This window comes from Maylandia zebra, linkage group LG4 (genome assembly GCF_041146795.1).
Source record: "Maylandia zebra isolate NMK-2024a linkage group LG4, Mzebra_GT3a, whole genome shotgun sequence".
NCBI classification, from domain to species: Eukaryota; Metazoa; Chordata; class Actinopteri; order Cichliformes; family Cichlidae; genus Maylandia; species Maylandia zebra.
In genome coordinates, this window is record NC_135170.1 from 18,012,147 (window position 1) to 18,084,235 (window position 72,089).

The 72,089-nt window shown below is 40.2% G+C and overlaps 1 protein-coding gene, 2 long non-coding RNA genes and 1 gene segment (V, D, J or C); 3 read left to right on the forward strand and 1 right to left on the reverse strand.

Moving 5' to 3' along the window:
• Positions 1-23,495: 23,495 nt before the first annotated feature.
• On the reverse strand, positions 23,496-28,651 carry LOC143418355 (uncharacterized). Its single transcript, XR_013098318.1, has 3 exons — positions 28,554-28,651; positions 23,844-23,933; positions 23,496-23,759 (listed from the first exon to the last, which is right to left on the reverse strand). It is a non-coding gene; the product is annotated as an uncharacterized LOC143418355 (long non-coding RNA).
• LOC143418353 (uncharacterized) lies at positions 24,407-26,111 on the forward strand. The gene is made up of 2 exons (XM_076883091.1): positions 24,407-24,681; positions 25,568-26,111. The coding sequence occupies exons 1-2, from the start codon at positions 24,422-24,424 to the stop codon at positions 25,836-25,838; spliced, it is 531 nt and encodes a 176-aa protein (XP_076739206.1). The 5' UTR covers positions 24,407-24,421; the 3' UTR covers positions 25,839-26,111.
• A 2,967-nt stretch (positions 28,652-31,618) lies between the features above and the next one.
• On the forward strand, positions 31,619-32,079 carry LOC143418456 (Ig heavy chain V region 6.96-like). The segment is given in 2 exon segments: positions 31,619-31,664; positions 31,766-32,079. Coding segments are annotated over 2 exon segments (360 nt in total).
• A 33,814-nt stretch (positions 32,080-65,893) lies between these two features.
• LOC143418354 (uncharacterized) lies at positions 65,894-67,001 on the forward strand. The gene is made up of 5 exons (XR_013098317.1): positions 65,894-66,124; positions 66,202-66,372; positions 66,502-66,624; positions 66,792-66,854; positions 66,939-67,001. It is a non-coding gene; the product is annotated as an uncharacterized LOC143418354 (long non-coding RNA).
• Positions 67,002-72,089: the final 5,088 nt, after the last annotated feature.

Consider the following 72,089-nt stretch of genomic DNA (forward strand, 5'->3'; position numbering starts at 1 on the left):
TTTCTGGGATTTTGATGTATCCTTTTGGATTTATGTGCTTTATGTCCAAGCCTTATATTTAGTCCTCTGATTATGCTTTTGTTGCTCAATGATACTAAATTTGTTTTCTTTGCTTCTAGTCCTTGTTTCCTGAGTCTGAGTTCTGCATGTGGGCCTGACTCCTGCCTGCTACGCAGCAAGCCTTCACAGTCAGTAGTCAGTGATGTTTTAATTACAGACTGTGTGTGTTGAGAAACCCCAAAACACCTTTTTATGAATCTCATCAGCAGGATATTGAGGCACAGAAAGAGAGTGACATTTTGTTAATTACCTTGGTGACTGTCCACAGATACTGCTGCGGAGCTTGAAGTCAACATTTAAAAAAAAAAAAAACATCTAACATAAAGTTAAAGCTAGACAAAACAGCAGTGGAATCAATGAAAGAAAATAACTATTCATCAGTTCTCCCTCTACTGAGAACAAATATATTTCAGTGCTGTGACAAAACTTACTGCCTTTAGGTAACAATTCGTTAAATATACAGAGCATTGAAAGACAAAAACTAGCTGTAATCAAAAGTTGAAAGAAAAAAACATCAAATGATTTATAATGAGGGCCTTTTGACACCTTTTAAACCCCTGAGATTTGAATTTAAACACAGAATTTGAATGTAACAGGAGGAGCTTGATGTAGACAAATTATCAATGATCTTTTACATGATCATATTTAAAGGCGTGAAAACATACCTGAGTCACTGTCAACATGGCTTACAGAAAGCTAACACTCCTGTGGGTTGTTCTCTTTGTTTCAAGTTGCGTTAAAGGTCAGAGCATAACAGAGTCTGAACCAGCTGTCAAAAGACCTGGAGAGTTACACAGACTCACATGTACAACATCTGGATTTAGCTTTAGGGGCTCAGTGTGGAACTGGATCAGGCAGGCTCCTGGAAAAGGGCTGGAGTGGATTGCTTTGGTACACACATCTAGTACTCCTATCTATTACTCCCAATCTGTCCAGGGTAGATTCACTATCTCCAGAGATGACTCCAGCAGTAAAGTCTATCTACAGATGAACAATTTGAAGACTGAGGACACAGCAGTGTATTACTGTGCCAGGAGAGCCACAGTGAGAGACAGTAACAGAGCAGTCACACAAAAAATACTTCCTCTTTTTATTACAACTACATAGCATATCTGACTTTGTATGTATTACATCTGGTTATATCTGGTTTAATTAAGAGGTCTTATCATATTTTAATATTTATCACTAAGTACATTTATATTTATATATGTGTTGCCTGGTATTACCCAAATCAATATAAAATAACCACTTGAAAACTTTGAAAGCAGGTTTCAGTCCATTACAAACAGGAATGTAATGTAAAGCTTATAAGGTGTTGATCCTACACTTAATGAATTTCAACAGCGAAATCCATTTTGTCAAAATTACTTGCAATAAGTCTCAAAATCTTCAGTTAATATGGCTTGTGGTTTGAGCCCATGTGTGTTAATTTAAACGTGTATGCACAAAACACAGTACAGTACACACAATAGTTTTGCACTTCATATTATCAGAGCTGTAAATGGTTTTTCAGATGTTAAGGCATAATGTAATACTACATTTTCTTTAAATTTTGTAAATGTGTTTTTGATGAGAAATAGATGAAAATGTTACATTAGATAATTTCAGATTAATTTGAAATGAAAAGTATTTGAGTACTCCAGTGTTTGAGGTCCCCAACATATGCAAACATTTACATGTCTTCCACCTACTTATCTGGCTGCTTAGAGTCTGGAGAGAACAGTGGACTGACTAAGTTGAACATGATGGTCTGCAGCACAGTGCTACTTATTTTGACTGTCTGCTGTGCAGGTAAAACTCTTCACAAAAACTCTTTTCATGTACTTATGTTTGTTTATGTTGAAAATAATTTATTTCCTTAACTGCCTGTTTATTTCTATTGACAGGTCTTGATGGTCAGACTCTGACAGAATCTGGACCAGTGGCTAAAAGGCCAGGAGAATCTCATAGACTGACCTGTACAGCCTCTGGATTCACATTCAGCAGCTATGAAATGAGCTGGATTAGACAGGTCACAGGAAAAGGGCTGGAGTGGATTGCTCAAATCTGGGAGGGCGGTAACAGAGGATTCTACTCTCAGTCAGTCCAATGCCGGTTTACAATCTCCAGAGACAACAACAGACAGCAGCTTTATCTGCAGATGAACAGTCTGAAGACTGAAGATTCTGCTGTTTACTATTGTGCTCGAGAGCCACAGTGACTGGAGGTGCTTGAAGAGTCATACAAAATCCTTCAGAATGCATGTTTGTGTTTGTGGACCGGCTCTACGTGGACGGACAGCTCTACCGCGACCCCGGCATCACACCGTGGTTATATTGACTGCACTCCAGATAAGAACCCGCTACACTCTTTTCTTATTCATTCACACTCTCTCCTTTAACATGCGTTTAACCTAGTAATATCAATATGATGTCATAGCAGATATAACACCGTCACCCTCCGTCATTGCTTTAATTGGAATGTTTCCGTTTCGTTTCTTTTTTTTTGGTGTTGCTCACAGTTCATGTGGTTTCTTTCTTTCTCTTGTCTTTCACTGCTGTGATCACCCACTTCCCCACTCACCTACAAACAACACCCTCTATTTCTCCATATTTTCACACCACGATCACGCAAACACATCAGCTCAACGGCAGCACATTCACAACAGCCTCACAGCACGTACAGACTTGCAGGACACATAAGCAAGCCACGCTTGTTCATATAATTAGTGAATATTCACACACATAGTCAGACTTATGGAGCCTCTCACCACACTTTTTTTCCTCTTTCTATTTACAAACAAGTGATGTTTCCACATTCTCTCCACCTGTCTAAACGAAACACCCAGCGTACATCATTAGACATACACACACAATTATGGGCATGCTGAGGTTTGTCACATGGAATGTAAATGGAGCTGGCTCCAGAGGAAAGAGGTTAAAGATATTTAACCAGCTTAAAAAACTACAGGCAGATGTTGTTTTATTACAAGAAACTCACAAACCTGTCACAGGTTTAAACGAACTTAAAACACCTGAGTTTCCTAACGTGTTTGCAGCCTGTTATAATTCTAGACAACGGGGAGTAGCAATTTTAATACATAAAAATGTTAATTTTACAGTACTCGATACAGTTATAGATCCAGAGGGTAGATTTCTAATTATTAAACTATCAATATTGAACAAAAAACTATGTATTGTAAGTATATATGGTCCAAATGTTGATGAACCCTCATTCTTCCACGGTTTTTTTAGTGCACTCTCTGAACACCTTGATTGCACACTCATTCTTGGCGGTGACCTCAACCTTGGACTAAATGAAGACATGGATAGGCTCAACACAACAGGAACTCAGCGCAATTGGCAGTCCACAAATATAATCAATCAGTATATGAGCGACTTTGGTCTTTGCGATGCATGGCGCTCTCTTCACCCCACCAGTAAGGAATATACTTTTTTCTCGCATGTTCATCACTCTTACTCTCGTCTGGATTATTTTTTGGTCAGCAGCTCACTGCTGTGTGACATTTCAGACACTGAGATTCATCCTATAGCTGTCAGCGATCATGCTCCTGTATCTTTAACATTAATGCACAAGAATAACACTACGCCAAGAAAAAACTGGAGATTTAATATATCGCTACTTAAAGATGAAGACTTTATTAAATATTTTAAAAAGGAATGGACTTCATATTTAGACTTTAATGACACTCCCGGAATATCTGCTTCTGTTCTATGGGAAGCAGGGAAAGCTGTGATGAGAGGTAAAATAATTTCTTTCTCATCACACAAAAAGAAAGAAGAAAACAAAAATATTCAGGAATTAGAAAAAACTATCAAATCACTAGAAGAAGCCTACGCGTGCAACCAAGATCAGGAAACACTGAACAAAATATGCAAAACAAAACTAGAATTAAATGAAATTATTAATAAAAAAACACAATTCCTTATACAAAGACTTCGCTTGCAGAATTTTGAACACAGTAACAAATCAGGTCGATTTCTAGCTAACCAGCTAAAAATAAATAAAGAAAAAACAACTATATGTGCTGCTAAAGATTTATCGGGGAACACAATATATGATCCTGGAAGAATAAACAACATTTTTAGGGATTTCTATGAAACTTTATACTCACCACAAATAAACCCATCTAAAAATGAAATTGATCTGTTTCTTGACAACGTAACTCTTCCAAAATTACTAGACAGTCAAGTAGGGTTGCAAAGGGGCGGAAAATTTCCGGTAAATTTCCAAAAAGTTTCCGGTAAATTTCCATGGTAAGTTAAGCTTGGGAATTTTGGAAATATTCCATACTGGAAACTTTCCATGGAAATAATGGGAATTATGGAAATTAATGGGAATTTAGGAGAACTAACTGGGAATATATTATTTCCAAGCATAAATATAAACAGAAATCATAAGAAAACCTCCATGCAAAATGTTTTCAACAGATATTTCAACAGATTTATTAGTAAGTACAGTAGAATAGAACACGTTTCAATAACTTGTTTCATGGATGAATAAAAACAGAAATGTTGAGTTCAATATTACCATCCCCTAACCCCGCTCATTCAAAAATGCCCCCTGTCCAAAAATCTCCACAAAGTCCCATCCAAAAGGTTAAATGAAAAATGCCACTTATCCTCCAAAACGTCCCATTAAACATGCAAATCTTCCTTCAAGCAATCCTCTTTTCTCATTTTTGCTCAGTCAATAGACTCTTCCTGGACCTCATCATCATCCAACAACATGTCCACTTCCTCAGCATCCAACTCTGAGTCTTCCTCTTCAGTGTCACTTTCCAGCCTTGTTGAGGATGGCTCTGTGTCAGGCTCAAAGAGCCGTAGGTTTGCCCGAATGCCAACCAGCTTTTCCACTCTCACATTTGTGAGCCTGTTGCGAACCTTTGTGTGGGTGTTCCCAAACAGTGACCAGTTGCGCTCAGAGGCGGCTGATGATGGTGGGATTTGGAGGAGGATGGAGGCTACAGGTGCAAGGGCCTCAGATTCACATAGTCCCTTCCACCAGGTGGCTGCAGATATGTGCTGGCATGACTGCCATATTCCATCCCCTTTCCAAAGGCCTTGCTTTGCCAAACTGCCTAGAACTTTGCCTTTATCGAGACCCAGGTGGTCAGACATGGCTGTAATGACCGCATAGGCACCGTTGATCTCTTCCCCAGAAAGTATGCCCTTGTCATATTTGGGGTCCAGCATGTATGCTGCTGCATGCACTGGCTTCATGCAGAACTCCCTCCGCTGTTCCAATGACTTGACCACAGCCGTTTCCTCTGCTTTCAGTAGTAGGGAAGTGGGCAGAATTGTCTGGATTTCTTCTTTGAGTTCTGCAAAAAGGCACTGGACATCTGACAAGATGGCACCATCCCCCTCTATCTTCGCTATTGCTGCTGCAATAGGTTTGAGGATTTTCTGACTGCTAGATACTCTTTCCCAGAACACATCATCCAAGATGACCTTCTTGATGTCACTGTCGATGCCTACAGACTGGGATATGGCCATCTCTTGCAGAGACTCCTTTCCCTCCAGAAGGCTGTCAAACATGATAACAACACCACCCCATCGCGTTATGCTGGGAAGCTTCAGTGTAGTACTCTTGTTCTTTTCCTTTTGCTTTGACAGAAATGTAGCGGAAGTTACTTGTTTGCCTTTAACATATTTCAGAACTTGCTTCGCTCTCTTATTCAGAGTGTCCATTGTTTTTAGTGCCATTATGTCTTTTAGGAGAAGGTTTAGTGTATGGGCAGCACAGCCAATAGTAGTTACATGAGGGTAGGTCTCCTCCACATGTGCCCAGGCAACCTTCATGTTGGCTGCGTTGTCAGTGACCAGTGCAAAAACCTTATCTGGTCCAAGGTCATTGATGATCACTTTTAGCTCATCTGCAATGTATTGGCCTGTGTGTCTGTTTTCCTTTGTGTCTACACTCTTGTAGAACACAGGCTGAGGAGTGGTGATTATGTAGTTAATAATTCCTTGTCCCCTGATATTGGACCATCCATCAGAGATGACTGAAATACAGTCAGCTTGGTCAATGGTCTGTTTCACCTTTGCTTGAACTCGACTGAACTCTTCATCCAGTAGATGAGTAGACAATGCATGTCTGGTTGGGGGAATGTATGCTGGTCGGAGAACATTCAAAAATCTCTTCCAGTTCACATTGGATGTCAGCATCAGGGGTGAGCCAGTTGCATAGATTGCACGAGCGAAACACTCATCTGCGTTTTTCTGGCTAGTGTCATCCATAAAATCAAAGAATCCTCTGATGCCAGAGGGACCAGGAGCTGATGAGTGGGTATCTGATTCTGATACAGCTGAAACAGATTCATTTTCCCCTTGAGTGGAACTCCTGGCTGCTGCATGTATTGGGTCTTGAAGAATTTTTTTGCACTTTGCAATGTGCTGCTGCATTTTTGTGGCATTCTTCACGTACGTTTTATCACAATACTTACACATATATACTAGGGGTGCAACGATATTCGTATCGATATTGAACCGTTCGATACAGTGCTTTCGGTTCGGTACGCATATGTATCGAACAATACAACACTTGTAATTTATTTTATCAATTTTCCTTCTGACGATGCTGTCTGTGTTGAGCGCTCAGTGAATCTGTGTTCGACTACTCCGCCTAGGCTGCACTGTCGAGCGCAGATCCACTGAGCGCTCAACACAGACAGCATAGTCAGAAGGAAGAGCGCAGGGCAAGCTAGCGAGACAGAAGTTAAGCTCTCCTTGCAACAGGCAAATTGAACCTCATTCAGATCTGGCGTATTTGGAATTATTTTGGTTTTCATGTGACGTATGACCCTGAAGGTAAGCGAGTCATGGACTAAAGTAAAACAGTATGTTGGATGTGCCATGCAATGCTCAATTACATTGGTGTGAACTAGTGTGTTAGCGCAGTTAGCTCGTTAACGTGTTGGCCGTCTAGCCCCATGCACGGAGCGATCGGCGGTAGCTCGTTAACGGAGATTTGCCGTGTTGTGGCGTTAAGGTCATTTCAACGAGATTAACCTGAAAGCACTAGTGGGAACACAACGAATATGACTGCACATTTACGCCGACATCATCCTAGTGCAAAGACAAGTGGAAGCAGACAAAAAAAAGCAAGCATGCTACTAACTTTAGCCGAGTCATTTAGACAGCTGTTAGCACATGATTCTCCTTATATGTTTAATATGCTGCTGAGAATATAGCCCAGAAGAAGCGGATAGTATAGCTTTTATTTTGGAAAGAGCCATTTCTCTGTAATAAACTCTCTTTTCCAAAGATGAGTGATTCCTCAATCAGATACAGGGCTTGCAATATCGCTAGCCCGACGTCCCGGAGCTAGCGATTTTTTCAGTCGGGCTACCAAAATCTATCTCTTCCCTGCCCGTCGGGCTATTGTAGGAAAAATATATGTCAATGCTTTTGCATTCTTTCAGAAATGTAGCTGGGTAATTATGTCATTGGCATCGGTGAGCCACTGTCAATATGTGACATATTGAAATCGCGTTTGAATTTGTGCTTGTTTTTTTGCTTTCACTTTGCAATCGTGCGAACTGTGTATAGAGAGCGACAGCACTGATCTGTGAGTGATGATAATTTGTGCACCAATTCCTCTGACATCGTCTTATTAATCGCTAGCTTACTATGCAAACATGACAAGTGAAATCTCCCGCAGCTTAAACATGTGAGAGGTTGATCGCGCAGAGAATCGCTGAGCTTATGTGAGTGCATGTGTAAAAGCATTTCAGTTCTGCTGAGCCAAATAAGACAGGTCGGGGTGAAGAAGTGACAGCCAAAGAAAAGCTTACCACAAAACGGAGAAGTTATGACAAATCAACCATGGTGACATATTCTGGGCAGATAGCACCCACTCCACTGGTTACTCCACTATAAGGCAAAAAGAAAGTGCAGCTTTATGGTTTATATGGACAAAAGAATTTCTGTGGCTGCATTATGATGAGCTATATAACCAGGGCTGCACATAAGTGGTCCACAGGTGCGCATTCGCTGTCAAAATAAAAAACACGCACAAGGGTTAGGGTTAAATTTAAAAACTGTACTTTTGAGTTAAAATATATATTTATAATTTTAATAAATGACAAATTAAAAATGCATGAACATTTTTTTTGTATCGAAAAAATATCGAACCGTGACACAAAAGTATCGAACCGAACCGTGAATTTTGTGTATCGTTGCACCCCTAATATATACAGATTTCCCTTGTACATTAGCTGGTGTAAAATGTCTCCACACATCAGATAGCGCACATGGCATTTTTCTGTAAAATAAAACAAGAGCTTGTAAAAATGCTAATGCAATGCAAGAGATCGTAATAATACAATTGCAATATGATAATAAACAGATATAAATAGTAAGGCTAGCTAAACAACTGGAATGATCTTCAAAACAAAACAGCCAAATGAGGAAGCTAGCATTTTCTTTATGTTATACTAGCTATGGCTTATTTAGCATCTAACAGATGCTAGCATTTTATTTAGCATCTAATAGATGCTAGCATTTTATTTAGCATCTTATCAAATTGCTATCTACCAGATTAATACATTTTATGTGATATTCACAATTTAAACATTTAATAAATATATTTTCCCATAATATCATCAAAACTTACCTCACTTGTTAAGTCCACAGGCTCAAATGTGTGCCTTCAATACACTTTGTCCTTCAGGCTCAAAAGTGTGGTCCATGTGTACATGTGATGGAGGCATGCACAGTGCCAGTGGTCTCAATAGCCATGCAGCAAGCATGTGCTCTGTACACGTGATTAAGGAATGGCATGGATATTCAAGTGTATTTGAATTGCATTTGTTTGTTTTTGTCAATATTATGCTAAAATATACTTTGCTCAACTATATTTAAGTTCCCTAAGAAGAGCCAACCTTCAATTTTGAAAATTCCCAGTTTATTCCCATAAATTCCCGTTAATTCCCGTTAATTCCCATGGAAAGTTTCCATCTTTGAAAATTCCGGGAATTTTGCAACCCTACAGTCAAGCAATGGAACTGGATTCGCCACTGACGCCAAGTGAACTCCAGGAAGCCCTGATAAGTATGCCCAATAATAAGGCTCCAGGTCCAGATGGCTTCCCTGCAGAATTCTACAAAGAATTCTGGACAATTTTGGCACCAGTATTCCACGGCATGTTGCAGGAAATCGAGGAAAATGGCAGACTACCACCAAATATGAATTCTGCCAACATTAGTCTCCTGCTAAAACCAGGCAAAGACCCTTTATTTCCCTCAAGCTATCGTCCAATTTCTCTTTTAAATGTAGACCTCAAAATAATCTGCAAAGCTCTCTCAAAGAGATTAGAGAAAATGACCCCCCTCTTAATTCATCCTGACCAAACTGGTTTCATAAAAGGTCGGCACTCCTCAACAAACACTCGTAGATTACTTAATTTAATAGACTACTCATACGATAAAAACATCGAAACCACAATATTATCTCTAGATGCAGAAAAAGCATTTGACAGAGTTAACTGGAAATTTTTATTCGCAACTTTACACAAATTTGGTTTTGGAAACTCTTTCATAAACTGGATAAGAATATTATACAATTCCCCAACAGCTCGTATCAGAACAAATGACCAGACATCCTCCAGCTTCTGTTTCCTGAGGGGCACCAGACAGGGATGCCCACTCTCCCCTTCACTTTTTGCAATTTTTATCGAACCTCTAGCAGCAGCATTTAGACAGGCTACAACAATTAAGGGCATAAAATGTAAGAACATAGAACATAAAATCAGTCTCTATGCGGATGATGTGTTGCTTTTTCTGCAAAACACACAAACCAACCTCTCTGAGGTAATTACTTTAATAAACTGGTTTTCAAGAGTTTCAGATTATTCAATTAACTGGCCAAAATCTACAGTTCTCCCCATTAACTGCTCCTTCCATAATTCTTCCTCTGCCCCACTGCAATCCGGAAATATTAAATATTTAGGTATTAATGTCTCTCCTAAGCTTTCAGACTTAACTAAATTAAACCACATCCCACTTCTAAAGAAAGTAGAAGGCGATCTGACTAGATGGAAATCTTTACCCATATCACTCATGGGAAGGGTCGCCACTATAAAAATGATGATCTTGCCAAAAATAAATTACTTATTTTTGATGATCCCTAACAAACCATCAAAAGATTGGTTCAGATCTCCTGATTCATATATTTCCAAATTCCTTTGGAAAGATAAACCCCCGCGTATCAGCTTAAAAACGCTACAAAGAACCAAGGATAGAGGAGGATTAGATCTGCCTAATTTTTACCAATACTTCTTAGCCAATCAGTTCATCTCAGAATGGTTAAAACATACCTTCTTAGTTGAACCCTGGCTAGATGTTGAACAGGCACTATGCAAGGATCTAGAGATTTCAGACCTACCATTTATTAGCTCAAACATCAAAAGACATGAATGCTTTAAAAGTATCAACATCAGCTTTTCTCTGACAGCATGGTGGGAGTTTCTAAAAATAACGGAGTCTTCATTAATCCCATGCAAACGTACACCTATCTGGAATAACCCTGACATATTACAAAACAATAATATGATTAATTTCCCAGAATGGAGTTGTAAAGGAATTAAATACTTAGAACATATATTAGAGGGAACAGAATTTATTCCATTTGACAGACTAGTTGAACAATATGGGATCAACAAGACAAGGTTTTTAGAATATCAACAAATTAAATCCATAGTAAAAAAGAAATTTAACCTCAGTCAAGTTGAATTACAAACACCACTAAGTGCGGCACATTTTCTTACTCTTAAATCCCCCAAATTATTATCTAAAATATACAGAACACTTTCTAAATTAGATGAATCAATATCCCTTCCTATTGCAAAGCGGGAAGCAGATTTATCAGTCAGCTTAGACCAAAACTTCTGGTCTCAGATTTGCTTAAAAACCTTTAAATTAATTAAAAATCCCAGTCTGCAATTAATACAATACAAAATACTACATAGAGTGCACTATACAGGTCATCGGATGTTCAAGATGGGCTTTACATCTTCCAACAACTGCTCACACTGTCAAGGCAATACACCAGACAATTACATCCACGCTCTTTGGTTCTGTCCACCAGTGCAAAAGTTTTGGCGCGAGATATGTGAAGATTTATCAAAGTGTCTGAAATGTAACATTCCAACTTCCCCCTTAGTGTGTTTGTTGGGCAGCTTAGATAATGTCACTTCAGAAAAGAATATAGCCCATATGGTTTTCACTGCCCTATGCATAGCCAAGAAAACAGTCCTCATGAACTGGAAAAATAAAAATAATCTTAATTCTAACCAATATAGAAATTATCTATTAGATTACATTAGTCTTGATACAGCCTCTGCCACCACATCAGATCAATTGCTCTGGGCTCCTTTTATCAGCTCCATCACCTAGTGGGGGTGGGGGGTCATAGTTTGGTCCCGCCTTCACTGTTGTGATTGGTGTGGGGGTAGGGACAGGCTTAGGGCGTCGGGGGGTTCCCCGGAGGCATCTTCCTTGGGGGGCTCAACCCGGGGTAGCGGTCATGTCCGGTTGGGGGCTCTGTTGGCTCTCAGGTGACTGTTTCCTCGCGGCTGCGTGCAGCGGGGCTAGGGGAGGGTCTGTGCTGACGGACGTGGGTTACTGACCTGGTAGCCTGGCTGCCCCTGGGTGGGTCCGGGATGGGCGTGAGGTTCTGGGGGCGCTCCGTCTCTAAGCTGGGGCCCGGGCCGGGCCTCGGGGGCTTGGGTCCTGGTTGGTGTGTTGCCGGGGTTGTGGGCGGGTGGGTGCATGGGGGCCCAGCCCTGGAGCAGGGTGCCGCCGGTGCGTCGAGCCACCTGGGGGGCTCTTCAACTGGTGGGGGAGATGGTCACATCTGCAGGAGCTTTCCTCTCTTCAGGGACTCTCTCTGCAGGAGGGGGAGATACAGGAGAGGTGGAGGAAGATCTCAGCCTGGGCGTTTACTGTCTTATGTAGTCTGGAAGATGAGTGGATGGTGGGGTGGGTGCAGTTTTCTCTGTGGTGGGGTTGGGTGAACTGTCCCGGGCTCTGTGGGGCCGGGAGGCGCTGCTGCACTGGGCCCCGGTCTGGATGGGCCTGGGCCCCCTTTCCCTGGCGGGTCGCGGAGTGTGGGAGTGCCTACTGGGGTCAGCGGGGGAGCTGGCCCCAAGGAAGGGTTACCTGCCCCTCCCTTCCTTCCCTCCCCATCTCCAGCTGCCTCCCTCTTCCCGCTCCACCACAACCAACCACACATGCAGGGCCTTGGAGTAGGGGTATGTCACCAGGGTGCAGAGGAGGGCTAGTAGGAGGAGTTGGCCGTCCGACTGCGGTCTGGGGTGTGGGGCCTCCCTGCTGCTGCGGAGTCGGGGTGGTCTGCCTCTCCCCACCGCAGGGAAAAGGGTAACACCACCTGGGTCTGGGTGCGGTTCCCCCCTCCAGGGGCAAGGGCACCTAGACCCGGTTTGTAGAGTACGCTTGGGGAGTGTGATCGTGTGTACAGCGTCTCTTTATGTCTGTCTCCACGTTGGTTGAGTGTGGAGTGAGTGCATATGAGAGCATGAGGGGGGGAATGGATGTTTGTGTCTGTGTGTGCCTGTATGTCTGTGCCTATATGTCAGGTTGGGTATCAGACACCACCTCTCTGGGGACACCTCAGCCCCTCCAAGGTTTGGAGGCCTATCTCCACCCACCACCACTTCCCCTGCCGGTGGCGGACTCCCTCAGGTATCGGTGCGTTGGTGGTTCTTTGTGTCTGGGGGTGGGCGTCCAGGTACACACCGGCTCACTCCTTGGCGGCCGCTTATCGGGGCCTGGAACCTGGGGCTCGCTCGGTCCACTTCGGAGGTGGGCTGCCCCCGGCCTCTCGGCCTGGGGCTCGGTCACTCAGGCACAGCTGGCTGCCGGCGGAGCTCACGGGCGCGTCACTGCAACTCCCCCTGGCTTCTGCTCCGCGGCTGCTGGGTGAACCCTCATCTGGGACTCTCCTCAGCTCTTACTGGGACAGTGGCGCGGCTGCCCCTCTGTTGGTCTTCCATGGTCTCTTGTGTTCTGGGGGCCTCTGGATGTCTGGAGTTTTGATCTCCTCCATACCTGCTTCATACCCTGGAGGACGGGGCTGTGGCCCTCCCACACTCCCTAGCAGATCGTTACATGGAGAAACCTTTGGAATACAAGCACGCTGATCCACACAGGTATGCACACGGGTGTTCACTGCTCGTAGACTTAAATTACACCTTTCTTGGCTACTACTTCGAAGCACATCTGTCCTGCGTGCTGCACAACAACATTGAATATTTAGTATTTACTGCTGTTTACACTTAGCTAGATTAATGCGATGGTGTTGTGTTTAGTATGTTGCTTTGTTTTTTTTGTTTTTTTGCTTGTTTTCTATTCTTCTCTCAACAGGTGATCCAGGAGATTTTTATTTTTTTTCTCCCCCCCTTTCTCACTGTCCCTCTCCCCTTCTGTTTTTCCTTTCCTTCCTCTTTCTTTCTCCCTTTCCTATCCCTCACTCATGTCTGTCCCGTCTGTAACATCTGAAAATAAAATATAATAAATAATAAAAACAAAGATCGACCAAATGGACCAATACGGCAATGCCACGATGATCCATTTGGCAAAGTAAATCCATTGGGTATCCTTGTTGGCCTTCAGACAACAATTCTGATGGCTAAAGAACCAAATGGGACAGGCAAAGAAAAAAAAAAAGAAAAAAAAAAAAAAGAATGCATGTTTGTAAAACAAAACAAAACAAAAAATTCTTACTAAGCAGACAACGACTTTATACCAATGTGTTTACCAAAATCATGGTCTATGTATCACTAACAGAAATAATCACATTTTAGTATTTTGAATGAAAATTGTTCTGCTTCTCCTCATTTCATTATTAGTAACAAATCTGTCTTTTCAGAAAACAGTTAGTTCAGTGATGACTGCACCTTCTTATATAAATTAAGTTGTATTTCTCAATTTTAAGAAGAAACAACAAAGTAGAAATGCTTGCATTGCTCAAGTTTTATTTATCTCGTACTTTTTATGCAGCAACTTCATCCTGTACTCTTCTTGTTCTAATGCAAATTTACATTTTACTAACCCACGCAACCTTTGAACAAGTTGTCGCCATCGCAAACCTACTTCATTGTGGGTATTATTTCAAGGGAGGAGGAAGAGATGAAGACAAACTGAGCTTTGCATATTTGATTATTAACTGTCAGCTAAACTTTGTTAAACTTTGAGTTACTTGTGATCAGTTTCTGACTTCCTTGGATCCCAAAAGACAGTATCTTGAGAAGCTCACACTCACAGACTCACATGGGATTAAATTATTCCAAAATTTGAAAAAAATCAAATAAAAAAATGTTTATTCTATGAGAGCACCAATGCAACAGGTGGGGTCGGAAAGTGTGAAGGGAAAGCATTGAACTAGTCTCATCACTCACACACATCATTGTGCCAAGCACAATGATGATTTTTCAACAACAAATTTTATCCTTTTTCTTTGCATTAAGCTGTGGATTTAAATTTTCAGAAGAAATCAAACATGAAAAACAACAATGAGCTCTTAGCTTAGTCCTGCACTCTGTTATGGAAATTTTAACAATAACCTGCAAAATACCCAGTGAGCTTGATTTGAAGTGTGTTTAATAAACAGATTGCAATGTGGAGAGAGCATCCCAGTGAAACACCAGGACCATCTCTGAATTGTGGCCACCGCCCTTACATCTTATATACAGACACACAGACAAAGAACATTCCTCAAACTCTTACACGTTGGCCCCTCTCACGGGGGGGCTATACCTCCTCCCTCACAGAGAGAATTATGACCTTGTTTTCTGCTTAGCCATCACCTAAGGATTTACATCCCTGATAAGAAGAAGGAGCCTCAATATCTGTTTAACGTCTCCCATTACAATGGCCTCACTGTGTTAACTTTCCACATGCATATAAAGTAGTGGCAGGAGTGCTCTTACTATAGTAAAGTGAGAAAGTAATATTACTATAACTAATGTGATATGATTAAATATGTGATTAATACATGAGAAAAGAAATCTGCCACCACAACTCTTATTCTACTAGTACAAATTCAAATATCGACAACTCCAACCAATTACAAAAGTTGCCACTATCAGAGATGTGCGAGCTGTCCTTGTCTTGTGTGTTTTTCTTTTTTTTTCAAATCTATTACATCGAAGTGCTTCTTACAGTCGGATCACACAATTCCAAGGGGAAAAAAATGAAAGCAGGTTTTGTTTCAACACTTTTTTTTCTTTTCTTTTTTTTAATGGTATGGTATTTTTTATGGTATTAAACAATTGAATACAATATATTGCACAATTATATACAATAATATAATACAGTTCAAGTTGTAACATTATGCATTTATAACTGAAGCTGATCAAAATGTAAAAAAAAATGTAAAGGATATGCAAATAATAGTATCTTAAAGGAGTGTGATAAATGTGTCAGTAAGAGATAGCCAAGCTCACATCATTTCAGTTTATACTGCAGTCATGTTAGCTCTGATACTGCTGCTGGCTGCTGGATCATGTGAGGGGATTTTAGAGGATTGAAATTTTAAAAAAAACATTCAAAATGAAGAATAATCAGATAAATAATGGTTTTACTGTTGATTTCTGTTTCCACAGGTGTGTACAGTATTGATCTCATCCAGCCAGACTCAAGGATGGTGCAGCCTGGACTGTCTTTGACCATCACCTGTCAGGTCTCTGGTTATTCTTTAACTGATGACAGCTATGCAACAGGTTGGATCAGACAGCGTGAAGGGAAAGCAATGGATTGGATTTTTCATCAGTGGGGTGCTGGTGGTCTTCGGCAAAATGATGCTTTAAAGGACAAGTTCAGCTACAGCAGAGACACTTCTGCCAGAACAGTGACAATAACAGGACAGAATCTGCAGACCGAGGACACAGCTGTTTATTACTGTGTGCGATACCGCACAGTGGTACAAAACATTGACAGACCTGTGCGAAAACTCGGACACCTGCAAAACAAAAATGATGGAAATATAAAAATGAACAATTTCATGCTCACTTCTCGCCTGAAAAAAAAAAATCCATTAAGAAAATAAATGCATTTTCATAACACTAAAGCTATGTCTTTATGTGTGAGAAACACCAACCCATGTCAGAGTTTAAAATAGATCACAATAAATAGTTAAACATAAAACACAGCAATTAAAATTTATTAAAGAAAAAAAAATCTAAGGTTGCCAGTTCAGCTAATGGAGTAAACAGGTGATTTGACCGTGTGTCTTCATGAACTCTCCCTGCTTTCCTGTCTGCTGTCCCTCTAAAAAAAGGCATCAATAATATTATTTTAAAAATTACAAATACACATCTAATTGGTAACATTAAAACTTTGAGATATCTTTTTTAAAACAAATTTATATATGGAAAGTCAGGAAAAGATTTAAAAAAAAATGACATCAACATGAACATCCTTAGAAAACAACCTGTTATAGTTTTTCTGAATTGCTAAAACACATTTCCTAAAATCTCATCTCTTTGTCTCCAAACACTAAACACAAACTCTAAAATTCAAGCTACTCTTCTAGCATCTTTCTATAGTGATGGTCTGATGACTGGCCTTGTTTTCTGGTTTCCTTTCTTTTAGGTAATTAGTGGGTGGAGCTCACACCCACACCTGAGCAGGCCAGGATCAGGTGCACAATAAAGCAGATTTCCCAGAGCATCTCGTGGTTCCTGTCCTTCATGTATGCTTGGCTATGAAAGCATTTAGTTTTTTTTTGTTTCACACATGCTCACTCTTGCATCCTCTGTGCATTCAGTCATTGGAAGCATGCTATTTTTAGTTTCTTTATGTTATTACACTAAAGTATGTAACAGCCTCTCTTTATTGTTTGTACCAGAAGAATTAAGTCTTCATTATTAGCAAATTAGGCAGTGAATAGAGTGACAAAGGAGTACAAATCTCACAAGAAGTACTACGACTATTTTAACTATGATAAACAGCATTTTATTTTTTCTGTCTTGCGCTTACAGTCATGCTAATTTCATTGTCATGGTAATGACTAAAATCTCTCCTATTTTCTTATTTATTTATAAGAAAATTTCCTATGAAGGAAAAAAAAACTTAAATTTTAATTTGATTTCAAAAAGCATTTTTGCTGAAATGTAGAAATGTTTGAAATGATATAAGGTTCAAAATGTAAAACATGCTTAAACTTGTATTTAATTAATTTCTGGCTCAAATCAAACATTATAATGTGGTTTAAATTTGTGTGGACTCTAAACATGTTGAGAAAATGATTAATTCTAACTGAGTTCTTCCAGTGAGGAGGAGTTAATGCAAAACACTAATGTCTTTGTATCTGCTTATTCACTGTCAACTAAACTCTGTGTCTGTTTCAGCTGCTTGTGATCACACTGAATCTTCTCTTATCAAAACTACTAGTATAGAAGGAACAAATAAAATTGATAATAAAGTTGATATTAAACCATATTCACTAAATAGGTTTGTGTTTATTACACAAATGTAGGTTTTGGACTCATAGGGCATGAGACGAACACACAACTCATCCCGTCCTGTACTCTTTTTCGTTAATGCCAGTGCACATCCTTCTGATTCCCACCCATTCTGCAAATTGTCACTATCACAAATGCACAAATTATCTTTATCTTGGGAATCTTTTTGCTGGGAGGAAGAGAGGAAGCAAAATGTTTATTCATAGGTTCTTTTTGGTCATTGATCAGTGATCATTATTACCAATAGAAGTATGCACTAAAACATAAAAAAGCTGGCTCTACTAACATCACACACAAGGCAAGCTTTACAAAAAACAACTCCTCATTAAGATCATTGTTTTGTAGCAGAAAAAAAACACATGTACAAATTTATGGGCTAAGCCTTTGGAGTGTGTTGAACATAGTGTCTCTAGTGTTGAACATAACTGTTCAACACTAGAGAGCATGCAATGACAAGCCTTTTACCGATTGAGAATAACCACATTTTTTTTGATAATGAGTTCAATTTCTTAAAATCATTTAAAAATGACCTGTATGACAAAGTGCATTAGGCTACAAATTTTTTTAAAAAGCAACACATCATGCCACGATCTAAAGAAAGTTAGGAACAGCTAAGAACCAAAGTCAGTGACATCTGTCAGTCTGGGACTGTGTGTTCTAGACATAACAGATTCGCTCAATTGAACAAAGAATTATAACAATACATTACATTTAAAACAAATTGTCTATATACTGCTAATACCTTAAATGGATCAAAACATAATATATTCAAGAATATGCAAATAATAGTTACTTAAAAGGGAGTGATGTCGCAGAGTGATGTCTGCCTGTCAGTGAAAAGACAGATCAGCTTAAAGATTTCCTCTTTAGCATCAATCATGTTAGCTGTGATACTGCTGCTGGCTGCTGGATCATGTGAGGAGCTTTTAGTAAATTCCCTCATATAAATATATTAGAAATACTTAATTGTCAGATGAATGATGGATGTAATGTTAATTTCTGTTTCCACAGGTGTGTACAGTATTGATCTCATTCAGCCAGACTCAAGGTCTGTGCAGCCTGGACAGTCTTTTTCCATCACCTGCCAGAAACCTGGCAGGTGATGGTTTGTTTGTCCCTATGATAAAGAACATTTTTCTTTTTATATCTAATTTCAATATCTTTCTAATTAAATTGAAAAAAAAAAACCCAAAAAGACTTGAATTTCAAAGTAAATGTTTCATGAAATATGGAAATGTTTCAAATTATATAAATTAGAAAATGTTACAAAGACTTAAAAAAAAAGTAAAATATTAATTTGAGTGCACTAAAAGCACTTTGAGTTATATTAGAGACATACTAAATGTGGTTTAAGTATGTCTAAATTTAACACATGTTGACCAAATGATGCCCAAATTAATTACAATTGAGTCATTCCAGTGAGGAGGGGTTAATGTCTACTTATCTGACAGCAGAGACGATGACAGAGAGCAGTGGACTCAGTTTAACAGTATGCTCTGCCCTGCTTTTAACTGTGTTCTTGGCAGGTGAAGATTTTTCACTTATAATGACTCTTATTATGTTATAAAAGAAGATCACTTTCTTTTATTATTTTTAACCTGACAGATGATGATAGTCAGACTACAAAACAGTCTGAACCAGTGGTTAAAAGGCCTGGAGGATCCCATTAGATTTGAAACTAGATTAATAAAATTGAACTGAATTGAACTGAAACCGTCTCTTATAATTGTTTACATGTTAGGGATTGTGAGGTAGTCACACTCGAACGTCAAGGAAGGTGGTAGGGAAGCAGACTATGCAGACATTTTGGGTTTCCAAGGTGAGCAATTTATTTGCAGTGAACTTAATTTAATGTATAACTTAACAAAACTTTCCCCAAATCAATTCATTTAACAAAACTCAACATAACATGGCTCTGGTGACACAGCTCACCTCTCCTCTCTCCTGCATCTGGTAGAGACTGGCTTTAAATAGGGCCATCAATTTCCCTCCAATTGCCCAGCCAGTACCACTCACTCAACTGAGGGATCTAAAACTCTACTCAGGTTATCTAAAAACACAAAACCTCTACACACTTCTAATATGCACATTTACACAACTAAATGGCAGTATTAACAAAAGGAAAAACATTCAACAAATCCCTTTAAACATTAACACAAACAAAAGGAAGCATCTCTCTGGAAAAAGAAACCCCTCCACATGGTTTGACCTGATGATGTCATGTGTGACATGATCAGGACTTTAAAATGAGGAAATGCCAAGCGGGCGTTTCCCCACACCTGACACTCATGATGACTGAAAAGACAAACAGAGTAAGTATGAACAAATGACTTAATCTGTAACATAATAAAGTATAAAGAAACATAACTTAGTATTTGTCTTAATTTGCAGAATGTTTGATTTGCCGGCAACAAAACGCTTACACAAACAAACCCGGGATAGTGAGTGAAGCAATGTTACTTGACAAATAGCAAATCATAGCAAATACATAGAAACAGAATAATGTGTACAATGTGCAAAAAAAAGGTAAACACATATGGGACAAATGGAGAGAATTACAACTGCTTCTCCACTTTGTCACAGGGATACAGTAGTCCAAGCCACCAAGAGACGTGCAAAAAGACATGGATAATGTAAATTTGAATATGAACATGAATTAACAAATGTGTTTCTACTTCATCTTCCACAGAGAAGTCACAATGTATCATAAATCTATCTGTCTCACCCAAATACACAGATGATTCTTTAGTGTACTATTCAATACCAAAATGATTCAAACTATCAGTACAGCTTAACAACTAGCACGCTTATATTAAACCACATTCACTATATAGGTTTGCTTTTATAACTAGGATGTAGATTTTGGCTGATGCAGTATGAAACAAACAGACAAAACAGAACATAGAGTAAATGAATTGTTTTATTTACAGAAGGAAGCAAAAAGAAGAATGATATGTTATGAATTGTGAGTTTGTATGAGCCTGTTGTATGAACAAAAGAACTCGACATATTAACTCTAATAATTACTTAAAACCTGCAACCTCCACTGTTCATAAAGGATATGCCTGCCACTGGAATAACTGTCTGGGTACAAACAGCAAAAATAAGACAGTGGAAGGGCACTGGGGAGGGGGTTGTACTGAAAAACAATGTTGAACACTAGAGGGCACATAATGACAAGTTCCTCACCTCTGCCAGTATCCAAAGAAACGACAAAAAGGTTTTCAACAGGTAGTTCAACAGTGACCGTGCAATCATTTTTGTTGCAGTTTATTCTGGTGCTTGAAAACCTGAACATCATTTGACTGTCGACCTCCTTATCTGTGACATTTCATTACTGTGATAGTATAGCTTACACTATATTAGAGAGCTGACAAAACATTCTAGTATACTTACTTCCAAATAACTAACACACATAAAAAAATATTAAACACACTAAGAAAAATCACAAATTGACAATGCAAATATATTTTGCTGTATGTATTTATATGTAGTGTTGCAACAAAATGTTAACTTGTTTTGTGTCTCTTTCTTTAACTGCATGTCAGATACACAAACAGGCAAATTCAACCTGACCTAAATACCCATCCACTCTGCCTACACAGCATAAAAATCTCTCATTCGTATCAGCATTTACAGTTGAAATCCACACCAGGTTATGACCATGGCCATTGTACAGAGTCTGCTCCTTTTGACTCTCATCTCAGGTGAGTGAAGTCTGTTAGGAAGAGACAAGATAGGAAGAGAATATTTGGATCTCAGCTCCTTCCCATCATATAAACTCTCTATTTCTTTCAGCTGCTTGCTGTCAGTCTCTCACCTCGTCAGAGCCAGTGGTCAGCAGACCAGGACAATCAGTCACTCTGTCCTGTAGAGTTCAAGGAATCGCTCTGTCTTGGTTGCACTGGATTCGTCAAAAACCTGGGAAAGGACTAGAATGGATCGGACGCATTGATGATGGGACTGGCACAATATTTGCCCAAAGTCTTCAAGGCCAGTTTTCCATCACCAAAGACACTTCCCAAAATCGTGTGAATTTAGTGGTGAACAGCCTCAAACAGGAAGACTCTGCAGTTTGTTACTGTGCACGATAGCCACAGTGAAATAAGAGACTGAAAGGCCATGCAAAAACTGTGTGTGTGAGGATCACCGAACCATTTCAGCCTAGTGAGTTAAATACTGATGGAGTTATCCATGAAACAAATGAGTAAAAATACAATTGTCTAATGGTGTGGTCATTAAATCGTATAGAACTAGCTGGACTTGTAAGACATCACCTTTGTGACTGCTGAGGTTGTATATGAAACGTAACAGTCCTAAATTTAAGCCCCTAGATAGAAACATTAAACCGTAAAAAAAAAAATCCCAAATTTGTTCACTTGCAGCTGCCAAACTGTTTTGAAAGAAGTAAGTTACCTTGTGCCTTCAGCTCATTTCACTCACAGCCAGTTGCAGGAAATTTGATCAGTGAAGACAGTGAAACTGCATAAATTTAGCACAAAAGGAAAATATTAATTCCAACTCTCATTTGATATAAAATCTTGAAAAATAATAAGAAAAAAATAAATACATATAAAGCTTGTTTTATAAATGAACTCACGAAGTTCAGAGAATTGGTGTGGGTAGCTAAAGCCATAAGCTCCAATAAGCTAAAGGCAGAGTGGGTTGTCTACATTTCTGGTCCGAGTGGAAGCGATACATATTATTCCACATTTTTCACCATTTCCAGAGACAACACTCAGGATCAGGAGCATCTGCATATTAACAGCTTGGAAAAAGATTCTTTCATTTATTATTGTTCTTTGTTCTATTGGACATGTCTCAAATTTTTAAATCACCAGACCCTACAAATATTAAGCTTTTACTTTAATACGACATTTACAATCAACAAAACCACACTCTTAGTAAGTAGGTCTAACCTCTTATCAACAGGTTTCATTTAAATGCATTTTAATGTGTTACTTGTTTTTGGACACTTTAAGGAGGAGTTCATGCAAATATTGATCTGCCAATCTTTAATTAGTTCACAACAAAGTGAAGACGAGTAAATGAGACAGACAACAACTTTTCAATATGTTTTTATCTACATCTATAATGCTTCAATGCTATCAGTGATTCCTGGTAACTACCACAGCTCTGCATTCATGCAGTCAGACGCTCACTGAGTCTGAACCAGTGATAAAACACCCTGGAGATTCTCACAAACTGACTTGTACATATGCAGGAATATCAGATAGTGATGCTGCTACACTCTAAAAAATGTTTTGTTGGCTCAACTTAAAAAAATTGAGGTAACAATTTCCACTCAGCTTTTTAAGTTACAAATTTTGCATATTATTAAGTAAATCCAGCAAGTAATTTTTAGGTTTGGCTAACTCAACTGGTTCAACAAACCAACATGATTTACTTTGACCTGTAAAAGCATAATTAAGTTTAAGCAACCTAATATTAATTTAGAATTTCTGGTAATATTGAGTTGACAAATTACATTAGTTGAGTTAATCTAACTTACTTTTTTACATATATCCTACTCACAATTATCCATGCAAACATAGCCATTTAAATTATTCCAGCTGATGAAACAGTTTATTGCATAACATTTTCGAAGTAATACACTTCTGTGTCATACAACATAAATCAAACATTACAGCAGCCCTTTAATTATAAATGAGTGGGCAAAAACAATAATATATTTCAGTACAATTCCTCCGCAAACAACCTCAGTAACAAAAGAAAATGTAGCATGTTTATTACTTGGACAAGGTGTGTTGAATCAGAAGCTAAAACATACCAATTCACTTCGTTTTTCTTCATCCACAATGGTGTCTACAACTTCTGATTAACTGAACACACCAGCCAATCAACAGTGTTTAGTTATTAATAGAAACAAGCAGAGCAGTGGGGCCTGATGACCGACTTTGAGAACCACTAAGTTTGTACTTAAGAGACATTACCCGTGGGCTGGCTTTAAGCCCATCAAGTTCCAGAAACACCTTCTGGAATACCTCTAGAGTGTTCTTTACTTGTTTGGGGTAGCTCAGATTGAGAGCGTATATAAGTCCCATCATTAAGGCACATGCTCTGGGCACATCAAGGTCTTCCAGGACAGCTGTTCCTTCAATCACAATTTTAGCGACGGCTGGAAGAGACACTGCTGCACGTCTGGTGACTACGATCTTTACCACTTCTTCTGAGAACTGTTCTTCACCATCCTGGCAAGTAGGTTAAAAAGAAACATGTCAGTATTTTATATGCTATTTAAAAATATAACACAAAACAATGTGAGATTTACCTACCAGCTGTTCTCTGAAGAGATCCTCTTCTTTCTCTTTCAAATACACCACCAGGCAACGGATTGCGACCTCTCTTCTTGTTTCCACCGAACTCTGGAGAATAAAAAAGTTTACTAGGCCAAAAGTCAAACACATTACATTCATAGGACTAGCGTTTTGCTAATTATTGATTTAATTTTTGTTTTTAACAAATAAACAATTAAATTTTTATAACTTGAATTTAATCTGTTACATACTGCCCTGCTTTCAATGCACCCTTTGCTAGCAGTAGGTTAAGGTGAGTGAAAGTAAATGTAACCTAGATTTGGAGACTATTTCAAACAGTTTTTGTTGAGCTCTAACGGTGTGTTCACACCGAACTCGATGGACGCGAATAAAACGCCCCAAACGCCCCTAATTTGACGCGTGTACATTCGCGTCTCAACGCGTGTCCAAGAAAAATCCATCGCGCGTCAAAATATGATATTTTGACGCGCGTGAACCGGAAATGTGGGAGGAATGTGGGAGGGAGTTGTGCCAGACCTGGTTTTGCAAGATGGCAGCTGTCGAGCTAGCGCTTGAAGAGAGAGTCTCCCTTCTCTATGTACTGTGGAGAGCAGAGCAGCAGCGTAAAAGACGTCCTCGCCGTACCTGGATCCATCAGGTCCTCCAGAGGCATGAGCAGTTTGGTGAGTTTCACCACTTGCTCCAGGAGCTGCGCCTGGATGACGGCCGATTCCAGCGCTATCACCGTCGGCCAGTTTGAGGACCTGCTTTCCCTCGTCGGTCCCAGCATCGCCCGCCTAGACACCAACTACAGACGCTCAATCCCACCTGCAGAGCGCCTGTCCGTCTGCCTGAGGTTAGTAAAAGTATTTAATACGGTAGTCCTTTATTGATATCTGTGCTAATATGCTAATCCATCCAGTTATACACTGCTAACATGGATGTGCTATGCTAACAGTGAATGCTGTCGGTGTTTACTGAAAGCAAACTGTGGTACAGAGACGACTCTTTATAATATTTCTAGTGATACTCAGAAGCTCTCATCAAGTCCCGATTTAATTCGATTTATGCTGTTATCAGTGTTTGAATGATAGCATGGCTGTGGTGTCACATCAATGTATGCGCTCGGTGTTTGCTGATATCAAACTGTAGCATTAGGACCACTGAGTTAACCTTTGTAGTGATACTCACTCCTTTTTATTTAGACCTGGTTTAATTCTGGGATAGTTGAATATTTGTATATAATCCCTGCAGCTGTCAGACTCTATAGCAGGGGTCACAGCCTTTATTAAAACAGAGTTAGATAAAACTGAACAGTTTGGTTCATCTTTAGTTACATGGTTCTATCTTGATAAGCTGTCTTATCACAGATTAATTTTTCAAAAATATTAATGATTTAAGCAAGGAAAGGGCTACATGTCAACACACAACTCTTTATTTCTATTAATGTCTTACTTCATTCCTACCTGATTGACATGTTTAGGAATTATGAGTGATTGGCTCACTGTAGTTGTGAAAGTTGCTACCAATCAAATTATGATATGTTAAAGTTAAAATAAAACACAACTGTTTTAGATATTATCTAATATACATTTTGTAATTATCCTTATAATTACAAAATGTTTTATGTAAGATTTAAGTTTTGTGATTTATATCTGACATCACAAAAGTATTTTGGAATTTGAATAATGTATTTTGTAACTGCAGTACACATAATACTGATTTTGAACAATTTTGTCCAGGTTCCTTGTCACCGGGGACTCCTTCAGGACCATCGTGTTCAGTTTCAGAGTCGGTGTGTCCACGGTGAGCCAGATCACCCCCCAGGCAGCGACGTCCATCTGGGACTGTCTAGTGGACGACTTCATGGCTGTGCCTTCACCTGGAGACTGGCGGTCCATCACAGAGGGATTCCAGGAGCGCTGGAACTTCCCTCTGTGCTGTGCAGCTCTGGATGGGAAGCACATCCAGACAAAGGCACCCCATATATCATATAGGAGACACACACATTGATATACACTAAATATTCATTTCATTTCTTTTTTGTGGTGCCCAAATTGATGCACCTGCTTGATTTTGTTTAAACAATTATTGCACACTTTCTGTAAATCCAGTAAACTTCTTTTCACTTCTCAAATATCACTGTGTGTGTCTCCTGTATGATATATTTAACTGACATTTTTTATTGTAACAACCAACGATTTATACAGGAAAATAATGTCTATTAACAAGGTTGCCCAAACTTCTGCATCCCACTGTATCAGTATATTTTGTCATTAGTATAATATGAAATAAATTCTACATGTGTCAAGTTGTGTGCCAACATTTGCTGTGTAGTAGAACTGAGACAGTCATTATAAACATTTATTTGAAATAATATTAAAAGTCTCAAACAGAAAAACATTAAACATAAATATATAAAATATAAGAATTTACAGAGAGACAGGAATAAAAAGGACCCAGCTGCTCTCCAGAGCAGGAACAAGGCTGAGGAGGAAATGCTCCATTGGAGACTGGTGTGGCCTCTTCAGGGACTCCAGGATGGCCAGCTCCACCGCCGATGGACCGTCCTGGGACCCGTCCCTCATCTGCCTCGGAGCCGTCCTCCTCTGTGGGCCTGTAAAACAGCACAAAACACAAAGAAATGAGAAGGCTGCTACTAGATTTTAATTTCAACATTGAAAAAAAAAACAAAAACAATAACAGGATATAATCAGATTGGTTGTAGATATTTAGTAAAGGTGATCACAAGGGAATCCCACCGACTAAAAAGGTGTCAGTGCTTGCTGTACATATCTGTGGGTGCAGCAGCAGGAGCTCAGGGACTGGGGATGCTCTGCTGCAGAATCAGTTCGTTCTATCAATACAGTATTAAATGTTAACAGGTTGGATATAATAATCGTAGAGTAGACAGTGGTCCCTCATTTATTGCAGCAGGGGTTCTCAGAATAACTAGCCCCTGGTCACAGTTCTCACAATTGATTCTCAAAGTGCAAACCTTTGTAGATTGCAAAACGTAAAAGTATTATTATGCCGCGGTTTGTCTTCATCTGCCCGCCACTTTCGTGCGCCTTTTTCCCTCACGGTGCAGGTGTCTATTTCCGAATGAGGCTCATAGTTATGGGTGTTTTTGTGCTGTTTTTTCTATTGGACGCGATGGTTATCAAAACCAAACGTGATAAATTTGGCAAGCGCAGGAGATTTGTCAATCAGGCTGCAGAATGCAATGCTGTACTGTGCAATAAAAAATCAGCGAAAAAGCAAAGCAGTGACGGATGAACAGCGGGACCACTGTGTGCTGTTTATTAATAAACAATAAAATATATTCCTAAATGACAACATGCATAAAAGCAGAACGGTATTTGTACGTCAGTGGGAAAATAGCGGTGGCTTGCTAGCTTTTGTGCGGCTTCCCGGGTCAGTGAAAACTTTCAAAAGAGAAATGAATGAACTTACCAGGTTGCCCGATCTCTTCACATATCTTCCTCCAAGCTCGGTCCTTTTTATTCCTGTCTCGGTACTGAAAGCAGCTGGTGTTGTACAGCTCCGAGTTGTTTGCTACCGCATTGATTAGCCTTCCCCTCCATTGAAGTATGAAAGGCTTTGGCTGGATCTGCCCCTTTGACCTAGGTAACAGCCACGTCACCAGGCTCCTGATTGGTTGTCGCGGCGCGATTTGACGCTGGAGTTCAGATTTTTCCAACTCGAGCGGTAGACGCGAAACGCGCGTATGCACAAAGTGCAACACAAAAACTCACGCGCGTGGTTTTATTCGCGCGTCAAACGCGCCAGACGCGCTACACTGACGCGCGTTTCACGCGTTTTGGCGTTTTGGCGACGCAAATCTGCTTCCGAATTTTCGCGGGACCCGCAATCGCGCGTCATCGCGCCTTTCCATTGACTTTACATGTAAACCTGACGCTCTATTCGCGTCCATCGCGTTCGGTGTGAACACACCGTAAGGACTATAAAAGACTACAAAGGCTTACCAAGGCTTTTGAGTTAAGTTATTTTAAGTATAAAACCTTCTCTAAAACACCACAATGAAACACTGAAAAGATGAATCCAAAAACTAAATAAATAAATAAATCTACAGACTGTAATTTAAAATTGGAAAAATTGTGTCATATCCAAATGTGTGAGAGAATTTTCTTTTTAATTATTTGAAGACCACTGTTGACATGCTACAATCCCACACTTCACATTATGCTTACAATTACAGAAGGTAACGAAAGCAAGTCTTGTGTGCACACACACAATTTTGTTTTTTTCTTGCTAGGTCAACTAACTTTAACCTCAGGCATATTTCACATTTGAGCTTAAAATATCAATACATTTGATAGAAATACTTTTACTCACACTCTGTCAGTAATTAGTTACCTCACCCAAGACCGTCGAAACACAAATTTACTCTGACACCATGGTAGATAAAAATGCAGGCAGCTGCTGACTGGTTAATTTGAACATATACAGGTTCAAATTGAACATGCTGTGCTGTCTGCAAGGTCTATCAGCTAACCAAATGCACCCTGACAAGTGACAAATTTTAAGTATAAGTGGAAAAATTGACAATTGCGAGGAACGTTTGCAAGCTAAAAGAAAGCTAGCTAACAACTTTAACTTTAGCAACTTTACTATGCTAAACTATGATTAAAACCATCAAATTTAAAGTGTACAAATATAACTTGTAATTAATCTATTTTGAAATTCAATGCTTAGTTAACTCACCGAACACAGTCTAGGGGAAACACACCTCTACTCCCACAAAGTGATAAGAATGCAGACAACTGCTACGCCTGTGATGATACGAACATATGCTACGGGGTTACCCTCTGCTGTATGCATGGTCTCATACACACCTATGGCTAACCAAAGTAACGACCGGAGTGACAGATTTAATTGACAGATTTCATTAATAACAGGAAAAAATACAAACACTCTTTTATACTTTTATAGAGTAACAACTAGCATAACACAGAGTGTCAATTCACATCATGTAGCTGCCATTGTCAGACTAAACTTAAGCAGTAAATTCCTGTAACTAGTACATATTTATAAAAGACTATAAAACAAGAAACTTACCAGGTAGTGGTGCCAACCTCTGTTTTTTTCCGTTCCGTCTTTTTTTATGGCAGTTGTAATTATTTTTTCGTTATGGTCCAGTTATGGGCAGGTCAAACACGAAGGATGTTCAAGCTCACTTTTACATGTTACACAAACTTAATATTTTGTGTTGTTGATTGATGACAAAAGTATTTTGTTCAATATACTCAAACATTTAAGTTAAGGAGGTGTTTATTAATTTCTGTGTTGCACTGACTTATAACATTGATTAGTCAACTCACTGAAACGTGTACATGTAGACAACTTACTTTTTTAAGTAGAAAAATGCTTTTTTGTTAAGTTCTACCTACAAACACCATGAATATTTTTTAGAGTGTATCAGCTGGATCAGACAGGCTGGAGGAAAAGGGCTGCAGTGGGTTGCTTACATTTCTGCTCCGGGTGGGAGCACTAAAAGCTATTCCACATCTGCCCAGAATCGCTTCACCATTTCTAGAGACAATAATGTGGATCAAGTGTATCTGTACATGAGCAGCTTGACAACTGAAGATTCTGCCATTTATTATTGTGCTCTTGTGTTAGCTCTGATACTACTGCAGGCTGCTGGATCCTGAGGAGGTTTCGCTGGATTCACATGTTCAATTGTTTGGATGTCAAATTCTGTTTGTCTTTCAAGTGCTTGTGGTCAGGTTTTCACCGATTGTCAATAGAAAATTGTACTTAGTAGTCAGTATAATCTTTTAATGATATAAGTTTGCAAATGGTAGAATACTGCATGTTGACCTTTTGATGACTTAGGCTGTTGTTCACTACAAGACTTTGTGTGCATTCCAGAGTGTTCTGGCATTCACACCCACATCCTGGGAACATGGGAGAGGTTGTATCTTCTCCTATTGTTTCATGGTAGGATAAACGTAGCTATGCCAGTTTTAGTCTAAGTGCCTTTTGTTTAGATGAACTGCTGGACTTCCAGACCAGCAGGTTTAGGGAAGTCTTTATGGGGTCACACTCTGACCCCCCCCCCCCCCCCCCCCCCCCCCCCCCACACACACACACACACACACACACACGTATACACATCCACATTCCAATGTAAAGAACAAACGCACCTACTGATGTATAAAATAAAGACCAGGGCAGTGGCAGAGCGCCAGCCTCGGAGCCCTCACTCCCATGCGAGTGTTCTGTGCTGCCCTTGCATGCAAGTAAAACTGTGTGTTTCTCCTCTCTGATTCTCAGCTGAAGAAGTGTCTTAGAATACATCTCTTGACACACCTCATCATAGCCAATGGTCAATTTTACTCCCACCTAATTAAAACAGTAAATAAACAGGGACATGGTTATTTTCTGGTGGTTTTATGTCACCTCACAGCAAGAAACCATGGGTTCAAATTTACTGGTCAGCTGGGGCATCTCTGCATGGACTGTGTCTGGTGTTCAAACACATGTGTCATGGTCCCTGTGTCTCCCCGGCTGGCTTGAACAGGCTAGAGGTATTTGTTGTTGTTTTTTCTCCCTCAGTCTCTCTCTCTTCTGTCTCGCTCGCCTGGGTGGAGCTCACTGTTGGCTCCACTCTTGGCTTATTATTGGCTATATTATTGGCTTATTATTCCTGCCTCTCCCGGCCACCATGTAAGACAGTGGCTCACTATTTATCAATCAATATTGATTGATAAATACTTCAAATAGAAAATGTATTTCATAAAAAAGCTTCTGGATAAGATAAAGGATTAACTATTGGATTAGCTATCTCATTTCTGAAATCCCACAGTAATGCAAGTTATCCACACTCTTTGTGGAGTGGTTAGACAGACACATGATGGCTGCCTGGCTTTTTTTTTTTGCACTGCTAAGAGATGTGTGTGCTTAAACAAAGTCCTTTCAGCCTCTGTATTTACACTCTGTCACTGGTATGTGGAGAATGAAGGGACTCTGTGATTAAATTGAGATCTGAACATCCAAGTGTGGGCCTGTGGTGTGACCACCAGTTGAAGGCTTTATGCTCATGTCTAGTTTTCAAATGAGCTCAATAAAGGGCTCACCTGCCTTTCTGCATTACTACTCACCAAGCCCTAACAACACACCCATCACACTGTTAACTTACAGAAAGCTAACATTTCTGGTGGTTGCTGCCATTGTTTCAAGATGTGCTAAATCTCAAACCTTAACAGAGTCTGAAGCAGCTGTTAAAAGATCTGGAGAGTCCCACAGACTCACCTGTGCAACATCTGGATTTGACTTCCACAGACTCATGTGTGAAACTGGATCAGAGAGACTAAAGGATTCAAGCAGATTGCTTATGAAGTCACAGACCTCAACAGTCCCACAGGCTCATCCATACAACATCTGGATTTAATATGTAACTTTTACTCCCAGTTAGTCCAGAACAGATTCACTATCACCAGAGATGATTCTACCAGTAAAGTTTATCTGCAGATGAACACAGCAGTTTTAACTGTGCCAAAACCACTGAGTTTTCAATGGGACATGAATTCATGAAAAAGCAACAACAACAAAAAAAAAACCAAAAAAAAAAAAACACAACAAAATATTCAAATATTGAATTGAATTCATCTATGTCTCTGTTCTAACACTATTCATGCTTACCAATTGAGGGCCAAGTTAACCCCTCCTCACTTTGAGTCAATGCAAAACTCAGATGTCTTTCATGTCTACTTATCTGTCAGCAGAGAGGATGACAAAGAGCAGTGCACTAACAGTTTAACAGTATGGACTTCAGGGCAGGACTGCTGCTTTTAACGTTGTTTGTGGCAGGTGAAGATTTTTCTCTTATGAATAAAAAAATGTTTTGTTTTTGTTTTTTTTGTCTTACTATCTTATTGCAAATGACTTTTTTTCTTTTTTTGATCTTCTAGGTGTTGATAGTCAGACTATAACACAGTCTGAACCGGTGGCTATAAGACCTGGAGAATCCCACAGGCTGACCTGTACAGGCTCCAACATTGACTTCAGCAGCTACTATATGGCCTGGGTCAGACAGGCTCCTGAGAAAGGACTGGAGTGGGTTGCCAGTATCAGATATGACAGTGCTTACATCTATTATTCTCAGTCAGTTCAGGGCAGGTTCACCATCTCCAGAGACAACAGCAAAGAGCAGCTGTATCTGCAGATGAACAGCCTGAAGACTGAAGACTCTGCTGTTTATTACTGTGCTCGAGAACCACAGTGAGTGGAGCCGATTGACCAGCTGTACAAAATCCAGCATAACATAAGTTTGTTAAAAATATGACTAAAGTTATTCTCACATATAATGGCAGACATTGTTGGTACAACAGTTTTGTTGTCATAATCACTAACAGAAATAACCACAGGAGTTCAGGGTATACTATAATTCTGTAAAGATTATCATAGTAATAGCAGTAATGATAGTGTATTTTAGTATTATTTTGAGATTTTGTTTTGATGTTATATTTGCCAACTCCTCTACTGCAGACAGGATAGAGAGAAAAGTATCCAGTGTTGTTATGTTAAATTATACAATGCTCACACAGAGCTCGGCTCCTTCAACAACGTGGCTTATCATTAATCACCATTCTGTGTGAGAAAGAAGATGAAGAGGTCATTTCAAGACACAAATCAGTGACTGGAGTTAAAACGCACTTTAACTGAAATATAGGAAAAGTTCAAACTGTTCAAATAATGCAGGGACATTGCTGTGATTTATAAAGTATATAAAGTTCAGTAGTGACAGGCAGAATTCTTAGAATCAGACACTATGTGCATTAAGGGCAGTTTGGTTTGTCTGTCTTCTATGTAATCATCTTTGTTTGTTTGTCTGTTTTTTTTTTACTTTTACACACACTCATTTTTACACAATGTTCTTCTTGTGGAAACTGATTTTATGTGGCTGAACAATTTTAAAGTTTTTAAAAACTTTGTGTAGTATTACCTAATTAACCAAGAAAATAAATTACATACTCTTGCCCTAGTTCCTTTGTAGCTTGTTACCCAGGGGTAAAATCAAGATACTGTAAGTAGTCTGTTAAATAGCTAATCAATATGACTCTTGTCATAAAGTTTGTTCTCAGAATTTCACATTTTATGAGAACATTCACTTTTCTTCCTGTTAATGCCAAAATAAGCACTGAAAAATGTCAGTAGGCCAAATTATCAGCTGTTTTCCCAGACAAACCTTCTCTATTTGTCCTTTTAAACAAATCAGGGTGAATGTGTGTGGTTCTCAATCTGAGAACAGGATATGGTTTTAGTTTTAAGTATTAAAACCAGATATTATTTTTTATTTGTATTTTTATTATTATTTACCCCTTTTTCTCTGTCTTTTTAAGGCACTGACACAAAATCTATTTTGAGAGCATAATTCTTTTGTGGCAATTTTGTTTTTAAAAAAAGCTAAAAACACAAGAATTGACCACATGATCTCCACTGATCACTTAACACCAAGAAGAACCTTTACGGTTCACAGTAAGTCCTCATTGAAATTATTTATTGGAGGGGGGATTTTACAGAAAAATAATGTTAAACACTAGAGGGCATACAATGACAAGTTTCTCGCCTCTGTGAATATAAACAGAGACGTTAGAACAGCTTTTAATCAGATAGATCAGTGGTGGCCTCACAGCCATGTGTGTTTTGTTTTGTTTTGTTTTGTTTTAACGAACTCACCATGTCATTGCATGAGAAGACTGTTGTTTATTCTTGTGCCTGAAACGTTTGGTAGTCACGTTAATACACCAATGACAAATCATTCTTCATCTGGAAATCTCTGTATATGTGACATTTCAACACATTCTAACACATTCTTACTCCCTACACATCCACATGCCAAATGAGGATCGAACACACTTTTAAAAAAAACTTCACTGTAACAATACAAAATGTATTTTATTGGTAGTGTTGCAACAAACTGTTATCTGTCTCTCTCTCTCTCTGTCTTATTTTGATTCTCAGATACACAGACAAGCAAATCTCCACCCACTCTGCCTACACAGCATCAAAATCTCTCATTCACATCACCATTTACAGTTGAAGTCTCACCAGGTAATGACCATGGCCATTGTATGGAGTGTGCTTCTTCTGTCTCTCATTTCAGGTGTGTGAAGTCTGTATCAGGATAGAAAGAGAATGTCTGGATGTCAGCTCCTTCCCATCATATAAACTCTGTATCTCTTTCAGCTGCTCACTGTCAGTCTCTCACCTTGTCAGTGGTCAGCAGACCAGGACAATCAGTTAACCTGTCATGGAGAGTTCAAGGACTCTCTCCGACTTGGTTGCACTGGATTTGACAAAAACCAGAGCTTAGGAGAAAGGATTGGAAGTATTCATGATGGGACTGGCACATCATTTGCCCAAAGTCTCCAAGGCCAGTTTTCCATCACCAAAGACACTTCTCAAAATCGTGTGAATTTAGTGATGAAGACACTCAAATAAGAGGACTGTAGTTTATTTCTGTGCAAGAAAAGCACAGAGACAAACAGACTGAAACTGTTGTATGTGTGGGAAGCACTGAACCATGTCTGAAGATAAATAATGAAAGACAAAAATTGTACACGAAAAATAACAGTCTTAAAATTGTTATTTTATTACATTTAAGCTCCTAGATAGTAAAAGTAACCATTAAAAATCCCTACTTTAATCACTAACAACTGCTGAATTGTTTTAAAAAATAAGTTATTTTTCCCTATTGTTAGTCCTTTGTAATATAATATATTGTTATATTTAAAACAAACAAACAAAAAAGCTCATTAAAGTTGATAAATAGTACATAACAGTTTTAAAATGCAAGTGCAGGGATACTATACTCTGACTGGGTGTACAGCAGCGGCCCCCAACCCCAGGGCCTCGGACCGGTACCGGTCCGTGAGTCGTTTGGTACCGGGCCGCAAGAGTTGAGGCTCAGGTGTGAAATGTATGGTTTTCAGGGGTTTTATCGGTTTTCAGCGTTATTTTGTTATCGCTTTTATCGTTAACTCTGTTTTCCTGGGTCTTTTCACGTGTGTTACGAACAGTGTTGGGAAGGTTACTTTTAAAATGTATTCCATTACAGAATACAGAATACATGCCCCAAAATGTATTCTGTAACGTATTCCGTTACGTTACTCAATGACAGTAATGTATTCTGAATACTTTGGATTACTTAATATATTATCATGCTTTTTACAACAATGTGAATGTACTATTGCTGTGTGATTTATTACTATTACTGAAGGTCCGCGACTCCGAACTGTGGTAAAGGGACCTCTGACTAATACGGTGGGGTCCCTGTCGGCTCGTAGCCGAAAAATAGCTTTACTTTGTTGTGTGGGTCAACTTTTCTTGCGAGAGACAGAGAGAGGCGTTGAAAGACTGCTCCAACGGAACTTATTGTTTTCGGAGGAAAACATGAACACAGTGTACAGTCGAGTCTTAATAGCTTACTTACAACTGGGCTCGTCAGGCGCTCTTCTTGGCTGCAGTGGTTATTATTATATTTACATGCTTCCAGCTCCCGTTTTTGCTCGATGACAACTCGTACCTTTCCACTCCCCTTTTTCTCCCTCCTCGCTCACAGACACATAACGTGTATGGCAGTCCATTCTCCCTGCAACACGGACTACACTGCCCATGATGCTACATTCTTTAGAGCTATGCTTGTAGCATTCTGCCTGTTAGCTTAGCACAACAACAACAACAACGAAAAGGCCTCTCTCACCCAGGAAACACACAGTCGCAGAGAGAGAGAGAGAGAGAGCGTCGCCCTGTAACCATGGCAACCGTAACGCTGCCGCCTGGAACAACAGAACGTAGCTGTCAAACAAAACCCAAACAGTCCTGACCCGCGACAAAATGAAACAGGAAAGTACCACAGTGTAATCCATTTATTTCAACAAAGTAACTGTATTCTGAATACCACCTTTTTAAACGGTAACTGTAACGGAATACAGTTACTCATATTTTGTATTTTAAATACGTAACGGCGGTACATGTATTCCGTTACTCCCCAACACTGGTTACGAATAAATTTTCTTTTTTTCGGTACCGGTACTAGTTTTATATTGTTGTATTTATCCGCGACACCTTAAAGGCCGGTCCATGAAAATATTGTCGGGCATAAACCGGTCCGTGGCGCAAAAAAGGTTGGGGACCGCTGGTGTACAGTATACAATCACAGGAATAACACAGAAAGACAGACTGTAATTCACACCAATGGCCAATTTAGAATTACAAATGAATGTAACCCATGCATGTTTTTAGGCTGCAGGAGGAAGCTGGAGTACAACACAGAAAGGGCCCAGCTGGCCAGTGTATTCGAAACTAGGACTACTTTCAGTAACGCTGTGCACCAGCATGGTTTTCTTACAACCTGAAAGTGAACTTAGATAAACCAATATTGAATTTATATACACAACTAAAAGTTTATTGAAAAATAAATATATCTGTTGATTTATTTATTCATTATTGCAATTTAAATATGGAAACCTTTACATGATACATGATGCAAGCCTCTTATAAATTATGTTGGATAGTGTTCAATATTGACTGCTTCCAGTTCTGTTTATATTTATAAGCTGTATCAGACTTCTAATAATTGGTTTGTCCTTCGCCATTCATTTTGTCCAAATTCTACCTCCTCAGTTAATGAAATTTTATAGAAAAGATTCCTTTAATTATTATTTTTGTTTATTATCAAAAACAACAGATTTAATAAAAAATCAATTCAGCTGATAAACTGCTTTTTATTACAAGGTTATTGTAACTGTAAATTAGTTATTTCACTCGCATAATGACAATAAAGTTCTTCAGTCTTGACTCTTTTATTTGTTTTAGCACTGTGAGGAGGAGTCTATGCAAATATTGATCTCCATGCCTTTATTAATTTCTCAGCAAAGTGATGACAGCCAAACTACACAGACAAAAGCTTTCAATATGACTTTAACTACAAGTATAACATTTATTTTGCTGTCAGTCATTCCCGGTGAATAACACAGATCTGCATTCTTCTGTATTTATACTTCGGTTCATGTGTGGCTTGTTTCTCATTACACCTTTTTTTTTCCAGGTGTTTGCAGTCAGACGCTCACTGAGTCTGAACCAGTGGTAAAACGGCCTGGAGATTCTCACAAACTGACCTGCACGTATGCAGGAATATCAGATGGTGATGCTGATATCAGCTGGATCAGACAGGCTGAAGGAAAAGGGCTGGAGTGGGTTGCTCACATTTCTGCTCCAAGTGGAAGCAATAAATATTATTCCACATCTGTCCAGAATCGCTTCACCATTTCCAGAGACAACAATGTGGATCAAGTGTATCTGCACATGAGCAGCTTGACAACTGAAGATTCTGCCATTTATTACTGTGCTCGAAAGCCACAGTGTTACAGGAAGCCACAGATCTGCACACAAAACACTGCAAATGTCACTTTAACACTGATGGTTAGAATATTTAGAGCTATCATTAAACTCAACATGAATACATGTCATGATACAGATTCTCTTTTTTTTGTTTGTTTATTTATTATATTATTTGTTTTGTTGTTTTTTGATAAAAGTCATGGAAAATCTTTTTTTTTATTTTTTCGGTTTGTACAACACAGGGTCATTAGTCTTTCAGTGATACAGCTTCTAAAAAAAGACAGTGCAGTGGTTTTATTATAAATTTATCGAATAGCCTCTTTGGAAATGTCCCAAGTTCTTTAACCCTTTAAGACCTACCATAGAACCAAGTCCGCCAGAGCTTATAGTATATTTTTACATGCTGTGGAGCCATTTTTTGGAGCATTTCAAGTTGCTATACATCAATACAACCATTATAGCCCAAATTTTAATGTTATGTCTGCATTAAGTGCATAGTAATTACATAAATTGCAAAAAAGTGCAATAAACTACAAAAAAATTGAAAATCGTTTTTGTTTTTTTAACATGTATTTCTAGTTAGAGAAATTTAAGAGGCTTATCCCTCAAAACTGTAAATACAAAAAAGTTGCACAAACTAGTTTCCCACCAAAGGAAATTTATTTTAAGTGTCTTCATAGTTTTATTTTTGAGATACACCAATTTTCATATACTGCAGGAAAAAAGAAAAAATATATTATAGTGCAAATTTGCAAAATAACAGCATATGCATCAAAATAAACTATTTCCAGCAGTGCAATATGAGTCCTCAGCATCCCAGAAACGACACAGAAAGTCATAAAGTCAAACATAACTTTTAAAAACACAAGTATAGGCTCATAAGGCCACGATGGTAAAAAACTACATTTCCGCAAAATGACGTCACTTCCAGTTTCGGGCAGGTCATGCCGGACATGTGATAGTTCACGCTGATGGACGTAGCAAGTGTTACAAACAGCTGATCGGATCGGCAACGCGTGTTTCTGGAATATTATGTTTTTGTTGCTGCAAGTGCTTTTTATGCAGTTTTTGCAAAGCTATATGTGGAAGGAAACTGTGACCTAGGACAAGCTGATGGCATAAGATATAAGTACAACTCCTCCGGTTTCATATGCAAATATTGCGCTAGCTTACGTGGTTGCAGTGCTACCGGGATTTAAAAATAGTTACGCAAAATGGAGCGTGTCCGCTCGGACCGGCTTTAAAGGGTTAAGAGCTAGTTCCTTTTGTTTGTATGACATGCAATTATAATGTTAAAAAGCAGAGAAAAATCAAGGACATTAGATTATCCAGAGAAAAAAGACAGACACACCCTGTGTGCATTGCAAAGGCAATCAGTTTAGATAATGCATGAGATCCTAATCATAAATATAAGGCAAATGGTTTCCTCTCCTCTTAATTAATGAATAAAAGCATGCTGGTTGTTTGTCGTGTTACAACATGTCATAATATCACTTGTTGCTTGTCCAACTGTGCTTGATTTTTACAAGTTATGTACCAGAATCAGACACTAAATCCCAGATCTACCCATTTTAATTGACTGTGCATATCTTGTTTAACAGACCCCTCAAATATTTAGCACCTACTTTAAATTCTTATTTATATTCAGCAAAACTGCACTCTTAGCCATTAGGTCTAACTTCCTCAGCTGATGAACTGCAATTTCAATACATGTTAATACATTATTTATTTTGACACTTTAAGGAGGAGTCAATGCAAATATTGATCCTTCCATCTTTATTTAGTTCCCAGCAAAGTAAAGATGACTAAAACTGACAGACAGCAACCTTTCAATATGATTTTATCTACATCTATAACCCTTTTCCTGCTATCAGTGATTCCTGGTAACCACCACAGATCTGCATTCTTCTGTATTTATGCTTAAGTTCATGTTTGGCTCATTTCTGATCTCACATGTTTTCTTCCAGCTGTTTGCAGTCAGACGCTCACTGAGTCTGAACCAGTGATAAAACACCCTGGAGATTCTCACAAACTCACCTGTACATATGCAGGAATATCAGATGGTTCTGCTGCTATCAGCTGGATCAGACAGGCTGAAGGAAAAGGGCTGGAGTGGGTATCCTTCATTTCTGCTCCGAGTGGAAGCGATAAATATTATTCTACAGCTGTCCAGAATCGCTTCACCATTTCCAGAGACAACAATGTGGATCAAGTGTATCTGCACATGAGCAGCTTGACAACTGAAGACTCAGCAGTTTATTATTGTGCTCGAAAGCCACAGTGTTACAGGAAGCCACAGATCTGCACACAAAACACTGCAGATGTCACTTTGTGACACTTTGTGAGTGTGACTGATGGTTAGAATCCACTTTATATCAGTTTTTAACTGACCTTAAACCCTTAATATGAAATGTTTTCCTGGATTTTCATAGTTATGCATTACTAATATTTTGTTATTATTGTTGTTAATAAGTATGATTTACAAATATTTCTTTTTCATCTTGAACATTTTTTGTTTGGTATTGTTCTAGTTCTTAGTTACTAGTTCCTAGTTACTTGTTCATGTTCTGTGTTTCCTTTCATGTTTGTCTTGGTCTTGCCTCTGTGTGTCCTCTGCAGCATCCCCTGTGTTAGTTATTTGTGCCTCCCTTTGAAGCCAGTCTTGTCTCCATGTTTATTTGTCTGTCTGTTTCCCGAGTCATGTCTCTGTCTGTCTCTGACTCTCTCTGTGTAATTCTGTTTATGTCTCACTTGTTTTGATTTCCTGTGTTATTTAGATAGTTATTGTCTGATGTGCTTTGTGTTCAGCTTTGCACCCCATGTCTCCTTATGTCTACTTTGCTCCCGCTGTGTTCCCATGTTTCTCCACTTCTAATCACTGTCCTGTTGTGTCCATCTTCGCTTGTTTCTTGTCACAGTGTACATTCATGCTCCTGTGTTCATATGCCCAGTCATGCCCTTGTAGTTTGTAATTAGTATCCTGTTTGCTTGCCTTTAGTTTTACCTCCTGCTGCCTCTGCATCTGCAAACTTGGGTCTTCCTTCACCACACCCTGACACAGGCAGGAAGTGTTGGGGAGTAACAGAATACATGTACCGCCGTTACGTATTTAAAATACAAATTATGAGTAACTATATTCCATTACAGTTACCGTTTAAAAGGGTGGTATTCAGAATACAGTTACTTTGTTGAAATAAATGGATTACATATTTTTCATATTAGGCTTTGCCCTATTTTTTGGTAATTCCACACCAGTGGAAACCCAAACAAGAGGCTCTAATGCCTCTGTCTCAATCTCGCGGCCCATGTCACCTCTACTTGCGAACTCCATAATGACGTGACGAAATATTTTTAAAATTTATTCACCAAAATGATTTAATATGAAGGCAATAGGCAGAGTGTTACAGGCATAGTCCTAAAGAATGTAGCCTCATGGGCAGTGTAGTCCGTGCTGCAGGGAGAATGGACCGCCATACCCATTATGTGTCTGTGAGCGAGGGAGGGAGAAAAAGGGGACTGGGAAACTACGAGTTGTCACCGAGCAGAAACGGGAGCTGGAAGCATGTAAATATAATAATAACGCTAGTTTTCGGCTAAGAGCCCGACACTGAACCCGACCTATTAGCCAGAGGTCCCTTTACGGTTTTACGCCTTTTTACCTGTTTTATATACACGCAAAATAGTTTTCTATACGAGATCGCTGCAAAAAGTGCAGCCTTACCTAATGTCCACCCTGCTGTTACTCATTTTATATTAAGATTTTAAAATCTAGTTGGTATTGGTATGGCGAGTAGTTTCAGTACTCATGTAGTTGTAAAAAGCATGATAATATATTAAGTAATCCAAAGTATTCAGAATACGTTACTCTCATTGAGTAACGTAACGGAATACGTTTCAAAATACATTTTGGGGCATGTAATCTGTAATCTGTAATCTGTAGTGGAATACATTTTAAAAGTTACCTTCCCAACACTGCAGACAGGCTCCTGGGGTCCGTTCTTCGTACCTCGCTTACTACATCCAAGATCAAATGACACATCCAAGATCAAATCATCGCGCTAACTCTGAGCTCGCTATTCCGGTTCTCCGAACACACCTGTTGTTGACGATTAGTACAGCTGGATGAAGTAATGTGAGATCACTGGGTGGCTTAACAGGGGCTACGCATCGATAGTAGAAACATTGATTGGCAACCCTTTGATTGGTCGGCGAAAATGTCAAAGGAGCGCGCTCAGTATTTTTCGGCAGCAGAGCAAGAACTCGATTGAGGGATTTCAGGAGTTTCAGAGTTTAATTAAAACGCAAGAGAACACTGCAAAGGCTGCAAAAGCAAGGAGAGAGGGCTGGCAGAAAGTTGCTGACAAATTAAACTCGTAAGTAATTTAATAATAATAATAATAATGGATTGGATCTATATATCGCTTTTCAAGGCACCCAAAGCGCTTTACAATACCACTATTCATTCACTCTCACATTCACACACTGGTGGAGGCAGCTACGGTTGTAGCCACAGCTGCCCTGGGACAGACTGACAGAAGCGAGGCTGCCATATCGCGCCATCGGCCCCTCTGGCCAACACCAGTAGGCGGTAGGGTAAATTTATTATATTACACCATATTATATTATATTATATTATATTATATCATATTATATTATATTACATTATATCCTCTTTCACATTAGAGCCACAACAGGACCCACTAGAAAATGGGAACAAGTAAAAGTGAAATATAAGAATATTCTACAGAATGGTAATATTTATCACTTATATTGCTTTTAGTCTCTTGAAAAGAGACCCTGAAATAATCTGTTTGTTTGTTTATAACAGCAACCAAGAAAAGGGCAGAGCAAAAAAGACAGATGGTGGTCCTGCACCCCCTCATCAACAAGTTGGTTAAGTAAATAATACCCTCACGGGAAAATCGATATCTCTCTATGAGCACACTGTCGCGCTGAGCTAAAGGATCCTGTCTATCCCGCAATATACGCTGAATTCTGAGAACTCTCCTTATCAATCTTGCACCTTCCGCAATGGGTGGCTCCCGTATACGGACAGGACATGGCTGCGACAGACTTCCCAAATCCACCTTCGCTTTTATAGCCGTGGTCTCTCATCTTGCTTACATGAAGTAATTTACTATTACTACTCTAAAATATGAATTACATCTGAAATAATCAAATACATGAAATAGAATGATTAATGGTACATTTCCCTTTTTTAAGGAAATGACCTGTATGTATCTGTATGGAATCAATAAAAGGATCAAGTACTGCATTATCTTTAGTTACACTGATAACATTTATTTATGGAAAAACAGTGGTAAAATATCGCTGTTGCTTCCGTATAAATGAAGCGGACATACCTGAGTTCCCGCGATCTAATCTTGTTTACATAACGTAAGCCTGCTCCCGAGCAGGTTTACGCTTACGGATCTGTTGCTATGACAGCAAGTCCCGGATGAGCTTTGGAGAACCGAACGATCCAAGATCACGCGAAATCGTCAACAATCAAATCCAGCTAACTTACTTAGCGAGGTACGAAGAACGGACCCCTGGTAAAGGAGTGGATTGCTTACTTTATATAGTGGACTGTGTGAACAATCCCCCATACTCATCCATGAATTCATTAAAAAAAAAAAAAAAAACAGAAAAACACACACAATTTTCAAATTCAATTTTTCTAATATTTCATTAATTTATTGCTTCAATCTATCATGAGATGAGATGAGATAGCCTTTATTTGTCAGTTGCAGGTCTTTTGCCCACAACCGAGATGACAGACCTTGCCGACCGTACATACAATACACAAACGTCACATTGGGGAGACAGGTCAGGCCAGGTAGCGAGGAAAAAAACATCGAAATGTGCAACACAAAAGGATAATACAGGAATGCACAGGTATCAACACACCATAACACAATAAACACAGACAAGCAACATGGGAAAGTGTTCCAGTCTGTACATCTGATCTGGGACCGCTGCAATCTTCGACTGCGCCTCCAGCTGACCCGATGTCCACATCATGGGGGAGGTAAGCGTTGGAGGTGGCGTTGGATAGGGAGGGTGATAATGGGAAGGAACAGACTCAACACAGTCGTTATCAGGGAGTTTTTGTTCGGCTCCAGCCTTGAGCCCACAGCTGGCGCCGAAGGGGTAGCCGGATTATGATGGTGATTTTTCTTTTGCAACAACTCATGAGAATTTCAAGCTGTTCTTTAACACTCCGACACTGGTCTCTCAATCTCCCAATTCTCTTTTAGGTTTTAGACACAGACTGTGAGAGAGTGTTCCAGGAAAAGTAATACAAAAAAGACACGAGACTAGAAAAGGACATAAGAACTAGCAGGGAAGATAAGGGAGAGGAGAAAAAGTGCGTCCGCCTCCTCCGAGAGCCAAAGAAAGAATGTGGTTGAAGTTTGTCTATTAGATAGTCTCTTCCAATGCGATTAATGATGAGAAAGTAAAAGAAATGTACATGTGTAGATTCATTCCAGATGGTTCTCATGTTTCCTTACATTTCCAAACAAATAACATAGAGACATGTTGGGTGGCCAAAAGCGTAACATACTGACAATTTGTCACATGGCGTAATTTGTTACACTTTGAGATGAGAACATGTGTAAAACTACAGAGCTAACTTTGTGTGCAAGTCCAAAAGATTTGGACAGAGACAATGTTTTTTTCCCAATTTTGGTTCTGTACATTAGCATAATGAATCTTAAATAAAACAACTCAGATGCAGTTGAAGTGCAGACTTTCAGCTTTAATTCAGACGGCTGAACAAAAAGATTGCATAAAACTGTGAGGAACTAAAGCATTTTTAACACAATCCCTTTATTTCAGGGGCTCAAAAGTAATCAGACAAATAAAATTACTGCAAATAAAATGTTCATTTCTAAAACTTGGTTAAAAACACTTTGCTGGCAGTGACACAGCCTGAGGTCTGTGGCTCATGGACATCACCAGATGCTGGCTTTCAGTTGCTGTTTGTTTGTGTGCCTTTCTGCCCAAAGCTTAGTCTTCAACAAGTGAAATGCATCCTCCCATCCATCCCATCACACAGTGTTTTACAGATGATGTGTTATGCTTTGACTCATGAACTGCTCCATGTCTTCTCCATACTTTTTTCTTACCACGGGCGACCGTGGCTCAGGGGTTTGGGAATCGCATCTGTAACCGGAAGGTCGACGGTTCGAGCCCTGGTTCAACCTGTCCTGGTCGTTGTGTCCTTGGGCAAGACACTTTACCCTACTTGCCTGCTGGTGTTGGCCAGAGGGGCCGATGGCGCGATATGGCAGCCTCGCTTCTGTCAGTCTGCCCCAGGGCAGCTGTGGCTACAACTGTAGCTTACCTCCACCAGTGTGTGAATGTGAGAGTGAATGAATAGTGGCATTGTAAAGCACTTTGGGTGCCTTGAAAAGCGCTATATAAATCCAATCCATTACCATGACTCTGGTAGAAGTTGATCTTGGTTTCATCCAATCAAAAAATATTTTCCAGAACTGTGTTGGCCTTTTTAACACACTTCAAATTACTCTTGATCCCTTTATTTATTTTAATTTTTTCTTTGCCTGTCCTGTCTGGCAGTGTAGCAATGAGAATTGTTGTCTGAAGGCCAAAAAATGCTCAAGGGATAAGGAGAAGGGTCATACTATCCGCCCAACGTCTCAAGGTGCCTGGGAGCTCCAGTCTACATCGACTTACTCACAATACCTAACTGTGTGTGGAATAAAATATGAAACACATATATGATGCTAACCTTCAAATTCACAAAGTCACACAAAAAGTGATATTGATATTACTTGAACATACTTAAACACACTGTTTAAGTTTTTAAGTGTTTTATAAAACGTTGTCTTTTAATTATTAATTAAGTACCCAATAAAATAAATTGCATGGGTTAAAAAGATGTGTCTTCATTGAAGTCATTGTCTGGGCATAAATAATCAAAACACTACACATGGAGATTGCACCGTAAAGTAATGTGGAACACTAGAGGGCATACAATGACAAGTTTCTCACATCTGCCAGTATGCAGAGAAGCAATGAAACAGGTTTTCAACAGGTATATTGGCACTGACTGTGTAATCATGATTTTGTTTTGTTTTGTTTGTCACACTGCATGAGACTGTATGAAAAGACTGAAGGAGCTGGTGCCTGCCTTAAACTTTTTGGTAAAAAAACCCCAAAAAAAAAAAAAAACAGTACACCAGTAACAAAGCATTATTTGACCTTCTTGTCTGTGACGTTTCATTAATGTGATAGCTTACATAACTTCAACTGCATTTCAGTTACACAAACAGGCAAATTCAACCTGACCAAAAATCCCCACCCACTCTGCCTACACAGCATAAATATCTCTCAATCACGTCACCATTTACAGTTGAAGTCTGAACCAGGTTATGACCATGGCCATTTTACAGAGTCTGCTCCTTTTGACTTTTATTTCAGGTGAGTGAAGTCTGTATCAATATAGGAAAAGAATATTATTATAATTTGGATTTTAGCTCATTCCCTCTAAACTCTTTATCTCTTTTAGCTGCTCGCTGTCAGTCTCTCACCTCATCAGAGCCAGTGGTCAGCAGACCAGAACAATCAGTCACTCTGTCCTGTAGAGTTCAAGGACTCTCTCTGGCTTATCTACACTGGATTCGTCAAAAACCTGGGAAAGGACTAGAATGGATCGGACGCATTGATGGCGGGACTGGCACAATATTTGCCCAAAGTCTCCAAGGCCAGTTTTCCATCACCAAAGACACTTCCCAAAATCGTGTGAATTTAGTGGTGAACAGCCTCAAACAGGAAGATTCTGCTGTTTATTACTGTGCACGGGAGCCACAGTGAAATAAGAGACTGAAAGGCCATGCAAAAACTGTGTGTGTGAGAAGCACTGAACCATGTCAAGCTTAGAAGATAAATAATGACAGACAAAAACTGTACATGAAAAATAACAATCTGAAATGTTTTATATTTAAGTTCCTAGATATTAAATTAACACTTAAAAATTAGGGTGAGAAGTTCGGCCATCCGGGAGGGGCTCAGAGTAGAGCAGCTACTGCTCCACATCGAAAGGAGCCAGCTGAGGTGGTTCGGGCATCTGACAAGGATGCCCCCTGGGCGCCTCCTGGGTGAGGTGTTCCAGGCATGTCCCACCGGGAGGAGGCCCCAGGGCAGACCCAGGACACGCTGGAGAGATTATATCTCTCGGCTGGCCTGGGAACGCCTTGGTGTTCCCCCGGATAAGCTGGAGGAGGTGGCTGGGGAGAGGGAGGTCTGGGCCTCTTTGCTTAGGCTGCTGCCCCCGCGACCCGGCTTCGGATAAAGCGGATGAAGATGGATGGACTTAAAAAATAACAACTGCAGCATTGTTTTGAAAAATGAATTATGTTTTGCCTATTGTCAGTCCTCGTCAATATAAATAAATTGATAACTACAAAAAAATATGAAATAAACATCTAACTAAATTGGTAGTAGCAAATAGTAAACAGCTGTAAAAGCCAAAGGCAGGTATACTGTTCACTCATTACAGTTTACCAGTCAATCACAGGAATAACACAGAAAGACAGACAATTATATGTAATTCTGAATGGCCAGTTTAGAATTACACATTGATGTAACTCTTTCATGTCTTTAGGGTGCAGAAGGAAGCGGGAGTACCCAGAGATAACACATGTAGGCATGAGGGAAACACATAAACTCTGCAGAGAAAGGTCAGCGAGTTGGTTAGAAACCAGGACTTCTTTTTTGGCACTGCATCAACAGGTTCTTGACACCTGAACTTAGACTAATACTGAATACAGAGATACTACTAAAACCTTATTATTAAAAAAATATCAGTATATTAAAGAGTTAATTTATCATTACAATTTAAATATGGAAATATCGGCGGGATATCTGTAAGTATTACTCAGTTCTTATCAAATGATTCAGTATTTAAAGTAAGGTGAGTCTCTGTTAAACTGTCTTGGACAGTTTTCGATATATTGTCTCTTCCAATCTAGTTTGATTTTAATAAGTTATATGCTTAGACTCAGAAGCCATATAATGGATCCACACAGTTCAATTTAAAGTCCCCAGTTGAATTGAATATTATGATAATAACTCTTTTAATTATTAGTTTGTTTAGAATCAAAATAAACAAACTAATAGCAAGTTAATACTGTGATAACAGAATAATAGCAGAGTCCTTTTAATGGGCACCTCCTTATCTGTGACATTTCATTAAAATGAAAATAAAATACATATTGTAACACAATCACTACTAACAAACAACGAATAACTCACAAATTCAGAGAGGAGAAGGTTAATGGACATACAAACTCTTTCATTGACATCATCATCACAATAATAATTCACTGTCACTTTAAGGGACACAGTCTTTATATGCTGTCATTTAAAGAAAATGTGTGTAACAATATGCAAATAAGGTTGGTTTTTTTGGAGGGGGGGGGCTTTTTTTTTTAAAGGAGTGTGTAGCTGTGTGTCAGTGTACAAGTGTACATCATTCAGGTGTAGTCATGATGGTGTTGTTAACGCCGATGCTGCTGCTGGCTGCTGGACACTGTAAGGAGTTTTTAATGGATTCACCTTAATAAATATAATAGCAATGCAAAAAATTCAGATCAATAACAAAGATTGTTTTGATTTCTGTCTCCACAGGTGTGTACAGTATTGATCTCCTCCAACCAGATTCAAGTATTGTGCAGCCTTAACAGACTTTAACCATCACCTGTCAGGTCTCTGGTTATTCTTTGACTGATAACAGCTATGCAACAGGATGGGTCAGGCAACGCGAAAGAAGACCAATGGACTGGATTTTTCATCAGTGGGGTGGAGGAGATTTTTATAAAAATGATGCTTTAGAGAACAAGTTCAGCTACAGCAGAGACACTTCTGCCAGAACAGTGACAATAACAGGACAGAATCTGCAGATGGAGGACACAGCTGTTTATTACTGTGTGCGTCGCTCCACAGTGATGAAAACCACTAACAGACCTGGACAAACACTGAGTAAATGGGAATATAACAGTGATAAAAATGTGATCATCTCTGTAATAAACTTTTTCTCTGTAGGAGATAAAAAGTTTTCTTATTGTTTCTATATTCTATTATTTATTGATATATTTTTAATAAAGACATTGTCTGTTTATGTGGTCTACACACCAAAGAGAAGACTTAGGGAAATCTAATTTGCATAAACTACCAGTCAAAAGTTTGGACACACCTTCTGATTTAATGATTTTTTTCATTATTTTTACTACTTTCAAATATTGGAAGCAAGATATATGGAATTATGTAGCAAATAAAAAATTGATAATGACTCTAAATATGTCTTATACCCTTGACAGCCCTATTTGGCAACTGTTAGAATTCATATTATGGCAAGAACCAATCAGCTAAGTAGAGTCCATCATTACTTTAAGAGCTGCAGCTCAGTCATTCCAGAAAATTGCAATGTGTGTGTTGTTAAGGTTCAAAATATTGGGGATGGAGACAAGAGAAAAACCACAATAACAACACTGGTCCGGTCGGGTTGAGTCAAACGATGATTTAATGATCACACACGTGGGAGATGGACACTGATGCAGACAGCCTCAAAATCTCAAAATGGTGGAGCATTGCTCAAACTTTTATAGCCTCTGGTGCCTCCACCTTATCATACAAAGCCTAAACATTCACATGCTTTCTCTCACACAGCGCCTAAGCTACGACCTTGGCTCCCTGTTTATCTGCTCCTGCTGAAATGGGGCAGAAAACTCCAGCACACTCTGTTCTCTTCTACTCAGACAAATTAGATTTCTTATAACTCAGCAGTATAATGCATCATAAAACAATATCATTCATTCACAACAAGTCAGCAGTTTAATGTAATGCAAATCAGTTTAACTAATGCAATAGTTATCAGCTTCTTCTAATTCAGGAGAATAATGCAAACTAAAACTACATAATAATTCACAATCTTTAATTAGGGGTATAACATGGCATAAAATAATATTATAATCTAACAATTCCCCCTGATGAGGTCATTAGAATAATGACCTCACAAACACCCTGTAGCCCAGTGTGGCCGGGTTCATCTCTTCTCACTCCTGAGGTCCTTTGTCCCCCTGACGGGCAAACCATATGTAAGATGACCTCTGTGTTTGCGCAAGTCAGGTGCAAGACAAACTATTACTACAAGGATAGCAGGTCCAGATGACACTCCCCTGTTCTCCCACAGCTTTATTTGGTGTTCCCTTATACCATTCAGACGTAGACTAGAACCTCTGTCCGAAGAGCTCTTAACCTTTATTTTATTGCTGCAGCTACCAGTGTCGTCCAGTTGCGTGATCCTCTGTTCTTCTTACTTCAACCTCAGGGGTTAGACAACCCTTCAGTCGTGACACAGATCAGGGGATTATTCTGCCCCTATTTCAAACAACGATCTGTGTATCCTCGGGTCCTGTGTCTCCCGTGTATCCTCCAGAAAAGAACAGGAAGGCGTCCCCCTTTTGCCCAAGAGCCTCTCGAACCTCGTTGGTCTGGTGTTTCTGGATTTCCGTCAACCCCTTCATGGTTATTGCTGTATTTATGGGATTCATCCTTTTGAAGTGACTAGCTGGAGCCCAAACACCATGACCCTTGGACCCAGTTGGTGTCTCTGCAGTCACTGTATCTGTCTCTGCTGCGAAGGACCCTCGTATCTCTGTGGCCTCGTCTGGTGTCTGTTCCTTTCTCTGTAAGAGACAGAAAACCAAAACACCTCTCTTCCTAACCCTAATAATCTAATGTTGTTATCTACTGACCTTCTAGTGATTCAAAATTGGTCTAAAACATTCAGAATGTCCCAGGGACTTATTCTAATCATATCTTATGTGTGTGTAAGCGTGTTTGCATTTAGCCCTCTGCACTCAAGGCGTTTCCTACACTTTATCAGTCCGGACAGTCACGCCGAACGAAGCTTCTGACCTTCAAAAGGCCAAGTGCCAACTCGTTATAAGCACATTTGCAAGGTGTGTCTGAAAATTATTGAAACCCCTCTTTTTAACAAAAGACAAAGAAATTAACAAATCTTCTAAGCGCTATTCAGTTCATTTCAATGAGTAATGATTAAACATGAAAGTGATAATTTATGCTTTTTCACTGATTCTCTAAAAGGTCCGTCTTCTCGGACCGCTATTAGCTTAAGCTTTACCATTTCTAAATTATTAAAGACACAAATGAAGTTATAAATTGTTCAAATAATCCTTGTTTGATGTTAAAGCTCAACCTTCCCCCCCTTTTTTGACACATTCCAATGTGTCAAATCAACGGAGCTAGAACATTCAAAAAAAAAAGTTAGGCAGCTACAAAGTTTCCCAGACTCTTAAGGTGATCCGCGTGTAACGTTCTGACTCAGGTATTTAATATTTTAATAAATGTCGTTTAATTAACTGCCACTATTTAAACTAACCTTAAAGACATAATTGAAGAAAAGATCACAAAGAATAACATGATATCAATGTTATGTAAGCGCGTGTGGCCTTCTATGCTCGAAGCCTTTCCCCTCAATAGATCAGTCAGACATTCGCGCTGACTGTAGCTTTTAACCCTTATTAACTTGAGCACAACTCTACAATGAGCAACAAGTTGCAATATGTATGAAAATGATCATGGTTACACCTGCAATGAAAAATTATATCATTATCCTAACACCTGTAAATAGAAGATTCATCAGAGGTTATAACAATCACAGGAACACAGATGTTAGTATAAGGTCAAAAGCTTCAATAAATGATCATCGATGCAATGCTTGTCGCATGATTCTCATACAATAATAATGCTGACATTAAAATAACAGTAAAACACCCCCTTTTGTCCCGTTTCACTTGACACCTAAACGTTTATAAATGCCTCTTTTATTCTTGATTTTATTTCCCCCTTTTCTCCCCTTACTGACCACAGCAGGGGAATCTTAGTTTTGAATCAGCCATGAATCCAGCTCACCTGATTCATCAGTGAGCTCCACCATCACTGGCGTCTGACAGGGTGGCGCTGCATACTCTTCCTTTAATATCACTATTTTCAACCTGTTAATGAGAGTGTTTAAACCTGAAGTCGACTACGTCCACAACAAGTCAATACAGCTGTAAATGTGGCCAATTATCAATCTATTACCAATCAATAACAACAGATAACTTCTATTTTATGCATGCTTTTAATCAACCACTCACCCAGAGGATCTCCAATCCCAGGAAATGCCTTCTCCTCCTTTAATGAGTCTGTCCTCCTTCCATGCCCTGGTAACTGGTCCATCCAGAGCCATATGATCTCAAATATACATACGACAAGCCAAACCACACCTTGGTCACACCAACCCCTTTCCACCCCCAAGATGTCCAATGCCATCCTAGTATGGACTGTCAAATGTGGCTTTAACGCTGACTGTTCTGACAATCCATTTTATAACGTTCCTGGTCAGATTTGCCAATCTCTGCACCAGAGTTTTAAACGTTTCGCCATTTTCATTAGGTTTTATCTTTTATTTAGTTTCGACTCCAGATTTTCAATTTTTTGCCAGTTGTAATTAGTTTTTACCAATTCTTTGCTAGTTTAGTCTAGTTTTTATTTTCTGAAAATCCTTAGTTTCAATTTAGTTTTATTTGTGTTTTGCAAAAGTTAAGTGTAACAAACTCTCAGTTCCATCATATCAATCATGCTCTTCTGCTTATCCTTGGATGTTGAGACTAATAGCTATTAATTCTTGCCGCACCGAGTGTTCCTAATTTTGGTTGAAGTCAATTGATAACCTTTTCCATGCGATTGTTTCACACCTTTATTTAGATGTCCCAGTCCTGTTATCTCGGGATACATCACGCTGCCTTATCTGGGGTTAGCTATTTTCTTGGAATGCGAGTTAAGTGGGTGAGCTCTTCAAAGAGGGGGAGTGTGCTCCCCCTGATGAGGTCTTCTAGGTAAGCTAGGTTAACCTTCTTGTGTGAGCTTTTCAAGTGCACTTTTAAGGTTTGTGGGATTTTTTTTTTTTTTTTTTTATAAATGTCCCTCAAGACCCCCTGATGGCCCAGTAATTCATTTTTTGCGCACTGTAGTACACATTTAGTTTTTTGCTTGTAGCTCTCATACTCTACTTGCCACTCCTCTAAGTCCTGATGTTTCTTAGAGAGGACAACAGTACCTTTAAAATTATGTCACATGTGTGGGGGTGTGGCCTTGCCAATTGTTTTTCCCACCTTTTCAAAATGGCTGGCGTGCCCACAAGCACATTTTATGGAAGAGAGAAAGGTAAGCTTGATATTTACATTTAAATGTTTTGTTAAACTCAGATTATTTTATTCAAAAAATAAACATCTAGTAAATAATTTCAGGGGTCTTTAAGAATTAGGCTCATTTACTTTCACAGGGAACATGACTAATTTATTAATGTGTGCTCTACACATTGGGACTTTATATTTATATTTATTTCACTTTTTCCTAATACCCAACTTTTGACCAAGGCGGAGAGAATTCTTAACACAATTATTAAGGGAGATTCAAACATAGATTTTTCAAAATATGAGAGGGTCAGGACCCACTAGAAGCCACACAAAGATTATCGAGATGCAGTGGCAGATGTAATAGAGGAAGACACAGGGCCACCTGAAATCTGTCATCCTATCTGGTGCAAAACCAACATGTAGTAGAATCTGGAATTTTGATTTTGAGTTAAAAATAAAATATGGGTAAAATGCAGAAATCTTTTCCAGTAAAGTAAAAAATAAGAGTCGCAATTATAGTTGAATCCATAACACCTAATTGTTTCTACGAGATCACGTCGTTGCTGAGAGTTATCAGTGATCTCAATGTGTGAAAAGAACTCACAGTATCTGGGGTTTAAGCTCCTCTTAGCTGAGAAACCTGGGACAAACATGTGAACAAGACCTGAATAATACCAGTAATGAAGACTTCTCTCCAAAGATCAATAAAAGGAAGCCCCAATCTGATGAGAGTCTAGCAAAATATGGTTCACTCCACTTGCCTGAAATGGTTAGCAGTCCAAGGCATTTCAGTTGTAGAATGATTGGGTACAACAATGAAACAGATGTGAGATGAGGGAAGTGCCAAATGTTCCTTTGTGTCTCCAAATAAAATCAGTACTTCCTCAGATATCCTAAATAAATTGACTTTTGTGAAATAGAAAGTTCAGTGCCATCACTTATTCCTAAACCAATAGTTTACAGCTAGTGAAGTGTCAGTGACTTCTGGGTTGGTCCCTGATCTTCATCTTATGAGATTGTTATTTTAATAACACTTGATTCATTTAAAAGAAAAAAGAAAAAAAAGAAAAAACGAAAATATTTTCTCCCTGTTTTTTCTTATTCTCTGGGTCTCAGGAGGACATTACGTCCCTCTCCACTACAAGACTCTTGTTATGTCTACAAAACAGTCATATTAAAATCATCCTCAATTCTATTCTGGCGCTGTCTCCCGACTTTTCCTGACCTGATTCTGCGCGTGGACGGAGCAGCAACACAGACGATTCGACTAACGTACTACCTTAATTTCACTACAGCAGGGCACGCACACATCAATGCAACCAAACACATTTTGCTATAAATCCAGTTAATTTTAGTTAGTTTTGTGAACATTCAGTACAGTTTTAGTTAGTATTCCTTTTTGTTTTGATTTTATTACCGTTAACGCAAATTCTTTCCACTTCTACTTTTCGTTATTTCATTTGTTGTCTTTAATAATAATAATCTCCTCTGCACCCTTGAATAAACACCATTAACATGATCAACCTTTTGCTGCTTGTTTTTTCACCATCTTATTGAATCAAATACTTCATGCTTATGTGGTTTACGACATTATATTTATCTAAATCTCCACTTTGTGTCTAAATGTTTGAAGAATTTTTGAGGGTCAAATTTTGAGAATTTGACCATAGTGAAAGTTATGGCGTTATCACCCCCTTTGGGGATTACCTTTTTCCAGTTTTGATGATATTCCTCCCCGTTCTTTATTTTTTGCAAGTACCCCTCTTCGGTGGCGAGAAACTGTTGGTGTGATCAAGCGGGTGCTGTAAAAACAAAAGCTCAGGACAGAACAGTTACCAGTCATGTACTTCATTCAAAATTAACAAATATCAAGCTTCATATTGATCCTCTGAGTGTAATGGTACATTTTAATTTGCACTTCTAAAAACAATATTTTCTTTATTTTACTCTTGTTCTTGTGCAGCACCACCCCTCAGCACATGCCCCTGTTATTTTATCTTACTTTTAAAATGTTGACTACTTCAAGAAAGCGCCCAAAAGACGGGGACCAGTGTTTATCATTACATATCTCCATTTTGAGTGTGGCTGTCTATCATTCCCCTCTTATTCATAGACCTCGGTGGAGGGTTTTTTGTTTGTTTTTTCTTTATTTCTCTAAAATTAATTCACTCTCTACATTGACCCACTATGGTTAATAATAACATGCTCAGTCATGAGTGGGATCAAACCTTTTCTTCACTTTAGCATTTAATATTCCCAACAATATAATGTGATACCTTAATTAAAACACAGCTACTAAAACACAATTTTCTTAATGCAAACATCAGTAACTCAAAATTAGCAACCAAAGGGTTCAGTCTGCAGTTCACACTGCTGTGAAGCTACAGCTCTTTAGTCTCTGTCATTCTTCTGTTCTTGCAGACAAAACAAAGCAGAACAAAACATCCACCCTTCTTTTACAGGCTGGGTGAATTGTCTGTGGACATTTAATAATCCTAAAGTCGGCACCGTTTTTGTCTCAGTACCAAGTCAGTTAAAACTTTTAGTCGTCAGTCCGTCACAGTCCAGTCACATGCATACCTTCACACACATTCATACCAGATATTGCTGATAATGGAGTCTCACGCGCAACCTATTCGAGGCTCCATCACCAGCAAGATGACGTCATCATTTTAAAGGAAACAGCTCCTTGTTTGTTTTTCCTTCTTTGGACTGGATTGACTCGCTGCAATCCTTTTAGGCTTCAGGATCAGTGTCCCATATAAGTGAATTTTCTCCCAAGCTCATTATAATCATGGAGAAAAATACTTCGCGACTGTTTTCAGTAAGAATATTTTATAACACTTTAAAATTCACTCTCTCAGGCCTGGATTAAGGAGCCGATTTGTTAAATCAGGAGCTCACAAAATACCAAAATATCACCACCGGTGGATCACACCTCTCAGATGTTCTTATTTCAGTGCACTGTAACGAAAGCAAACACAGACGTAACCAATTAAACACTCATATAATAACAGATACTGGGGCCCATTACAAACATGCCCAAGCATAAAACCATCCTTTTCTCTCTCAGAGAAAGAAAACAATCCAAACCTCACTGATAGAATCAACCTAGTATCAAACAAAACCCAAAGATCAACCAAAACTCCTTTTTGCACCAACAAAACATGTTGGATTTACTTGACTCAATAGTGGACACTAGTTACACACCAACTCTTTACTTTGGCAAAAACGTAAACAACTAAGTTGAATCAACACAACCTTTTCATAATCTCTTCGAAATAAACTCACACCATTCATTCATCATTTTCGCTCTGTACCACTGCTCCTTGTTAGACTGTGTGAAGCACAGTAAACAATTCAGTGGAGGCTTTGAGCCATAAACAGACATCACGCACAGACATTGTTTTCATTATCAAAGTGCTTCAGACCATGTCCTCTAAATCTACACAAATGCCCTCTGCGTGGCATGAAATACATTTAAGCAATAAATAATCAATCAGTTCTTGCTGTTGTAACCAACTCCGTATTTGGATGTTTGTGTGCAGCATTTGTTAGTAAAGCATTCTTCATTGCATCAGCGTGTGTGTGTGTGGATCAGTTCATTGAATCAACATTTTAATTTGTGTGTGTGTGTGTGTCATTTCTCCCTCAATCAACGAGTGCATATGTTCATATGTATGTTTCTTTTCACTCTGAGTCGGTGCATGTAGATGTGTGTGTTTGTGTGGGTGTTTGTGTTCATCACTTTCCTGTTGTAGTGTTCTGGGTAAACCACGGCCTGAAGCGTGCCCTGGGTCCTGCCCTCCTCCTTTTCAGTCTGTTTGCATCCATTGGTGCTGCTGCTCAGAGTTCTGTCCATACTGGTTCTGGCCCCAATTGAGGCAGTCCTTTTCTCCAGTGTCCAGCATCTTCTCCTTTTTTCGCTCCTCCTTAACTTGACCCTTTTGCTTCGGTCTTCCTTCAGGGTTTTGATACGCAGCTCAATTGTCTGGATGTCCATTTGTTGCTTGCAGAAGTGCGACTGCTGTCCGTTTGTTTGCAGGTGGAACGGCTGACATCCAGAAGGTGTATAGGAGAGTCTGCAGCTTCCACCTCCCCAGTGGAAGACCTCAATCTTTGTTCTGTTAGTTTAACACAGGCCTCAAGGCTCTCTGGGATCCCTGCTTGCACTTTCAAGCCCACGGCTCAGGTCGTAGTCGTGGTCCCATTCCAGGGGAATGGAGTCCATGGTTGTTTGGGTGTCTCGGCCCGAGCGTTCAGTCCGGAGCTGGGCAGCCCAGGACGCTGAGCGATCGGAGGACGGCAGAGGCGACAGGAAGCCATCCCCCTAACGTTCGCTCCATAGCAGACCGGACAAATCACACTGCTCATCTAGCTCCAGGATGCTCCGGCCTGATTTCAAGTCCGGTGTCTTGGACTCCAAGCCTGATGGGTTCGATTTTCAGCTAGCTCCTCCTGGGCCATGCTCAGTTTCTGCTCTGATGCCTCGAGGTCTTATTGAGGGCAGAAACCTCAGTCTTTTCCGTAGAAATCAGATTAAAGTCCATTGACGTTTTCCTTGCTTTGCTCCACGGCCTTTTGCGGCTCTGCTGTTCGGCTCTTCTCAGAGGTCAGCTCCTGGCCGAGCCCCGACACCTGTGCCTTCAGCTTATTTTCTCCTGGTGTTTTGTCCATTCTGAGGTGCCTCCTGACCTCAGTTACTCCTCCTGTCTCTGGCACGCCCTTTTTGCTGCCCGATGGTCATTGTTGGTCCGTCACTGTCCTGCACAGTTTTAATGCAGAGTGGTTAAGGTCAGCATGGTTTTGCTCGGCCTCACTTTTCATCTGGGCTTAATGGGCGTCTCGTCACAGCTCTGTCAGCTGAAGCTGTCTTTTTCCATATGGCAAGAGTGTGAAGAGTGTGTGAGAGGGGTGTGTCCGATCAGGCACAATGCTGGTGGCTTTGCGAGTGCCTCGTTTTCCAAATCCAGATGTTTATTTGTCACGTACACAGCAACAGAGAGAACAGTCTGTTGTTGGGATGGCTGAGGTCTTTCACGATCTTCCTGGCCTTGGTCCAGCACCGCCTGCTGTAGATTGAGTGCAGGTCAGGGTGCTCGGAGCGAATGGTGCGCTCAGCTGATTGCACAACCCTCTGTAGAGCTTGTCTGTCCGGCATGGTGCTGTTCCCGAACCAGACAGTGATATAGCTGCTCAGGATGCTCTCAATAATTCCTTTATATAAGGTGGTCAGAATCGGTGGTGGGAGCCCGGCCTTTCTCAGTCTTCTCAGAAAGAAAAGACGCTGACGGAAATCTCCCCGTGTAATGAAACGGGCCTTGGATTTAACTCTCTCCGTCTCTGCTGCCTGAGATCGTTTTCCTGCAGCACTGTTGACAGTTTCAAGTTGTTGTGGGTCCAGCTGCTTTAGCATTTGGTCAGAGTCACATCGAAGATGGTAAAGGAGAGAGCAACGATGGTAGAGGGGAGAGCAGGAGTCCAGGGTCAGCCTCGGCTTTTCCGGGCCGACAAAGCAGCCTGTAATCAAGCATAAAGAGAAAAAACAAAACAAAACAAAAACAAAAACAAACGAATAGGAAAATCATGTTGTATTGGCTGTGTTACTCAGAGAGGGGAAAAACAACGGGACCAGGCCCTGTGTCAGCCTTCTCTCCCCCTTTTTTTGTTTTTTCTCACCATATAATCCTCTCATAACCCACCAAGCTGACAGGACAACACAGGTACATGTTAAAATTCTTAAGATCATGTTTAAAGCACAAAAATGGAATTTTCTTTCATTCAGTAATCACTTGTATTAATCAATCAGAAGAAAACATGTCACAATTTGACTTTTATTAACCACTAAATTTGTCGTGTTATCACTGGTTGTGATTTTTTTTTTTTTTTGAAGTTAAGTTGTTGTCCTACAACCCAGAGGGTTTATTTGTTAGTAGTGGATAAACTTTATTGTGTAACGGCGGGTGTATGTTAAGCTTCACTGCTTTAAACTTGCTGGAAAATCTTCACGTGTTTATGGGTGTAAGCTGTTTCTTCATTGCGTGTATGTGCGTTTGTACATGGGCTAATTTAACGTTTTTTCTCAAACGAGGCATTTCTCTAGCACGTGCCGCTCTCTCACATTTCTCTGCTTGTGTGTGTTTTTATTTCACCTTTTTGTTGTGATGCTCCAGGCGCCTTCCCAACCTCCACAAGTCTGTTGGCCGCAATTTTATGTGTAAAACTTCTCTTAATTTCTCCTTTAATTCTCTGCTAGCTGCTGTCTTTTCCACAGCTGCTGATTCTTGCTGAGTTTGGTTTCCATTACTATAATTTTGCTTCGGCCGCCGTGCTTGTGGGGGCAGTTGGTCCAGCCCCATAGCCACCTGTATCAACACACTGAGAGATTTATTTAATATCATTTTCATCACTGTTAAATAGACTAGCAGGCAAGACGCCCACCTTTGCACTGCAGACTACATGCCAGTCTCCCAACACACTCCTCTCTGAGTTTCAGCTTTAAAACCCAACATCATTCACACCCTAGTCATTCAAAACCTTATTTGTAGTATCATAATCAGCAAAATCAGCGTTTTAATTACAGGCATGTATCATTGTTTGCAAATCAAAATTATAAAACTCAAAAACACGCTAAACAGCAACAAAAGTCCTCTGTGCGTGTCACCGCTCATTTGCATGTTCACACACCGTCTAAAAATAGCTCGCAGCGCTGCAGCTGCACGTCACACAGAGTCTCACACAAAGCTCAGGCAAAACTCTATTATTTTATATTACAAAGACGTCTTATATTTACAATCACTGACAGGCCTGACAGATTCAGCACCTAACAAATTTCGACAAATTTAAAATAACGGGTCTCACCGAAGAAAGTCTCACTTTTTTGTAATCAATCAAACAGTATCTGTTACTTCTGGGAACAGTTTCTGACCTAACTTCTAAAGAGCGCCTATACAATTTCGACAAATTTAAAATAACGGGTCTCACCGAAGAAAGTCTCACTTTTTTGTAATCAATCAAACAGTATCTGTTACTTCTGGGAACAGTTTCTGACCTAACTTCTAAATCCCTAACTCAATTTAACTTTGTCCAAACAAGCACATGACACCGTTTTAAACGATGAGGAGACTCGGTAACTCCTAGCTTATTTCAGGATGCCCTGTACCCCACAGATAAGCCAAACTGAACTAACCCTGTTCGCCGACAGGTCAAGACCGCGCGTCCACGGCCAGGAGGGGGCGTAACCCCCGGGCTATGTGCTTCTTAGCAGACTTCTGGGCTGCCGTCCTATAATAATTTTCACCTAACCGATTTTGAAAAATTTTACCATAACGGGTCCAACCGAAGAAAGATAACTTTTTTACGACCAATTAAACAGTCTCTGTTACTTCTGGGAACAGTTTCTGACCTAATTTGTAAAACTATTAACCAGTCTCTGTTACTTCTGGGAACAGTTTCTGTCCTAATTTCCCTACCAAACTACCTGAGCCTTCAGCTCAATATCCAGGGAGTCAAACCCAACATTCTCTGTTACTTCTGGGAACAGTTTCATATTTCTTCAACTTCATTAAATACTCTTAAGCAACTTTAACTGCATAACACACGGTGATTCTCATCAAAATCAAAACAGACACTCTACCAGTAATTTCAGTGAGTAGACTTTAATTTAGTCATATCCAATTTGGCACATTTTGGAAATAATTCAACAGGTAGTGCCTTACCTTTAGATAAGCCGGCTTTTGTCCACTCAAATCAGACCACTGGCTCGTGCCTGTCCGTTCGACAACCTCGGACCGTCCAAACTTTTAAATTCCACCCCAATACCACAGGACGAGCCCCCAAAATGTTAAGGTTCAAAATATTGGGGATGGAGACAAGAGAAAAACCACAATAACAACACTGGTCCGGTCGGGTTGAGTCAAACGATGATTTAATGATCACACACGTGGGAGATGGACACTGATGCAGACAGCCTCAAAATCTCAAAATGGTGGAGCATTGCTCAAACTTTTATAGCCTCTGGTGCCTCCACCTTATCATACAAAGCCTAAACATTCACATGCTTTCTCTCACACAGCGCCTAAGCTACGACCTTGGCTCCCTGTTTATCTGCTCCTGCTGAAATGGGGCAGAAAACTCCAGCACACTCTGTTCTCTTCTACTCAGACAAATTAGATTTCTTATAACTCAGCAGTATAATGCATCATAAAACAATATCATTCATTCACAACAAGTCAGCAGTTTAATGTAATGCAAATCAGTTTAACTAATGTAATAGTTATCAGCTTCTTCTAATTCAGGAGAATAATGCAAACTAAAACTACATAATAATTCACAATCTTTAATTAGGGGTATAACATGGCATAAAATAATATTATAATCTAACAGTAGTTCAGCTGTTAACACATCAGCCATGGTTAGAAAAAAATCTGATCTGCAGTAAACACATCAACAATACTTAGATTAGTGAAGAACAATGAAATGCAAATACAAAGTCCCTTTATTCAAACAGACATCAAGAACTTCCCCAAAATCAAAGTAAAGCATGATGCAACTGCATCATTGAGCGGACATAAGAGCTCACTGCTCTTCAGCTTCAAGATCAACTGTGCTCTTTTATATCTCTGATGTTGCTGCTAACAGCTGGATCCTGTGAGAGAATGCTGGATTCACACTAAACACAGTGGCAATGCTAGACAATAAAATGGGTAATGACTATAATGTTGATTTCTGTTTCGACAGGCGTGTACAGTACTGACCTCATCCAACCAGACTCAAGCATTGTGGAGTATGCACAGTCTTTGACCATCACATGTCAGGTCTCTGGTTATTCTTTAACTAGCTATGCAACAGCTTGGATCAAACAGCATGAAACAAAGCAAATGGAGTGGATTCTCATGATATGGGCTGGTGGGAGCACTGACAAAAATGATGCATTAAAAAACATGTTCAGTGTTAGCAGAGACACTTCTGCTCAAACACTGACAATAACAGGACAGAATGTGCAGCCTGAGGACACAGCTGTTTATTATTTGATTGATTGATAGATGAGATATAAGTTGCTTAAAAAAATTTACTGACAATTGGAATTTTCCTTTTGTCATAGTCAGTGACGTGGAGCAATAAGAGGAGTTTAATTGTGATCAGATACTGTTGTTGGCTGCTAGAATTACAGTAATTAGAAAAGACCAAGACCAATAATTTATTCATTAAATCCTCACAGAGGTTTCATTGCTGCTCACTGTGGGGGCAGTAATGATATATGTTTTTTTTTGTTTGTTTGTTTTAGTACAGTGTAAAAATCACTGTGTAGACTTCAACCAGGAAGATATTTTTGCCCGTATTTTAAAATCATTTTTATGCCAATTTCTGTCAATAAACTTGTTAGTACAGATTGTCCATGTTTAAGAAAACTCTGACACTCATTACATAACTCAAAAATTGTATATTTAGTGCATTTTTGGATTTTTCTGTTTGCTGTCTTTTTTCCTGTACTTCACAGAAATGAGTACATTATGAAAACAGTTGTTCAGCATATGCATTGCAAACACAATGTACACATTCATTTCAGCTCAGTCCGTGCAGTGAGGAGGAGCCAATGCGAAACTGAGGTGTCTTTCACTTCTACTTATCTGCCTGTAGAGACAATGACAGATCAGTGGACTCACGTTCGAATGATGGACTGCAGGACAGGGTTGCTGCTTTTAACTCTCTGCTGGGCAGGTCAAGAATTTTTTTGTGTTACAGTTTTTTCTGTTTGCTTAAGCCCTTTTTTTGCAACTATTGGCTAATTTTGCAAAACTCTTCACACAAATAAGAAAACCTGTCACCCAATAATCAAAACATTGTAGTTCTCTTGCAAAAGCAAACACAGCTAGATTAACTCTTCACACCTTCGTAAAAATGGTGTTTCCGTATCAAACAGTACACACAAGCCATCATCTACTAAGCACACAATGCGCCAACTGCACACTGATGGTATGAATACAAAACACATCTGGCTTTTGCTTTCTCTGTGCACAAGGTAGGCTATGTCAGTTTGAGCTCATACTTCTGTCATAGATCCATAAGCATAGAGGGATCCAAACTTCAAGTACTGGTGTTTATTCAAACACATCAAAACAAACACAAGTGTTTATTTCCAAGTATAGGATTATTTGCAATCGCCATAATGACTATATGGGTTACGTGGTCTGCAGTGAACATGCTTCCTCTGCCCCCTCCTCGTCTTCCTCTTGCCCCTCCTTGTCCTTGTCGTCCTCTTCATCCTACTTCTTCACCTCCACGTCCTCTTCCTCGGCCTCCTCTACTTCTCACTCTTTCTGCTCCCTCCATTGTACTCCGCACACACAGCTTACCTGTATTATAGTGCTTAGGCTGATTGCAAAGTGAATGAATTATCTAAGAAAGTTTTCACATGTGAAAGTGTGCCAGACAGTTGGAAAATTTGTGTTACAGTTTTTTCTGAATGCTTAAACCCAAACTGTGATTCCTGTAGCACAATTCCTAAAACTATTCAGACATATAGCAAAACCACTCACTGAGTTTGCAAAACTAAAAGCACAAAAACTGCTTTGCACTCAGTTTGCAATTTCGTAACACACACTTTGCAAAACTGTAGGCACAATTCACTGCACAACACTCAATTTCCAAATTTCCAACACACTCCTAGCAAAAGTATACACATGTATGGCTATCATTAACACTAATTTGCCAACTGTCTGGCACACTTTCACATGTGAAAACTTTCTTAGATAATTCGTTCACTTTGCAATCAGCCTAAGCACTATAATACAGGTAAGCTGTGTGTGCAGAGTACAATGGAGGGAGCAGAAAGAGTGAGAAGTAGAGGAGGCCGAGGAAGAGGACGTGGAGGTGAAGAAGTAGGATGAAGAGGACGACAAGGACAAGGAGGAGCAAGAGGAAGATGAGGAGGGGGCAGAGGAAGCATGTTCACTGCAGACCACGTAACCCATATAGTCATTATGGCGATTGCAAATAATCCTATACTTGGAAATAAACACTTGTGGTTGTTTTGATGTGTTTGAATAAACACCAGTACTTGAAGTTTGGATCCCTCTATGCTTATGGATCTATGACAGAAGTATGAGCTCAAACTGACATAGCCTACCTTGTGCACAGGGAAAGCAAACGCCAGATGTGTTTTGTATTCATACCATCAGTGTGCAGTTGGCGCATTGTGTGCTTAGTAGATGATGGCTTGTGTGTACTGTTTGATACGGAAACACCATTTTTACGAAGGTGTGAAGAGTTAATCTAGCTGTGTTTGCTTTTGCAAGAGAACTACAATGTTTTGATGATTGGGTGACAGGTTTTCTTATTTGTGTGGAGAGTTTTGCAAAATTAGCCAATAGTTGCAAAAAAAGGGCTTAAGCAATCAGAAAAAACTGTAATGATAGCCATATATGTGTATACTTTTGCTAGGAGTGTGTTGGAAATTTGGAAATTGAGTGTTGTGCAGTGAATTGTGCCTACAGTTTTGCACAGTGTGTGTTATGAAATTGCAAACTGAGTGCAAAGCAATTTTTGTGCTTTTAGTTTTGCAAACTCAGTGAGTGGTTTTGCTATAAGTCTGAATAGTTTTAGGAATTGTGCTACAGGAATCACAGTTTGGGTTTGAGCATTCAGTAAAAACTGTAATAAAGTCAGAGCTTTCGAACTAAAAGCCTTAAACGATAAAAAATTATTTTCTTTTTGATTTTACAGGGTGTTGACGGTAAGACTCTAACTGAGTCTGAATCAGTGGTTAAGAGAGATAATCCCATACAGCTTATGACAAAATTTGATCCGAAGTGATTGATGGCCCTAATCACGACCTTTTGACCTCCCGCCCCTCCCCCCCCCCGTGGGAAACCCCCCGCGTGACGAATTGTATCCGGAGAAGGGGGGTGGGAAACCCCCCGCGTGACGAATTATATCCTGAGAAAGGGGGGCGAACCCCGGAAGCGCGCCATCTGTTGCTAACCGTATCGAATTGCACCCCGAGAAAGGAGGGGTGAACCCGGAAGCGCGTCATCTGTTGTTGGGGAAAAAAAAAAAGTTTTTAGAGGGAGGGGGAAAACCTCCGGAAGCGCGTCATCTGTTGTTGGGAAAAAAAAGTTTTTAGAGGGAGGGGGAAACCTCCGGAAGCGCGCCATCTGTTGGAGGGGAATAAAAAAGCAGAGAGAGGAGTCCGTCACAATTTCTAAGGCACAGACACAAGATGGATTCTTTCCTTCTGCAGCCCCGCAGCGGTCCTGTGTCCGATGAGATCTGCTCTCCCAAAGAAGAAGGTTTTGAATATGACATATTCAAATACAGCATATTTACTATGGAAGGCATCGATCCGGACCTTATGACCCTACCGGAAATACTCCGGAAGTGTCTAGTCATTTTCAGACCTGTTGCATCATGTTCCCTAAGCACAGCGGTGATGCAGCAGATGATTCTGTGATGTATTGAGAGACAGAGCGGATGTAATTTTACTTTCTTAAGCTGCACCGGCGTTTGTAACGGAAATAAAGAGTGACTTCCTGTAGAGATTTCAATAGTATTTTATTTTCCTATAATACAGACGCTGTTAAAAAACCTTTAAGATACACCATAGCTTGTGATGAAAAGAAGAACTTTCTATCCGCTTGTAACCTACAGGCTGCCTATGTGTAAAAAATTGAATAAATATCGCTTAGTGAATACTACTTTTCCTTTTGAGAGTCCTTTTTTACAAGAGACTGAAAAAACAAACCAGCGACAGGCGATCTTGTTTCACACACACACACACACACACACACACACCCACACACACCCACCTCTGTGGGAAAGAGTCAACCATGAGAGTTTTGTCAACAGCAATTGTCCATTTGGTAAAACAAATATCCGTCTCAAAGTCGTATTTTACCGTTGCAGAAAACAGACGCCGTTCGCAAGAAGGCCCACACACACACACACACACACACACACACACACACACACACACACACACACACACACCCGCCCCCACCCCGCGGGGCAAGGAGGAGTTTTTTTCTTCATTACTTTTTACAATAAGTTTTCTCAATAGATAGAAAATGATGACGCTGAGGAGTCAACATCCGATATTATCATTGCTTGTAACCCGGTTTCTTACATCTCCCCATAAAACTAGTCTTAGCGAGGAAAAAAGCTCATATTCGAATAAGTTTATTAAAGCACCCCCCTCTGTGGGAAAGAGTCAACCATGAGCCGAGTTTTGTCAACAGCAAGAACAAGGTCAGACAGCAATTGTCCATTTGGTAAAAACAAATACCCGTCTTAAAGCCATATTTTACCGTTGCAGAATGTGGGAAAACAGACGGCGTTCGCAAGAAGCCAATCAAAAAAAAACAACCCACTCTAACTATCGGTATTGTCAAGAGAAAGATGCGAAAAACAGATGCTTCGCTAGACTAGGATAAAATGAGAGAAGAAGCGGAAGGGGAGTCGCTATCTGTGACAGTTCTACCAATCGCGAGGAAGAATCCGTGAATATTATGTCAGCATTCCGTTCAAACAACGCCGCCGATCAGAGCGCCGGGGCCAACTCGCCTGAACTGTTCATACCTCACCCCGGTAAGTTTTTTTCTTTACGACTTTAAATTATATATCAACAGAGATGTCAATAATTTGATTACTTTCTTTTAGATTTCTACATCAATGATTTCACGCAAGTGGACTACGGTACGTTTAAATAAGTATATACCATTTTTTAAATAAGTTTAGATAGACTTGATTTAACCATGCTCTGATACTTACAGAAACAATCGATAATGCAGTGAGTAACAGCAGAAATCCGGCCGTTTTCCGCGGCGAATTAGAAGCCATATCCCCCGCAGAACCTCCGCTGCCGCCGCGTCGAAGAGAAGACGGCACTATTTTCGTCTCCGCATACCGGGAGAACCGCGGAGAAAAAAGTTTTAAAATCGAAGGTAAACAATATGATGCATTATCCGCCATTTTGTTGAATAACAGGATGTGACGGAGTAATCCGAGTGTGCTATACCGCCCCTCCCGACCCGGAGCAGATTTTTAAAAAGTTTAACTTTATTTCTCGACAGAGGTAACCGAGAATATACAGACCCCGCCGCAGCGAAAAGAAGAAGAAGAAGAAGAAGACGACGACGTTATTTTCGTCAACGCATACCGGGAGAACTGCAGGAAAATACCTTTTAAACCAAAAGGTAAACAATATGATGCAATATCCGTCATTTCGATAAATATCAGGATGTGGCGGAGTAATCCGAGTGTGCTATACCGCCCCTCCCGACTTGGAGTGGTATAAAGCGTGCTAGAAAGTTTTTTTTTTTTTTTATTAAATCTTTCTCTTTTTTGTTTTATTTCTCGGCAGCCGAGATTGCGGATATACCTATTCAAGCCCCCTCCGCTACAGACAATCGCGCGGAGGAGCGAGGTAAATAAAAACTTTTTTTCATTCTCGAAAAATAAGAAGGAGGAGGTTGTTTTCTTAAATCTCTTCTGTTTTATTTCTCGGCAGCCGAGATTGCGGATTTACCTAACCAATCCCCCGCCGCTACAGACAATCGCGCGGAGGAGCGAGGTAAATAAAAAGTTTTTTCATTCTCAAAAAAATAGGAAGGAGGGAGATTGTTTTCTTAAATCTCTTCTGTTTTATTTTCCCCCCGACAGAGACCGATACAGAAAATCAGGCGGAAGAAAATCAGGCTGAGGAGGAACCGTCCAGATCGCCTCCTCTCAGGAGAGCTCCTCTCAGAAGACCGAGAGGTAATTGACGGGGGGGATGAATCGATCCTATTAAACTTCTCTGCTCTATAAAAATAAAAAATGTAAGGTTTAAAAAATACATTCTGTCCGTCTTTTCTTACAGCTCGACGGATGCTTCATAAGAAGAGAATCCTTGAAAACCTCGCTTTCATGTACGCCATAACAGTTCGCACATATGCATCGATATACAGACACAAGGACCTGTAAAGTAAAAGCATGTAAAAGTCTGTGAATTAAGAAATAAAGAAAATCATGTCGGAAGAACACAGCATTCCTGAGGCTTTGTTGGAAGCCGTGGCAGAATTAAACAGAAACCATGAACATTTAGCCCCACCGTTAGAAAACAATATAGCCCCACCACCACCAAACGACCCACTACAACCTTTAGAAAACGCATTGCAGGTCCTCCTTCAAAACATTGAAAACGAACGGCTTGCCGGTCTACTGAACTTTGACCCTCTGCAGCCGATAGAAAATGCTCTTCAGCTCTACGACCGGCAGCAGGGGGAGCAGCAGCAGCAGGTGCAGGTGGAGCAGCATCATCAGCATCAACAAGGAGGAGGAGGAGGATCTCGGGTACAGAACGATGCGGTGACTCGCCGCGAACATTTTAATAATTTCGAAATAAGGCGAGTATTTAACATTCCCTCTCCGGATGAAGCGAGCGACCTCGCTCAATTTTACCTCGACGTCAGGGATAATTTTGTAGATCTAGCGGATAGGGTCAGACCGGAAGTTAGTCGTAACGACCGGGTTCAACTGGAGATCATCAGCGAGCACGCGCGAAATCACTCTGTTTTTAACGTCGATGACGAAAGCGCTGAAAACATTGTACCGGTTTTTGAGGACCTGCTAGCCAGGCTGATACAATCAAACGGAGCGATCGTCGCAGGCTCTCCCCTAGAAATTGTTGTGCAAGTAATTAGAAATCCTAGAGGCGGTGGCAGTAATGACCCGCGTAAAAAGATTCAAAAAATGTTAGATGATGAAATTCTAGTCAAAAAGCGTCGCTGTCTGTACGTGGTAAAAAACAAAAACGATAATCTGTGTTTTGCCATCAACCTGATTCACCTCACTCAACCTCATTTCACAGATAAACAGGCCCTGGAACGCGGCAGAGAGCTGCAGCGTTTAGCGGGGTTGAGCGATCGCACTCAGGTAACTCTCACCGACATAGGTAAATTCGAGCAAATACTAAAACGTAAAATCGTTGTGTTTTACCGCCCGCCCGAGGACAGAACTCTTTCATTAATCGAAACAGACTACCCGAACACGCCTCACCCGCTGTACTTATTCTTATTCCACCATCACTATTACGGGATAAAAAATCTAAAAACATTTTTAGGAATTCAGTACATTTGCGACGAATGTCACCGCGGGTATTATAAAAGAGAAGAACACTTTTGTCAAAACCGCTGCAACCTCTGTTTTGACCCCGCATGCCCCTCTCACTTTCTGGACTCTGTAATCTGTACGGATTGTAACAGATCATGTCGCACACGTGCGTGTTATTTAAAGCACAAACAACCTAGAATTCACTCCGGTTCAGACCTCAGCGTTTGTCAACAATTGTATAAATGTCCGGACTGCAAGCACCTCTCCCGTCGCGGAATGCACAGGTGCACAGCCGCCAGATGTAAAATCTGTCGCGCGGAGCTTCCTCCCGACAACGATCAACACCTGTGTTACATCCAACCTTTGAAACATGAAAACTCTGATAACGCTTCCATAATCTTTTATGACTTTGAAACCTTCCCAGACAGGGAGGGGGCGCACGTCCCTTACCTAGTGTGCACAAAATCTCTAGAAGGAGAAGAGTGGCACGCTTACGGTGTAGACTGTGTTGAAAAGTTTCTCCAAAGATACAGAAGGAAAAGATATAGAGAAACCACGTTCGTTGCGCACAACGCGAAAGGGTTTGACAGCTATTTAATTCTAAGTCACCTGGTGGGGGGTGGGATGACGCCCTCTCTCATCATGCAAGGCAGTAAAATTATATGTTTCACAGAATCCGATTTCCTTCTCAAATTCATAGACTCGCTTTCTTTTCTCACCATGCGTCTCAGCGCTATGCCCAAAGCTTTAGGCTTCGAGGACAAATCCAAGGGATTTTTTCCTCACAAATTCAGCTCGCGGGACCGTTTAAAATACTCGGGTCCGTACCCTCCTCCTTCAGATTACGGGGTGGAGCGCATGTCACCACCCGAAAGGGCAGAGTTTTTGCGTTGGCACTGCGAGGCCTCCCGGGGAGTGTTTAACTTTGAAAAAGAGTCCCTGTATTACTGCCGAAACGACGTTAATATCCTGAGAGAGGCGTGCGTAAAGTTCAGAGACGGGTTTATAGGCGAAACTAAAGTAGACCCTTTCAGCTGCGTCACTATAGCTTCAGCCTGCATGAAAGTGTTTCTCACCAATTTCCTACCCGAAAACAGTCTGGCAATCCCCTCGCCCGACAACTACGGGCGCAGGTTCAGAGCCTATTCGCACGCGTCCATTCAGTGGCTGGAGTGGGTAGCTCACTCTCAGAAAATTCCCGTTCAACACGCTCTCACAACCGGCGGAGAGAAAAAAATAGGCCTGTACTTTGTCGACGGATACGCGTTGATTAACGGGGAAAAGTGGGTGTGGGAATTTCTGGGATGCTTTTATCACGGCTGTCCAAAATGCTACAGGCCTGAGGAAATCTGCCCTTTGACCCGCGCTCCTTACGGGGACCTGCACGCCTCTGCCGAGGCGAGGCTCCGGGAGCTGAGAAACGTTTACAGAGTCCGCACGGTCACTCTGTGGGAGCACGAATGGAACAAGATGAAAAAATCGAACGAGGAGGTTATAAATTTTATGCGGAGCTACGAAGTCCCGGAACCTCTGTCTCCTCGCTCGGGACTTTACGGAGGCCGCACTTCGGCCTTGAGGCTGCGTTACAGCGCCTCGCCAGGAGAAAATGTGTATTACGTAGACGTCACATCCCTGTACCCTTACGTCAACGCCAAGCGCGCTTACCCTCTGCATCACCCCCAAATCATCAGAGAGAATTTTGCAGACCCTCGCAGTTATTTCGGGCTGATCAGAGCCACCGTTTACCCGCCGCGCGGGCTCTATTTCCCCGTTCTACCGTACAAAACCCCCGGAGGTAAATTAATATTCTCCCTCTGTCGCACCTGCGCCGAGACCAATCAACAAAGCGATCCGTGCCTTCACGACGACGAGGCCAGAGCTCTCACCGGGGTCTGGGTCACCGTCGAGTTTAACAAAGCCTTAGAATTAGGTTACAGAGTGGCTAAAATCACAGAGGTCTGGCACTTTGATAGTCGCAGCAGCGCTATTTTTGCCGGTTATATTAACACTTTTCTCAAAGGCAAACAGGAAGCCTCCGGTTATCCTCCGGAAGCTCGCGACGAGGATGAGAGGAACAAATACGTGGAAGAGTACCACAGGCATCAGGGCATACGTTTAGACCCGTCAAAAATAGAGGTGAATCCGGCCAAAAGACAAGTTTCGAAATTGTGTCTCAACAGTTTCTGGAGAAAGTTTGCTCAGAGAACCAACCTGACTCAGACCACTCTGGTCAGAAAACCGAGTCAGTTTTTTAACTACGTCTTTTCAGGACAGTACGTCTTTAAACACGTCTCTTTTTTAAAGACTAAAAAACAGGAAGTGGCTTTAATTCAGTGGAGCTATAACGAGCGGTGCGTGATACCTCCCGGCGCTACCAATAACGTTTTCATCGCCGCTTTCACTACAGCCTACGCCCGTCTAAAACTCTACGAGTATTTAGAAAAATTGCAGCGCAGCGTTCTGTACACCGACACCGACTCTCTGATCTACGTAGTGAAAGAGGGGGAGGAACCTTTAGAGCTGGGCAACTATCTAGGGGATCTCACGGACGAATTAGACGGGGACACCATCCAGGAATTTGTCTCCGCGGGTCCAAAGAGTTACGCCTACCGTACCAGAAACAAAAAGAAACTGGTGGTAAAAATGAAAGGAATAACGCAGACGAGAGAATGTTGCGAACGTGTCAATTTCGACAGTATGAGCGGGTTGGTGGAAAGTTACCTTTCTGGTATGAAAGAGGCGGAGCTCCAGACCCCTCAGAACGGTATTCAGAGGGATAAGAGAGGTTTTGTGCTCAAAAACAGAACATTTCAGAAAAAGTTTCGCGTGGTTTACGACAAGAGACGTCTCTTTCCAGACGGTACAACTCTGCCTTTCGGGTACTAGTGTTTTTGTTTTAGTTTTCTTCTAAAAAAGAATGGAGGAAACTGATTTTGATCACAGACTGAAAGTGCCTTTTTCCTGTCTAGTTGTGGGTCCTAGCGGGTGTGGGAAAACTCATTTTGTAAAGTGTGTTTTGGAAAACTGTGAACGCGTCATGGATACTGTGCCCGCGAATATTGTGTGGATTTATACTTCTTTTCAACCCATGTATGAGGAGCTTTCAAAGACCAATAAAAACATTAAATTTATCGAGGGGCTGCCTGATTCTTTTGAAGATTTCCGAGACGTTCTGGTGGTGCTGGATGACGTCATCTTTCAGGCCTCGGATCACCAGGAAGTGGTTAAAATTTTCACTCAATACCGCCACCATAAAAACGTCTCGGTTATGATGCTAACCCAGAACGTTTTCCATCAGGGTAAATACAGCCGCACCATCAGCTTAAACTCCAATTATATGGTGTTGTTTAAAAACCCCAGAGACAAGCTGCAGATTGAGATTTTGGCCCGTCAGATTTTCCCTTCGCAAAAAACATTTTTCTCAGACAGTTTCAAAGACGCCACCGAGGAGCCCCACGGGTATTTAATCCTCGATCTCACTCCTTCGTGCCCAGAACGCTACAGAGTGCGCGCCGGTCTGCTTCCGGGGCAGTACCCCGTCATTTACCTGCCTAAACCCAAGTAGCCA

Coding starts and splice junctions, on each gene's coding strand:
- LOC143418353 (XM_076883091.1), top strand. CDS start 24,422: ATGTACTGTGGAGAGCAGAGCAGCAGCGTAAAAGACGTCCTCGCCGTA. Junction 24,682..25,567: donor CGCCTGTCCGTCTGCCTGAG/GTTAGTAAAAGT, acceptor AATTTTGTCCAG/GTTCCTTGTCACCGGGGACT.